At 44.4% G+C, this 71173-nt stretch overlaps 2 protein-coding genes, 1 long non-coding RNA gene and 1 pseudogene across 10 annotated transcripts; 1 reads left to right on the top strand and 3 right to left on the bottom strand.

Moving 5' to 3' along the window:
• Positions 1-2745: 2745 nt before the first annotated feature.
• Positions 2746-54337, bottom strand: LOC101970104 (insulin growth factor-like family member 4). Of its 4 annotated transcripts, none has more exons than XM_078031827.1 (8): positions 54158-54337; positions 53731-53784; positions 53386-53644; positions 53173-53244; positions 50561-50723; positions 43762-48612; positions 41874-41975; positions 2746-4705 (listed from the first exon to the last, which is right to left on the bottom strand). In XM_078031827.1, the coding sequence occupies exons 1-4, from the start codon at positions 54174-54176 to the stop codon at positions 53193-53195; spliced, it is 384 nt and encodes a 127-aa protein (XP_077887953.1). In that variant the 5' UTR covers positions 54177-54337; the 3' UTR covers positions 2746-4705; positions 41874-41975; positions 43762-48612; positions 50561-50723; positions 53173-53192. The 4 variants fall into 4 exon arrangements, with proteins under 4 accessions (XP_077887953.1, XP_077887955.1, XP_077887954.1 ...); XM_078031828.1 differs by lacking the exon at positions 2746-4705 and adding an exon at positions 35991-38308; XM_078031829.1 differs by lacking the exon at positions 53173-53244.
• Positions 27813-32170, bottom strand: LOC110599480 (insulin growth factor-like family member 3). Of its 5 annotated transcripts, none has more exons than XR_013431208.1 (6): positions 31559-32170; positions 31168-31389; positions 30812-31085; positions 30555-30623; positions 29782-29843; positions 27813-28014 (listed from the first exon to the last, which is right to left on the bottom strand). XR_013431208.1 is itself a non-coding variant. In XM_040279683.2 (5 exons), the coding sequence occupies exons 1-5, from the start codon at positions 31575-31577 to the stop codon at positions 29765-29767; spliced, it is 501 nt and encodes a 166-aa protein (XP_040135617.2). In that variant the 5' UTR covers positions 31578-32169; the 3' UTR covers positions 28960-29764. The 5 variants fall into 5 exon arrangements, 2 of the variants coding, with proteins under 2 accessions (XP_040135617.2, XP_077889388.1); XR_013431207.1 differs by having other exon boundaries at positions 30812-31070; positions 31559-32165; XR_013431206.1 differs by having other exon boundaries at positions 30812-31070; positions 31168-31227; positions 31559-32152.
• LOC120887976 (uncharacterized) lies at positions 39904-42043 on the top strand. Its single transcript, XR_013430704.1, has 4 exons — positions 39904-39987; positions 41292-41342; positions 41483-41757; positions 41903-42043. It is a non-coding gene; the product is annotated as an uncharacterized LOC120887976 (long non-coding RNA).
• Positions 54338-60975: 6638 nt separating the features above from the next.
• LOC106145237 (eukaryotic translation initiation factor 1 pseudogene) lies at positions 60976-61387 on the bottom strand (annotated as a pseudogene).
• Positions 61388-71173: the final 9786 nt, after the last annotated feature.

A 71173-nucleotide genomic window follows, 5' to 3' on the forward strand; every position in this document is an offset into this window, starting at 1 on the left:
TGCGTCTTCAATATGCTAAATATGCCTTGGCTAATGGAGTACCCCTCGGGTGAAGGACACCAATTTCCACAGAGTGGCATTCTTCAGAGGCACTGAGAGGAAGAAATGCTCCTGCTGTAGTTGGGTTCCTCACAGAACACACGATTCCTCATAGAACTTTCTTGTGCTCTGATTAATATAACTTGGATCTTTTCACTTAAAGTCAGATATTGCTATGGTGCCTGCAGCCAGTTGGAATCCAGAAGGCAAAGGTTAATCAGCCAGTTAAACCCGCAGCGTGTTCTCTGGTTAAAAAGTGGTGCTAGCCAGGAACTGTTCCTGTGGACAGTTCTCTTTAGTCCAACCCGGTGTGGGGAAAAAAATAGGTTAAATTGACAGAGGTACGGGGTCAGGAGACAGGTGGCTATTCTCTGCAGAGAGGAGACCCACATTTGTGGCAGAATCAGAAGGCTGGGTGCTGGGGCTTTAGCGATGCTGGTAACGGTTAGCAACTGTGAGAGGCTGTGTGTGGAGAGGGGTGCATGGAGTTCTGCATACACGGCATAAGTTACGGCATAAGTTATGGGCATCTGAGTGGCAGGCCACTCCCCTGTGCTAGGCGTGTGAGTGACAAACCTTTTACCCTGTAGGCACAGCCCTGGGCATGAGGCCATGTGTTGCAGTCCCTGTGCTCGCTCCATGGCCTGCTCCTTGATTGTCGCCGCAGGGACAGTTGGCCAGCAATTGCATTGGTGGCTGCCTGTAATCTGCTTAGCTCCTGCCTGAGTGTATGTACATGGTAACTGCACAATAAAATCAGACCTGCTTCCGTGTTGGTCTCCAGAGGTCTTGATTGGCGACTCCACAGCCATACTCTCCTCTACCCTGTTCCCGCGGACCTCCTCGCTGGAGGAGAGAGAGTCCACGCAGCGGCGGGGAAGCAAACCACACAGGAGAGGGAAACCCCATTAACAGCCTGGCCTGGGCTGCTCAGCGGGTTGGAACTGCAAAGGCGAGTCTCTGGCTCCCCCTTGTGGTGAAGGGCGGCAGCATCATTCTCGCTGTGAATTTTAGACACCCGCTTCATTGTTCATGCTGGAAGCAATGCCTCAGGAACCCTGATGTTTGCAAATGATCCTCCAGTGAAAGATCCATTCCCAGCTCATCCCTGTGCCATTGTAATCACGAACTTGGGAGCTGAACTTTCCATCTGTGCTGGAAAGTGAGTTATCAGCCTAAGGCACCCATTGTATAAAAGTGATCAGGAAAGGATTTGCTCCTCAATGGCCTGAGGCTAAGATTAGAAATGAGTAGAGTATTTACACAAGACACAATGGGGTGGGGGTGGGGGTGGGGACGGGGGAGGAAAAGACAAGGAAAAAAGCCATAACCATGAGTTTCCGACAATTTTCTGTCGCTATAACTGATACAGGGTGATGTATGAAGATTTGAGGTTTATTGAAGAGTCTGGCCTTAGCATCTGTGCACCTTCTGGTGAGGACCTCATTGGGAAAGTGGAAGGGCACTCTGGCGGGAGTGAAAGAGGAAAGACCCAGGAGGCACCCTTGCTAAATAATAGCCAGCTACTATTAACTAATCCAGACCTGCAAGGGCGAATATGCTCGCAAAATACTGAAATCCCCCCCCCCCCCACCCCCGCGCCTCTCTTTATGCAGTACTGGGCCCCAGCCGTTTTTATTTTTTGAGACAGAATCTCACTTAAGTTCTCTAGGCTGGCCTCAAATTGCAATCCTCCTGCCTCAGCCTCTCAAATCCCCGGGATTACAGCGTGGGCCACTGCACTGGTTTACACGTACATTAATCCACTCTTTACCATCGCCTCCTGGACTCGCCTCCTGGACTCGCCTCCTGGAGCCCTCACAACAGCAATCTAATTTCAACATGAATCTCCACTGGCCTTACTCACCTGGAAAAAGAAGAAAACTGACACCAAGTGTTTGTTGAGGATGATAAAGACTTGGTAAAATATGAGCCAACAACCCAAAGTTACAGAATCCCAGGGAAGAGATGGAGACAGAGAGACAGGACGAAGGAAGAGGTGGCGGGAGGAGGCAGGAAATGTGGGAAATGCATAGTAAAATGGAAGAGGGAAGCGGTGCTGCGGGTTGGTGCAGACAGGGCAGGCTCGCAGCGAGCGCAGGGCGGTATTGGGGTAGCCGTGCGCTCTGGGAGCCCTCACGACATTTCTGGTGAGTCACTTCAGCCTGAGCCCTCTGGGATTCAGAAGGATGGAAAAGGGAAATTCCAAGGCCTACACTCTGACCCTCGGTCATGACGAGCACGTGGCCCGATGGTCTCCGCGCTCATGCCAGAGCTGCGTGCTCCTCGCAGGGGAACCGAGCTCACCGTCGTGGTCAGACCCTCCCGCATGGGGAGGTGCAGTCTCCAGCATTACGTCTCTGTTGGCCTCCGCGGTGCAGGGTTCAGAAAGCCCCAGAGGATATATATACACCCCTGATCAACCACTGGTGACACCCGCGCTGTCCAAGAGGAAGAATGAGTTGACAATGGGAAAGAGATGGGAACCAGAGAAGTGGCCCCGTAGCATCAGGTCCTCGAGGGATGCAGGTCCAGGGCTGCTCTGTCCCCTAGGACAGCAGCTCAGGGTGTGGCTTGTTACCTTCACCACTGCAGCAGCAAAGGGTCCACTGTTCTCACGTGAGTTAAAAGAAACAAACTGAAGCAGAGGTTCAAGAAGATCAGGAAGACCCTCATTCTGTTTTTTTTTTTTTTTTTTGAGAGAGAGAGAGAGAGAGAGAGAGAGAGAGAGAGAGAGAGAGAGAGAGAGAGAAAATTTTTAATATTTATTTCTTAGTTCTCGGTGGACACAACATCTTTCTTTGTATGTGGTGCTGAGGATCGAACCCGGGCTGCACGCATGCCAGGTGAGCGCGCTACCGCTTGAGCCACATCCCCAGCCCAGGAAGACCCTCATTCTGGTTTTTTTTTTTTTTTAATTGGGAAGGGAAACTCCCTTATGAAAGACTTCTCCCTATGAAATAACTTTCTCAAGCAGAAGCTGAGGGAAAACCGAATAAACCAAACCTGCTAAACCAACCCTTATCTTCCTAGTCACTTCTCTACGCAACCCATGGCCTTAGCCCAAGTCCCCTGACCTGATCCCAATCTACTATTTCTGATTTATCCAATGCAGCATAAGTGTGTGTGTGGCTCTGGGTATTGAACCTGGGGTCTTATGCATGCTAAGCAAATGCTCTACCACTGAGCTACTTCCCCGGTCCCAGAAATGATTGATTGACTAACAGCTGCATGGGGTCTTCATTTCCTTTTTTGAAAATTTTATTTTAATGTGGTACTGATGATTTAACCCAGGCTGCTCTACCACTGAGCTGCACCCCCCTGCCCCCTGCTTTTATTTTATTTTGATTCAGGGTCTTGCTAAGTTGCCCAGGCTGGTCTCCAACTTGTGATCCTTCTGTTTCAGTCTCCTGAATTGCTGGGATTCCAGCCTGCACCACCATGTCCATCGGGTCTTCAATCTTGGGAAGGCTCCCGTGCCCCATCAGAGCTTGGATTAGATGAATTTGTGTGCTTTTCTCCTGTTAGTCTGTCTTATGGCAATTTAATTCTCATGAAGTCATGTTCAGCAGGGACCTAAAAGGAAGGAGGTGGCGCTTTGCCTGCCCTTCACTGCTGGTTTTTATTTCTGCAGTAACTACATGAATTTATACTTGGAAATTACCTCCAGAGTCCCAGATGCTCCGTAGGGCAGATGGGCCTCAATCAACTCAGTGTGATTTAGGATTAAGAAGGTTGAATTGGAGGGGAACGGGGGTTTTTAATGAATAAGTGTAGTAAAGGATGTACTCAAAAATACCCACCCTGAACCCCTGCCTTTAATCTGGGTGAGTGGAGACTATTTCTATTTATCGCATATAGTAGTACCTCCTTCGTGGGTTGTTGAAGAAGCCAGTTATAATGCATCAAAATAGGATTATGACTTAGATCTGAAAATGGCAAAGATTAATTAACGACCCAGGAGAAGGAATGGGCATCTGCCAGGGTTCTCCGTCTTCAGATGAGTTTTGTGTGTGGTCAGTACAGGGCACAGCAGGTGGCCAGGTGAACACTGCCCTGACTGCCCAGGACAGGGGCTTGCTGAGCTGTCCCCTCTAATCACGATGCCGGCCCGTTCCCCAGACTGCTGGGCAGGGATCTGAGCCCCAAGAAACGGTGCTGAGGGAGGGGGGCTCAGACCCTCTTTCCTTGGCCAAAGGCTCAGCCTGGCAGCAACTTCTGGGAGGGACAGAGGCCATTTGTCACTGGATGACTTCAATGAGACCCAGCATTTTGGCTGTGGTCCACAGATAGCCTGAAGAAAATCTCTGTTCCCCTTCAAATTAAGGCAAAAGGTTTCTGGCTGGGCCTTTCCCACGAAGGACAGAACGCAGATGTTTCATGGAAACATCAAGATTTGCCTTCAGCAGCCGTAAGTAGAATTCAGACATGAATTTGGCCGTTACAAGCAGCGCAGAACAACATGCCACCACGTGAGACTTCTGCTCACCATGGCAGACTTCCTCAGAGCGATGTTCAGTTCATGGGGCTCCCTGATCTGCAGCTTCGGATCTGGAAGCCAACAGCACAGACTTGGCCCAGGAATCCACCGGTCGGAACCCTCACCAGGCCTTCTGTCTTGCGCCCTGTGGCCACCGTTCTCACCAGACTGTCAGACTGCGAGTCACTGGAAAAACCAAAGAGCAAGGACAGGATGTTCCTGGTTTACTGTTTTATCTCTATTGCCAAGCTAGGGCTAGCCTGAGATTCTTGGGCTGACCTGGTCCTGCTTGTTATGTCCCTAGATATTAGTAACTCCATTTTGGTTCCGGGAGTCAGAACTGAATCTTCTAAACTGCCAAGAAAAAGAAACTTAAGATACTCTGTTCCCATACACCCCCACCCCCAAAGGTCCCTAAATACAAAAATCTGTTGTTTCCCAGCCACCAGAGCCCAAGGTCATTTCTAGCTTGCTCTTGTTCCTCATTAAAAAAGAGATATAAAACCTTTATCCAAGGGCCTCTGCCTGCTGCGCCTGGCAGACACTCTCCGTGAACAAACATTTGCTCCTGGATATTTGCTCCCCTAATGTTCCCCTAACATCTGGTGCTGAAACCTAGGAGGGGTCCTTGGTCATTGCCTGCCGGCCCTTCACTGAAGGTCTGCTTCTGTGTGGGAGATCAGTGAGGTTATGGGGCGCCCCTTCCTCCTCTGTTTCCCTGGGCTCCCGAGAACTCTCAGCCCTGGACTCTGCCCAGTCTAAAATTCCCTGAGACACCCCGCCCTTGGCTAGCTCCTCAGACACCTCCGGCCTCTCCATTTGACCCCAGATCTCAAACCTCGTGGCTCATTTTCTGTGTGAACACAGCCTGGCCCCAATATAAATTAGATATTGACTCCTCCTGGCTGGGGAAGGGGACTTTCAATCCCACCACCATACAGGACGTACACAATGAGTGGACATAGATTCCCTTTTCTTTTCTTTGCTCTCGCCCTCTCTGTGTCCATCCTGCTCCCCTGCACGGGTCCTTCTGGCTGGCTCTCCCTTAACCCTGTTACCTCCCAATTCCAGTGATTTTCCCTCTTTTTTAACCCAAAGATCACCCTTCACTTCCCGCCCCCCGCCCCATGCTTCTCCATGGCCTGGCCCAGCCACACCGTCCTCTCCTCCCTCGGACACACCTTCACTAAATAGGGAGCCAACTTCCCTGTCTGGCCGTCCTTCATCCCTCTTCCCCTTCTCTTGACCTCAACATCACATCGCCCACTTCCGCCTCTCTGCCTCCTTCTTTCTCCCCTGCTCCTACCATTAAGGGGGCAGCTGGAGCCAAAGGCATTGCATGTTCACGTTTTCTTCTTGCTTCCCAACCTCTTCCAGACAGAACCCTCCAGGTTCCTATTCTACTGATCCTGATTCCTACACTAAAGAATCCAATCCCTAAATCTAAGGTGCGGAACCCTCAGCTACCACCTGCCTCAGAAGAGGACCATCCAGAGCCCACTACAGGTGATCGATGTTCCCCAACCCTTAACAGATGCCTTCAGTGTCTAGCCACCCTCCAACAAGAGCTGGGCCTCTTTCCTCCTTGGATTTCCATCCAGCCTGTCTTTCCCAGTGGCTCCCCTCCCTCTTTCTGCAAGGCACTCTTTGTGATTTCTCCCCTGAGCAAGTTACACAGTTCACTCTCTTTTCTTTCTTTCCTTCATTCTCTTGACCATTAGGTCCCCACGTTTTTAGCTTTGCTAATCACAATTCCTAAGACCCTCCTCCTGGCTAGAAGGCTAGCCATCGCTGCCCCTCGAAATTGGATAATCACCCCCAACTGTTGCTAGCCATTAATTATCGGGGCCTCTGTGTGCTACTCACCTCTGGTTTTTCTATTGCAGGGAGACAGCTCCCCCATCCTGCCTGATTCCAAGGTGTCCTACATTCCCCGTCGCTCTCCTAAAGACACCACTCTTCTCCACTCTCTCTGGAGCCTCTGAGGCCTCTAAACCTAACCTGACTACCTGCACCACACTCTCAACCTGACTTATAAACTCCTTAACCAATCATACCGAAAGGAGAAGGAAACCACCTGCCGGCTACGCTTCTCACCACTAGAAATGGCTAGTGGCTGTCCCCCTGCCTGCACCTACGGCCTAATGCAAGGCTTCTTTACACTCATACCCCACTTTCACCCCTGCCTTCACACTCCCATAACACCTACCAACAATTGGCCACAAATATCCGGCTAACACCTTGTTCTGTCACACAAAGATTCCTACAGTCACTGGGCCCCTCCTCTTGCACCTAGACTGCCCTGAGACCTCACCCTTTTGCTTTCCAACACGTCCAAAGCCCCAAGCAGGCTCCTTAGACCCCTCCGTTCTCTGGGCCTCCTTGCTTCTCTGCCTCCCTATACCTCCTGAGCACTGGGGTGCCCCCAACTAGGAGGGACCCCTCTCCTCCACGATGGCCTTAATATCCATACAAAAGGACTCCAATACCCCCTCCCCCTTTGGCTTATAAATACCACTGACTCTAAGGCCCAATTGTTTTTTGACCCAGACACCTTCCTCATCTCCACTAATAATGTTTCCTAATTTTCTACATCTAAACCCAGCCCAATTACCAACTGGGGAAAGTAGGGTTAAAAAGCCCTGGGCATCCTGGCCAAGGCCCAGCTGAAGCTAGAATGCAAAGGGCAGGCTCCACAGGGGGCCTGAGACTAGAGTGAGTGGACTATTCCCCTGGCTGCCACCCAGAAAAATGACTTCAAAGTTCTCTCTCTCTTTCCTTCTCCCTTTCCCTATCGCTCTCATTCTCTCATATTGCTTTTCTAAAATCATTAATGGCCATATAAGTTTTCTCCAGGACTCTTTAAAATATTTTTTTATAGTAGGGGTGGACACAATACCTTTATTTTATTGCTGAGGATCAAACCCAGTGCCTCACATGTGCTAGGAAAGCACTCTGCCAACTGAGCCCTAGGATTCTTGTTTTTAAATTCTATGTTTTTGAGCTAATGATTTTGGTCTTGCATGCCTAAATTATAATTTCTGGTCAGACCTGTTTTATCCAACTATAGAAAGTTTTTTTTTAATACTCTGCTTTGCTTTGAGGCCAATTTCCAAAAGATGACTCTTAATCTAATAAGTTTTAAAAGTCATAAGGCCTTTGCTTGTTTGTTCTGTGTACTCTTGTCTACTAGTGTGTATGTATCAGAACCAGCAGACTAAAACTTAAAAATATGGATCCAAATACCTTTGATTCACGTGATTCAAAACTTTAATTTAAATTGAATAAACAAATGAAGATAATATGTCTTCAAAATCACTAACTCATACTTTCTTTCCAGATGACCAGACAATGGAAAATGTCGTTTTCTCGTAAAGGTTTTAGTATAATGTCCATTGCTGCTTCTAGGATTTTTCTTCAACAGAAAAGGATGACTTAAAATATTAACTAAACTTGCTTTTCATGGGTAACCTAAATTAAAAATGGGTAAATCAGATTGAACATAAATGTGATAAACATAAATGTGATTTTAGTAAATTGTTGCTCAATGGAAAGTTTCAGATGGCTTCATTTCTGGTTTTCACTAAAAGTAAGATAATTAAAAGCTCTAACCCAGGTTTTAAGCCCCTCAAGGCGAAGGCTCGTGGACCTCGACTCTGGGAATCCTGCTAGCAATGAGGGGAAGAAGCCTCGGAGCCAGTGCAGCAGCTCCCACTCCTCCGCCTGACCTGCCTCCTTCACTATCCAAACTAAGGGAGACATTTGTAGGTACAAGCTTTTCTGTTTTAAAGGTTCTCATCTCAGATGAGATGACCCTTTCCTGTTTATCTGTTTTTCATATCTGTTACTCTCCCTTTAGGATGTGGGCCACATTACAGTGATCTTATCAGTAGCCTCTTCAAACTCTTGGCTGAATGAATGGGCCACCTATAGAGTCATGGCTCAGGTTGGTGGCCATGTAGGTCTCAGCGGGTGGGTGACCAGTAGGTCTCAGTGGGTGGGTGACCAGTAGGTCTCAGCGGGTCCTTTTATACTCAGAAATGATCTGGTGATATCATCAAATCGTCTGGTGATGTCGCCTTCTTCACTGCCTTTGGGCCATACTTGTCCCTGGGGCAAGAGCAGGTGTCAGACAAGCTGTCTGTCTCTCTCATCCCCGGCACTAAAGACGCGTTACGCGCAACAGGAAGGCATGGATGGCCCTGGAGACACTCCAGCTCTCACAGACTTGGACAGCTATACCAGCTTCCCCTACTGTGTCTCCGACTTTCCCCAGGGTTCTTTACAGACTGGTGACCTCTGAAAGCCTCCCCAAAGGGACCATGTCCTCTGACCCCACAGCCAAGCCCAGGACAGAAGGCAGGAAAACCTCACTCAGCAGCAAAGTGATGTTTTCCAGGAGGGCCAGACTCTTAGTCAGTGGAATCATTTTCTAAAGTTAAGAATTCCAGCTCCAGGTTTGTTCAGTAAGGAGGGGAATGTCTTGGAAGGTCGCTGGAGCAGCTTATGAAACTGACTTGGGTGAAGGAGCCCTGGCGACCCGCAGCCCCTCACTCCACCAGGGCTCTCCCACGTCTTCCCTGAGGCCCAGGCCACCTTACAGGCTATGTCTCAGGCACTGGAGAGGTGCTGCGGAGCAGGACTTCAAAAGTCATGATTTTCTTGAAGAACATCCTTTAATGGCATTGAAGGCATCCTGTTTCTACTTCCTCCCCTTCCCAATCTTCCCTTCCCTTACACACCCACTAAATCTCACCGATCAGAGACCTCTTTGTAGTTTTGTTCTGGCATCAAACACCACCTTTAAATTCTTCAGGGAGTTAAGATCCCATTTAGTCTCCAGCAGACAGGTATCCCGCTCCAAGGCCACTCCTTTTGGCCCACCAGAACCCTGAGGGTCCCCCTATCACTGATGTTGGGGTAAAGATGTTTTCCGAGTCCCCAGTGGGAAAAGTCCAGTCCAGTGACTGGCACATTGGTGGCTTAAGAGTACAGAGGTCACTCTGCCCTCAGTTGTCACCTGTGTCAAACCTCTCTAAATATGGGAACTACCCAGTCAATTCCCAGAGACACTCCCTTGGGCTGTGTCTACCCATTTTAAGACCCTCTACTCCCAAACTGACCTCAAAATTAAATGCCTCATTAGGCTCAGAACTCAAATTTGGCCCCAATACAAATGAGGTAATCTGCACCAATGGCCCAAGAATGGAAGAGGATCTGCTCAGTCTGCCCGTCTGCCCCCTGCCCCTCCAAACCCAGGTCTTGCAATGATCCCACCCCATCTCCCCTTCCCATGCACTCAAGAAATTGTCTTAAGATTTTAAAAATTACTTAATGCAGAATGTCAAATTATATGAGGTTCTGTGGGGAGCCACTCTGGATGCCTGGAAAGTGACAATTATGACTTTTAGTCCTGAAGCTCTAGCCAATCACTACATTTCATGGTGACTTGGCCCTTGTCCCAGCTCAGATAGCAAATGGGTCTTCAGGTGCAGACGTGCCTGCTGGGGTTGAGTTAGGCTCACCTGCTCCCTTGTAGTTCTACCCCTCCTGCCCTTTTATGGGTAGAACTTTCTAAGAACAGTGTCCCCCTCCAGATAAAAGCTCACTTCTGAATGTGCTCCCCCTCTCTCATCAGCCTCTCATGAATTCCTCTTTCTCTCCCTTTTGGGGATCCTGAGGCTGAGAGCTGGGGGAAGCTGTCTTGAAGCTTGTGTAAAAGTAAATTGTGTGTGTTTTATTTTGCATCACCACAAATTCAGGGACCTTAGTTCAGCTGCCTGTGCTGGACGAGGGCAGCAGGTGGCGCCCTAACAGGGACGCTCAGCGTGAATTTGTAGGTTTAACTTGAGTTGAGCTCACTTTAGAAATTGAGAGAAACGTGTTTTGGGGTTGTGAAAGAAGCAGACAGATGGAGAGTTAGGGACTTTAAAGAATTAACATGGGAATCCTATGTCTTCAGAAAAAGAGATTTATCTGATGATCCTGGAGACTTTAATTAACCATAGAGGAAAGCAGGTCAAAAGAGCCCAGCTAGATCAATTTCTGAAAACAGCTAGTGACATATGCCCGTGGTTTTGTGAGGAAGGTTTGCCAGATTTGCATACTTGGGAAAGGCTAGGTAGGAAGATGTTTAAGGCTGCCTCTCTACTATCTAGAGGCACAACAGAAAACATTCAAAAAGTCTGGACTGCCTTAGAAATGTGTCATTTTGATGACCAAGACCCATGGTCTTCAGAAGATTTGTTAAAGGGGCTTCAAAAGGCAATTAGAAGCCTGAAGCAAGAAAAGCAACGTGTGGTGATTCCCAGGTGGTTTTCTTCATCTGCAGCCTAAGGGCAGAGTCGACTCATGCCCAGTCTGTAGCTCATAAACTGCAGACAGGGAACCTTGGGGCCAGACCTAACACCAAAAGTTTATCACAGCCGATCTGGAAAGAGACAGTGATTTACCAGCACGCCAGCAAAACTTACTGGTAGAGGCGTGTGCTAGAGTGGAAACCAGCTTGGAGGGGTTTCAGTGAGGGAGATCCAGGATGGAAGGGAGGAGATCGCACGGGAAGATCCTGCCAGAGTCTGAGGATTCCCCGTCAGAGGGTGAAAGTGAGCTGGAGGAGGGCTTTGGTAGCTTATGCCTGGCTGGCCCTGTGTCCACCATTCAAATCTGGCCTCTCTCCTCTGGAAGAACGAGGTTCAATAATTATTCTGAATTGGCTGTGGTCACGCTTTCGCCACGCCAGTGCAGCCTCGGGACTGTGCTGGAGGCAGGGGAGGACATTACAGGCTTCCAGCTTTTCCCAGTTCTTGAGCAGGCGAACGAGCAAAACCAAAGTGTCTGCATGTGCGCTGTGGTTCCTTTTAAAACTCTGAAGGAGCTCAAAAACACCTGCTGTACTTAGGGCCCAAATTCATCATTTGTTCAAAACCTGCTGAGTCTCTACGCAGCGAGCCTCTACCTCTGCTTGATTGGGTTACGTTAGCTAAAGCCTGTCTTTTGGGGGGCAATTTCTTATTGTGGAGGTCCAATTGGACCAATTTTTGCAGTGAACAAGCTGAGAGAAACTGAAGGCAGGGGTTTAAAGCTCTTCTGAAGATGTTAACTGGAACTGGAACTCTCGCTGACTTAGAACAGCAACTAAATTATTATTTTCTGGTTTTTGATCAGATTCTGTGTGCCAAAAGGGCTTGGAAGGGGTTGGTAAAGATGGCACCCAGAGTGCTTCTCTTCCAGGAGCTCAGGTCCATGATGCACTGAATGGTGTGAACTTTGAATGGTGCACCTCCAATCCCTGAAGTGGCATGAACTCTCGGCCAAAAAAGAAGTAACAGCCCACTGCCCCCTGCTCCCCCCACCCTGCATTGAGCCTATAAATATCAATACTCTGTTTGTGTGTTCTTTCTCTCTCTCTCTCCCCGCTTCTTTCTGCGACCAGCTGATGCGGTCCCGCTACTAAAATCTGGGACAGGTAAATGGTTGTTTTGGCTTCTTGAATTTACGGAGCTTTTCTGCCACTCCTTACATTGGTGCTGAAACCCAAGATGGGGGTCTCTGTCGCTCAAGGCAAAACCTCAATCCCAAACTCTGAGCCCAATCATTCCTGTCGCAGTCCACTCCTCTATCGCCTGCCTGACATCCACCACTGGCCTGCGGGTTGGTGAGCTCCCCCATCCCATGAGCGCCTGAACCCTATCTCACCAGAATGAGGGAACTGGCTGTTGAATGTCCTGCAATCCCTCCGGGTGTTTTAGGGGGGAAACACACCCCACCCAGACCCATCAGGGTTGCGGTGGACCCTGGGCACTCTGCTAGGACACCCCTGGGAATCTACTGCCTGGGACGTAGGATTAATTCTCCCTTTCTAACTCCTTCATCTCCCCTAGCTCTCGGCTCACGTGACAGGTTAGTGTACTGCTACAGTTTGTCTCACCTGACTTCTGACAAGTCTGACCCCGTTCCACCCAGAACCCCTTTCTGCCCAGAGTTATTGTCTCCTTCTGACTCTTTTGTTCCACTCAAAAAACTCTCCTGACGTCAGGTTGCCTGTGGCCTCAGCCCTATTTGGGTTTCACAGATCTCATTCCCCTGGTGATACCCGGGCAGTGCCCTCTGTCTATTTCCTTGTGGCGGTCAGCCATTTTGGGGACACCCACTTGACCCTCCGTCAGCTCCGGAGCTTCCAGGAAGCTCTTTTCAGCCTGGGCCCTCTCTCTCTCTCTCTCTCTCTCTCTCTCTCTCTCTCTCTCTCCCATCTTGCCCTTCCAGCATGGGAAATTCCTTGTCCCTTCCGGCTGATTCTCCCTTGTGGTGCCTCTTAGATAATTTGACAACCCCGAGCCTGGCCCCTGATATTAAACCAAAGAGGCTCATAAAGTTCTGTACCCAGGACTGGCCTACATCCCCCTGGACAACCAAAATGTTTGGCCCACGTGTGGGTCTCTGGATCCCAGTTTACTCCGGGATCTTTCCAATGACTGTGAGCAATCAAAGAAGTGGAATGAGATTCCCTGTGTGGAGGCTTTTCCCAGCTAGGCTCTCACCCAAATCTCTGCACCCAATGCAAGCCCCAGCTTCTACTCCTTGCTCTCAAGCCTCCTTGCTCCTCCTCTTCTCTGCTCTCTGTCTGCACACCTTCTCCTCCTTCTCCCTCTTCTCTGCTCTCCACCTCCACTTTTGACCTGGCTGATGAACCACCTTCCTACCACTCTCCCCTGCCCTCAGCCCCACTTCCCCTTTCACCTCCTCCCACTTCCCCATCTTCTACACCTGCAACTTCTTCTTCGGACACTCCTCCTCCTCCTCCTCCTCCTCACACTCCCCCACAACCTCCTCCTGCTTCCATTCCTTCCTCCCCGGTCCCTCACCTCAGTTTAGTCCACCCGTCACCCGTTCACGCACTAATGCAGCACCTAACCCACAAGTCACACATCTCATCACCCGACTCAAACTTCACATTGTTGTGGCCCCCCTTCGGGAGGTTGCTGGGCTGAATGGGATTTCATGGGTTTATGTTCCTTTTTCTATGCTTGACCTTTCTCAAGTAGAGAAAAAATCGGGATCTTACACTACAAACCCTGTCTCTTATATTAAAGAGTTTCAATACTTACCCAAGCCTGCAGCCTCACCTTTCATGATCTCTATAGGATTCTGTCCAATACTCTCCTCCCTGAGGAGAGGAGAAGGGTCTGGGACCAGGCTAGGGCCTATGCAGACCAGGTTCATCAGACTGATGCCCACCATCCCTTAGGGGCCCAGGTGTTTCCAGACCAAGACCCCCTTGGGATTTAATGACCCCCAAGACCTGGTCGCAGGGACCACCTTATTACCTGTCTGATGGCTGGCCTAAAGGCGGTGGCACAAAAGGCTGTTAACTTTGGTAAACTCCAGGAAGTCATCCAGGAGAAGAATGAAAACCCCTCGGCCTTCCTAGACCGACTAGCAAAGGCCTCCTTCAGGTCACTAATTTGGACCCTGACTCCCCAGATGGGAGGCAACTTCTTATGACCTATTTTTTCTCACAAAGCTACTCCAACATCTGGGCAAAGCTAAAAAATTAGAGAGGGGACCCTTGACTCCTGGGCCCCTCAGACCGAGGTGTTGGCCATGGCCTTCAAGGTCCACCACAACAGAGATGAACGAGCAAAACGCCCAAAATGCCAGATGTCGGCCCAGGTGTTACAGGGCTCCTTCCAACCTATGGAAAAGGGGAGACAACAACCCCCACAACGAGGACCCCTGGGCCCTGCTTTAAGTGTGGTGATGAAGGACACTGGGCTAAGGCTTGCCCTAACCCCAGAGCACCGCCCAGACGTATTCCAGATGCTGATGTCCTGGCCACTGGGGATCAGACTGCCCCAATTCCCGGAGGGGAGCTGAGGTCAGTCCCCCCACCAGTGACTTGCTGGGCCTAGCGGCCGAGGGTTGATGGGGCCCTGGGTCTTCTGTCCCGACCTATTCAATCACCAAGCAGGAACCCAGGGTGGTTATCCAAGTGGCCGGGTGTCCCATAAACTTTTTGGTAGATACTGGGGCCACATTCTCTGTTCTGAGAGAGTTTTGGGGAACTACCCATCCCTCTATATCTCCTATTGTCAGGGTAGGGGGTGAAACCATCATCCCACGCAGAACCCCTCCCCTCACTTGCTCCTTATCTGAGTTCTCTTTTTCACTCCATTTTTTGGTTATGCCTCAGTGCCTGGTCCTCTTGCTGGGAAGGGATATATTATCCATCTTGAAGGCCTCCATAACCTAACCTTATTGTCCTCCCCTACTCATATCTTCATCATGGCTTTACTCCCTGATGAAGAAGAGACTTTACCTCTTTGTGTTTGGTGTGGAGACTCCAATGACCACCAGAACACACACTTTCCCCTCCCCTGTAAAATACTAGATCCACTGAAACTCCGTCCCCTGCAAATTGCTCTCCTGTGGAAGTGCATCTTAAAGACCCTAACCACTTCCCAAACCAGGCCCAATACCTGCTGCCAATGGCCAGTCTTAAGGGCCTAGAGCCAATCATTCAGAGCTTACTAAGAAAGGGGTTCCTCCGTTCCACACACTCTCCATTCAGTACCCCAATTTTAGTAGTAAAAATGCCTAATGGAACATACTGTTTGGAGCAGGACTTGAGGCTAATAAATTCTTCAAACAGGCCCATACATCCCCTAGTTCCAAACCCTTATACTATCCTTTCCTCCATTCCTGTAAACTCCACCTGTTTTTCAGTTATTGGTCTTAAAGATGCTTTCTTTTTGATTCCACTACCCGTCTCTTCCCAAGATATATTTGCCTTCAACTGGACTGATCCAGAAACTAGACATTCCTGACAGTTAACCTGGACTGTCCTGCCTCAGGGATTTTGAGATAGCCCACCTATTTTTGGACAAGTCCTCGCTGGAGATCTTGAGGATTTTTTCCTCTATGCCCCAACTCAACCCTCCTACAATATGTTGATGACCTCCCTCCTCTGTAGTCCCTCATTAGAAACCTCAAAGTCGGACACAGCCACCCTCTTGAGTTTTCTTGCTCACCGAGGATATAGGGTTTCTCTACAAAAGGTGCAGCTCTCTCTCTCTCTGAGGCTGTTTACTTAGGGTTCCACATTTCCACAGGGAAGAAAGCTATCACAACTGATAGAAAAGGCCTTATTGAAAGCCTTCCAGTACCAAAAACTAAAGAGGAGATTCTCTCGTTCCTGGGCCTGGCAGGCTATTTTAGGGCATGGGTACCAAATTACTCATTACTTGCCAGACCTCTATATGATCTAGCAAAGGGGAACAAGCATGAGCCCTTGTTACTTTCAGCTGCACCACATTTCAGAACCCTCCAGAAGGTCCTCTTACAAGCGCCAGCTCTACACCTTCCAGGTGTTAATGGGCCTTTTACTCTCTATGTTCATGAAAACAAAGGGCAAGGCTTGGGGGTGCTGGGACAAAGGTATGGGCCCACCCTCGCTCTGGTGGCATTCCTCTCAAAACAGTTAGATCCAGCTGTCCATCCAGGGGATGGGCTCCTTGTCTCCATGCCCTAGCGGCCTCCTATGTTCACAAAAGCTTGCCTTTGGAGCTCAAATCACTGTCACCTCCCCTCATCACCTCAAGGACTTGGACCTCTAGACCAATCTGATTACACCTGGTTCACTGATGGCAGCTCCATTATGCATGAGGGGATCAGAAAAGCTGGATATGCCATAGTGTCCTTATCATGAGTAATAGAAGCCAGTCCCCTGCCTGCAAATACCACCAACCAACAGGCTGAGCTGGTAGCTGCATCGCAAGCCTGTGAATTGGCAGCGGGGAACAATCTTACCCTTTATACTGATTCCAAGTATGTTTTCCACATTCTCTTATCTCATGCAGCAATTTGGAAGGAGAGAGGTCTCCTGAACTCAAAGGGCACCTCTATAACCAACTCCACATACATCACCCAGCTACTACAAGCCTCCCAGCTTCCTAAAAAACTTGGAGTTGTCCATTGCAAAGATCACACCAAAATGACTCCTCGTCCGTCACACAGGGGAATTCAAAAGCAGATCAGGCAGCCAGGTCAGCTGCCCTTTCAGACCCCACCGGATCTCTTGTTGCCACGTGCTCTCCAACATTACCCAATAATGGAGACCCACCTAAATATGCCCTCTTTACTTACCTCCACTCCATTTTCCACACCAATCCACAGATTCTCAAAGCCTTTCTCCACTCTTTCTTTGCTCTGACTCCCCAAGATAAAGAAGTGATACAGCAAATCACAGCCCAAGACATCTTTAAAACCCAGAGCCTTCCCTTCTCATCAGGCTAGAGGCCATATTCCTGGGGCAGATTGGGGAATCAACTTCACCAACATGCCCAGAGTAAAAAACTTCAAATGCATACTGGTTTTAATAGACACATTCTCGGGTTGGGTAGAGGCGTTCCCCACCTCAAATAAGTGGGCTACCACAGTGGCCAACATCTTCCTAACCGAAGTAATTCCTCAGTTTGGGATGCCCAATGGGCCTGAGTTTGTCTCTCAAGTAACCCAGAATGTGACAAAGACATTGTCCATCCCATGGCACTTTCATTGTCCCTATCACCCTCAAGCCTCAGGTATGGCTGAGTGAGCCAACCGCACAATGAAAGACATCGTAACAAAGCTGTCTTTAGAGACTCGTTTAGATTGGGTTAAGCTCCTCCCTCTTGCCCTACTACGCCTGAGGTCTTTACCAAAAAAGCCATCCCTTGCCTCCCCCTTTGAGATAATGTATGGTCGTCCTCTTTTCTCCTGGGAATCTCACCAGAGCCTTGGCCCCTCCCCGACCAATATGCTCTTCCCCTCCTCTTCCTTATGCACTCTGAGCTATGGAAGCAACAAGATTTGTTGCTTCCAGATCCAGAGAACTCAGCTGCCTCCTTTTCCCTCAAACCAGGTGGATGGTTCTACTTTTCTTCCCCAGGGGAAAGATCCCCCCAACCCCAAAATAGGAAGAGTCATTAGGGTGGTCCTGCGTACATCCAATACTGCAAAACCCCAACAGGGAGTGAAGAAACTAACCCCCTGGATTCATATTTCTAGGTTAAAACCAGTGGCATGCCCTCCAGAGGACAATCCCACTATAGCTCCCAACCTTGGAGGATCCCACAATTGCCCAGATTTACCTGTGAAATATCCCCAGATAACCCTCTCAAGCTCCATTTTTCACAGTCACACACTACCCTCCCTTCCATTCTGAAGGAGAAGAACACACACGAGAATAGGCCTCCCGATAGGATCTAGGAACCCACAACAACACAGTACATCCCCACCCTTTTTAGACCTATGTCTACTGGCTTTATACCTGCCAACTCTCTTTCAAAGCATAGTGCAGGGAAGGTTAAACCCTGTACCATCCTGTCCCATGAACTGCAGCCAAACTCCTCCTAGGATGAGTCTTAAATTCTTCAATGAAACCCCTCCAAAAGACTGCTACCACAGTGATCCCCAGGCCTGTGAGCACAATAACAATAGATACTGGATGGCCATTGGGAAAAACCTGGGCCCGGCTCCCCCCACACCATGCCCAAGTGGCTGGATATTCAACAGGAATTATTGCTGGAAGAGGATGATTGATATATCCAATTGGCTGCCTGATGTGGTTAAGGCAAAAACAGTCAAAGATCCTCTTCTCTCTCTTAAACTTGTCAATATCTCTCTCAATCTGTTAAAGGCTACTAATAATACAAACTATGGACAGGGATGTCGGCTGTGTTTGCAGGCTAGAACTGGATCCCCAAAACTAATAGCATATCCGATAAATAGTTCTCAGGCTACACTCAATGAGACCCCTTCAACTCAAGACACCACAGCCAAACTCTCAGGTGTCCCTCTCTACCAAGCTGCTCCATTATGTTTTCAGTCTTTGGGAAATGTACCAGTAGGAAACTCATCTGAGAAGCAATGTCAACAAAAACACTCTCTACCAAAAGGTAGTAAGGCCCACTGCCCAAGAGTCTCCAAAGCATCACGTTTATGTGGGACAACTGTATACCACTGTCTGACCCCTGACTGGGCAGGCACATGTACTCTTGTTCTATTGTTTCCCTATGTAGATATAGTTCCAGGAGATACAGAAATACCAATCCCTCTCATGACACACATAAGACCCAAATGGACGATCCAATTCATACCTCTCCTTGCTACTTTAGGAATTACAGCAGACTTGGCAATAGGTACAGCAGGTTTGACTGTCTCTCTCACATACCAAAACCAATTGTCCAAATTGTTCATAGATGACCTCCAGCAGGTGGCTGAGTCCATACTTACCCTCCAAAATCAATTAGATTTCCTAGCGGCAATGGTCCTATAAAACCGCCAAGGCTTAGATCTACTCACAGCGGAGAAAGGAGGCTTCTGCTTGTTCTTACAGGAAGAATGTTGTTTTTATGTTAATCAGTCAGGGATAGTGAAAGATAGATTAAACAGCTACAGGAACAACTAGAAAAAAGAACGCTGCAATTGGCACAACAATCCTACTGGGACCTCTTCACAAACCCCCTCATCCGCTGGATTCTCCCAATGCTGGGATCTCTAGTTGAGGTCTTTTTATTCTGTGCCTTCCTTGCATTTTAAAATTCCTTCAAGGACAAATTAACAAAATCTCTAACCAAACTTTCAATCAGTTCCTCCTCAGGGATTACCAGCTACTTTCCAACGATCCAGACAACACTCACATCCACTCAACCTGAGAAACCTCCACCAGGTGCTGAAAGATGAAGATACCCAATGACAACTCCACCAAAGGGCCATCTCTACCCCACCATTCCAAAGAAATAAGCCCTTTGTGTCTAGCTTTATATGTTCTAATCTGCCTTCTCCTGGGCCTAGGCCTTTTTTCTGCCAGCCCTACAGACTGGACGACATGCCAGAAATTAATGCTGTCTCTTGTTTCTTTTCATAGCTGCAGGTTTGTGGCTTACGCTGTACCACTGATCCTCCTCCTAGCGAAGATAACATCTGTTACCCTCTGATGCATGCAATTCTTACAAAAGCCCTACAGGAAGATAGTTGGCTTATCCTCCCACCCAGCCACCTCAATGAGTGGCTCATTATAGCCAACAATTTGTGGTTACAGAGCAGTTCATGGATTTCTCCCCGGAGGCAATCCATGCCTTCAGCACATGGATATGAGGCCTCCTGGCTCTCCTTCTCCAACCAACTGATCTCCCTCCCTCTAAATGATGCCCTTACTCAGCAGGAAGTAGCCAGATGCAGCATAATGCCCCCACACCAAAACAAAAAATGGAGGAATGTTGGTAAAGATGGAGCCCAGAGCGCTTCTCTTCCCGGAGTTCAGGTCCTTGACGCACTGAATGGCGCGAACTATGAATGGCGCATGAACCATCACCTCCAATCCCTGTGAATGGTGTGAACTTTGAATGGCGAACCTCCAATCCCTGAAGTGGCGAGAACTCTTGGCCAATAAAGAAGTAACATCCCACTTCCCCCTGCTTCCCTTCACCCCAAGTTGATCCCATAAATATCAACACCCTGTTCGTTCTCTCTCTCTCTCTCTCTCTCTCTCTCTCTCTCTCTCAACTTCTGCGATCGGCTGCTGCAGTCCCACTAATAAAATCTCAGACAGGTAAATGGTTGTTTAGGCTTGTTGAATATGAAGGTGAAAAACTCTGGAGTTTAGCCAAATTCAACAGGGACCAGAGGAAAAGTTCTCAGACTTTGTGGCACGGTCTTTACCAGGCAGCAAAATGGACCATAGGGGATTCAAATGCCTCTGAGTTTTTAATCAAACAATTAGCTTTTGAAAATGCAACAGTTTGTCATGAGATCCTCCCACCCCATGGGAAAAGGGGAACTGTTTCTAAATTTATTTGCCTTTTCTCCGACGTGGGTCCCACACAGTTGCAGGGTTTAACACTCGCTGCCACTTTAAAACAAGTGTTACAACCTCAGTCTAGGAGATGCCATTCTCAGAGGCAGCATTTTAACTGTGGTAAACCTGGGCATATGACTTGGGACTGCGGGTTGCTGCATAATCGGGTAGAAACTTCACCAAGTTTGCATTGATGCGGCTATTGGAGAAGTGACCACATGGTGTGGGCATTGTCTGGTAGGCATGGTGGAAATGGTCTGCCACCATTTGTGACTTCACTTCCATCTTCTTCTGCACTGGGAAGGCCCCATTAAACAGAAGGGGTGTTGCAGTTTACACCGGAAGAGGAGTCGCAGGCTCAGACATCAGGCTTGGCCATCCTCACCTGTTATTATTATGGGTCAGGAATGCTTCGAGTCAGCACACATACAGAACCACTAACTGAGCATGGTATGTGGGTGACCCCTGCCAGGACCCACTGAGCCTGTCCCAGATAAGCAGAGCCATCCACATGGTCTATAGACTCCAGCAATCATAAAGGGGATTGTTTCAGGCCACAGGATGCAGGAATAGTTGATTCTGCAGCAGCAGGAGACTGACACCTGGTGTGTTCAATGATTTGTACATCTTCTAGTCTCTGCAGAGCTCACTGACTTAATATCCACCCTCTACTCTGTCATCCCTGAACATGTTCTTAAGACCCAAAGTGGGGAACTTCTCCATTGTTTCTATTCTCTGGCCACAAGATGCCACCTGCGTGGGAAATGAATGGGGCTCTGTCCATGGTGCTGAATTCAGACCCTCATGCAGGAACCCTGGACATGTAGACAGGCGAGGAGTGTTGTCTCTCACCAATCAGGAACGCTCATTCTGGGCCCCACTTTTGGTAGTCATTGTTCAAAAGACCAAGTTGCTTGTTAATCTATCCTTCAAAGTCATTGAACAAGGAAATGTCCACAAATTCCTTTTCACACAGGCCAGGAATTTGTCCTAAGAACACTGGGATGTTTTTTTGCTGGATTAAACGTAACCTTCTTCTTCTTCTTTTTTTTTTTTTTTTTTTTTTTAGAGAGAGAGAGGAGAGAGAGAATTTTTAAATATTTATTTTTTAGTTCTCGGTGGATACAACATCTTTGTTGGTATGTGGTGCTGAGGATCGAACCTGGGCCGCACGCATGCCAGGCGAGGCGCTACCGCTTGAGCCACATCCCCAGCCCTCCATTCATTCTTAATCTGGGAAATTTCTCTTCATTCACTTCTTCACTGATTCTCCATAAGGTCTTGTGAATTCTTAGTTTTTTATAACTAAATATGATAAATTTAAGTTTATTAATTTGAATATAAGTGACAGGACATAGAACTTGTCCTCACATCTTCTGTGCAGCAGGAACAACAGGTGAGTGCTCAAGGGGACACTAGAAGAGACAGAGCTGGTGTGGTCTAGCAATCCTGCAGGGAACACCCCTATAATCAAGGTACATAAGTCACAAACTTATCAGTGTATTTATATACCCTGTTTTCTCTCTTCCACAGGTAAGAAAGGGCTCCTATAAGAGCAAGAACCTTGTTTGCCCTTTTTGCCACATATCTCTGTTTTTAATATATATTTGACACACACTGGGCACCTAAATATTTTTCTGTTGTATTTATCCTCAAATTCTGCATCCTCATGCAATAGAAAAGAAATTGTAGTGAATATGTACAGACTTTTCTGGTCAAAATTCTCTAAATACTACAGCATAACAACTATTTATATAACATTTAAATTGCCTTGGATATTACAAGAAATTTGGACTTAAAATATATGGGTAGCTGGGCATGGTGGCCCACGCCTGTAATTCCAGTGGCCCAGGAGCCTGAGGCAGGAGGATTACAGCAATAGCACTAAGCAACTCAGTAAGACCCTGTCTCTAAACAAAATATAAAACAATGCTAGGGATGTGGCTTGGTGGTTGAGTGCCCCTGAATTCAATCTTTGGTACCTATCTCCCCAAATATGGGAAGATTATGTAGATCATATATAGATGCTATATACTCTTTTATTTGAAGAACTTGAGCACCGACAGACTTTGGTGTCTACCACAGCGTACCAGAACCAATCCTTCTGGGATAGAGAGGGATAACTACTAACAGAAGAGATAGTATGGAAGTCTAATTTGCTAATTAAATATTGTCCCATTGCCCCTGTTGTGGAACACCTATAAAAACTTATATATGTCATATATAATGCAATCATGTAATGACAGTAATATAATTATACTATAATAATTATTATATAATAATATTAATGTAATATATAACTCTGGATTATTTCTAACCTATTTTAATGCACCTATGTTAACTGAAATAATCCAAAGATTGAAAACTTGGGACTGAATGTTTTAAATCCTCTTGTCTGTCTCTGTGGTGGCTGTGGGCACCAAAACCTATGATCAATTGAAGTCTTAACTCCTGTTTGAATCCTCCAGAAAATTAGACCAGAAACTGAATAGTTTCTCTGCAGAAAGGACAACAGATCAGAAAGAGGAAGAGCAATGGGATTTTGATTTGTTTTTGCTTCTGAATTTGGATAAATTTTGGGAGAGGGGAGCTCCTGACCTGGACCATAGTTAGCTCAGAGCAACCCGCCCCGCCCACGTGGCCCGCAAATCCACTCGCCCAGGTATTTGTAGGTACCATGCCCATGAATTGCTCCCACGCCAGTTGGGGACCAATATGGGAGGAACCTGCTGTTGCTGCGCCTCCTGGTACTCTGCTTTGGGCACCGCTCTTGGGTCCCATCCCGCCAGCTTTGCCAATGATATGTGAGAAAAGGATATAAATGTGGCCGCCACGTGGCGCCCGAAGACTGGCCCCGAGGTCACTAGCTCAGATTTAGGTCTCCAAGGCCAGGGTACATTGCTGGCAGCCTGGACACAGGAGGTCGCCCTCCTACTGTTTCTCAGCCCCAGACAGTGGGGCTGAGAAAACAGCTGCCCGCCCCCCAAAAGGGACTTGGGATATTTTTCGGGGAAGGCTCCCATGATCACTGAGCCCTGCAGGAGTCAGCTGCCAATGCTCTTACCCAAAGCTCGGTCCATGCCCCAAAGCCAATCCAATAATGACACAGTTTTGAGAAAAAGGAAAAAGAAAGTTGATTACTTTGCGAGCAACTGAGAACCACAGGGGATTCCTGTCCAAGAGGCTGTGGTTGTGTACATGGGGCGGGGGGGACAGGGAGCTTTTAAAAAGGTGACTAAAAAGCTACTATCCACGGGGGAATTTGCAATTCGCTTGTTAATTTGGGAGGCAGTCATCTCTGAAATCCTCTGGTGCCATCCTTGAAGTCTGAATTACTTCCTTTCTAAGATGAGTGTGTGCTCAAGGACAGAGAATTCTGCCAAAGATGGGGAAGAGAGGTAATGCTGTTTCCCTGAGGCTGCGGGGTGGAGATTAGGGGGATGCAGGGAGAGAGGAAGAGAAAAAAAAGTCCATTTAAAAAATAAATTGCAGTGGCAGAGCAGCAAGGGCTATATTCAAAGCTAAAGTGGACCATGGTTACAATAGGTGACAGACTTGCCTCCAACCTCCCTGGCTGGCACTGAGGTTCTCATGCTCCAGAAAGGTAATTAAAAAAAAAAATGTGTGGAGTCTCATGAACATCACTGAGCACCAGAAGGAACAGAAGCCCGCCTGGTGACACCCTTCCTGGACTTTTTCTTCAGGCACAGCTTGGTCCTGCCTTCAGAGGCCTGATGAAAATTTCCCAAGGGGACTACAGGCAGCCTTAGCATCTTGGATCTTGAGAGACGGGCTGTGGGCTGCAAGTCGGAGACCATTATTCTAGGCTGGAGGGAAAACAGAAGATCATGGCAGAAGCACATGGTGGAGAGAAGCTGCTCCAGTTAAGGCAGGCGGGAAGCAGAGAGAGCAAGTGAGAAAGAAGCCAGAGAAGGAGATGTAAACCCCCAAGGAACACCCCAGAGACTGGCTCCCTCCAGCCACACCCCACCTGCAGACAGTTACCACCCAGTATCCTACTTCTTTCAAATTATTAATCCATCAAATAAATCACAGCTCTCATAATCTAATCATTTTGCCTGCATTGTCCCACACACGAGCTTTTAGGGGACACTTCCTAGAAAGCAAGGAAATGAACCCAGGAGAGACTGGGAGAGATGGAGAGAGGTGGGTAGCAGAGGAGTGGGGAGATGATGGGAGTGTAACAGTGGCCTACTTTCTGCTGCTCTGCCGCTGCAACTTAGTTTTAAAATGGACCTGTTTTTTTCTCTTCCTCTCTCCATGCTCCTCCCTAATCTCTCCCCCTCCTAATCTCAGGGAAACAAGATTACCTTTCTTCCCCATTTTAAACAGACTTATCTGTCCTTGAGTACTCACCCACCATAGGAACAAAGTAATTCAGACTTTGGGGATGATACCAGGAGATCTCAGAAATGACCATCTCCTAAATTAACAAGTGCATTAAACTCCGACAGAGAACACGAAGAATGTAGATTTTGAATCATCTCTTTAAAAAGTCCCCTGCTCGCACTACTGAGAAGAATCACAGCCTCCGAGACAGGAGCTCCCTATGTTTCTCTTTACTAGCAAATAAATAAACCTTCTTTTTCCTTTTTCTCAAAATTGTGTTCTCATTACTGGATTGGCATTGGGGACAAGGACTAGCTTTTGGTAACAGGAGGAGGGGTGAGGTGGGGAGATTAGAGACAGCAGAAGTGACAGCAAGGGACAAAGAAGTCAGAGAAATAGGAAAGTTGAGGGAGAAGAGGAGTAGGAGTCAAAAGGGGAGGTGGGGGCAGGGTAGGAAGACACAGGGCCATACCGACCCAATGCCCTCCTACTGGTGAATGGGTGAACAACTGTGGTACAGCCATGCAATGGAGTTCTGCTTTTAGCTCAGCATGTTTGTAAGATTCTTCCATGTTGCTTTTTATTTCAGTGGGCTGCTATTTATTAATGTTATATCTTGTTACATCCTTTTACTTTATTATGTCAACCTTGTTGGGTGTGTGGGGGGACCTTGCCTTTTTGATTTTATCTCCCCCATCTGGCTTCTCCCCGCTGAAGTTAAGTTTTCATCTCAGAGAAGACTATCACGTAATCCCTTACCCCTCCCCTCCTTCTCCAAATGGCACCAAGTTGAAGGGCGCCAAATTCAAAAGTTTTCTCCACCAATGCCCCCCCCCCCGACACAGTGTCTGCTCACTGTTCCTGAGTCCCCTGCCAATCAGCACCCACCAAGCAACCCTTCTTAAGCTGAAGCTTCCAAGCTCAGGCTCTCTCTGCCCTCTCCCTCTCCTTTCTTCCCCTTCCCGCAGCCCCCCATAAAATCTCTTGGTTGAATTTCTGTCTTGGGTAAGTCACTTGCCATTCAGACTTAATCTACCATTATATTTGAAGTGAATTTCTTACACATAACATGCTTATTTATTTATTTATTTATTTTTGATACAGGAGATTGAACCCAAGTTGCTTTCTGCAGCCCTCATCCAGTGTGGGCTACTGAACTAAAGTCACTCGGGTGAATTTGGGGTGACATGAAAAGACCATGCAGACATGGAATGCCTTTTCCTGGGGGCTTCAGGAAGGCTTCCCCATCTCTGGGTCTCAAGCTCTGACAAAAAGTAGCAAGAGAAAGACATGAGAACCTGGTGAGAGTGAAGGGGCACGTTCTGAGGCTCGCCTTTTATCGGGGGTACTGTTCCATGGGACATTCTACCCGAAAAAGGGTAAGGGGTAGGATTGGAAACCCTACAGGGTGACCTCCATTCCTGGAGCCACACCTCATTATTCAAGCAGAGGTAAAGCCCAATGTATTGCAGAGTGCAATAACTTCAGGACCTCTTACTCAGGACCTAAAGGTGTGTGCATAGCTCCTCTCCAGAGCAGCCCCCGACAGTGCTTAACCACTGAGCCACATCCTCAGCCCTTTTTGCTATTTTTATTTAGAGAAAGGCTCTCCATGAATTGTTTAGGGTCTTGCTAAATTGCTGAGGCTGGCTTTGAACTTGTGATCCTCCTGCATCAGCCTCCAGAGCCACTGAGATTACAGGTCTGTGCCACCATGACTGGCTTGTCTGTAATTAGAGCATTTACATTTAATGCAATTGTTTATATGTTGACTTAAGCCTGTCTATTATTATTATTATTATTATTAGTTTGTTTTCTGTTTGATCTTTGCACATCTCTACTTTCCCCTGTCTTCCTTTAGATTACTTCAACATTATTTTAGAAATGCATTTTTGTTTATAATGTTTTTTGGTACTGAGGATGGAATCTAGGGCCTGGTACATGCTAGGCAGCACTTCCTCCTACCTTAGATTTACTTCTACACTATTGACTTTGTAAAGGATGCTCAAAGATTTGAAGTTGAATCTTTTTATTCAAAATGCACAAAAGCAATTAGTCTCCAATCGCAATAACATTTATGGTGAGTATATGAAAATTGGCCAAATTCTAAAACCCCAAGAGACATTACTAGAGGTATAGGTACTGGACTAGGACTTTTAGGACAGGCTGAATTTTCTATGAATGATGAAAGTCATAGTTTAGAAGAGTCGGTGTTTTCAGGAAAAGCAGCCTTCAAATCCCTGAATAGTAATTTAGACATCATTGTTATCAAAACCCACATGCGAGATGTTATCTACAGAAAACATAGTGGGAGAATAATACTGCCCAGCTGTGTGAAATCACAAATTAGTGACTTTTAAGTCAACTAAGAGCAAGTGAAGATGGAAGTTCGTTGAGGTTTTTTCCCCATAACACATCCTGGCCCAAATGAATGGCTGCGGCTTCCTTACTAACCAGCACTTTAATTCATTTTAGTCTTTCCTCCTTCTAGATATGTAATTAAGATACTTTATGAGTCAGCTTGTGCTGCCAGAACAAAACGTCACAGACTGGGTGGCTTAAGCAATAGACAAATATTTTCTTACAATCCTGGAGGAGGAGAGGCCTAGAATCAAGGTGTCCATCAATTCAGTTTCTGGTGAGGGCTCTTTTCCTGGTTTGCAGACAGCCACCTTCTCCTGTGTGCTCTCATGGACCTTTTTTTTTTTTTTAATTAAAAAAATTTTAGGGCTGGGGATGTGGCTCAAGCGGTAGCGCGCTCGCCTGGCATGCGTGCGGCCCGGGTTCGATCCTCAGCACCACATACCAACAAAGATGTTGTGTCCGCCGAGAACTAAAAAATAAATATTAAAAATTCTCTCTCTCTCTCTCTCTCCTCTCTCACTCTCTCTTTAAAACAAAATTTTTAATTGGCACATAATAATTGTACATATTTACAGGGAACAGTGTACTGTTTTAATATGTGTATAAGTATGCGATGATTGAATTAGATACTTCAAATCAATACAATCAGATACTTCAAATCAATATATATGCACAAAATGTAATGGAAACCAACGTTCAGGCTTCCTATCACTCAGGTACAAATATATATATGCAAGACAGGTGTTGGTAGGGGAAATAAAGTTTATTCAAAGTCACTCTGGAAGGAGATAGAGGGGCTGGCTCCTCAAAACAGGAGGGAAAAGAGGCAGTGAGGATGCAGCTGGGTGGTCTCCGTCAGCAGGGCTTCAGTCTTCTTAGTACATTGCAGTGGACCCTGACTTCCTTGGATCAGCTCCTATACTCGCTTTTCAGACAGGTCACTCTCCTGAAAGTTAATTGACATGTTTTGTGTTAGTTGATGACACGATGCATACTATCTGCCATAGAACCTCTAGGTGGAGCTTCTGTATAGACTTTCGATGGCAGACAGAAGGAAGGAGGATCACATTACAATACTATCCAAATGATCAAATAGACAATCAAATGCCGGGTGATTAGCATTTCTGTGTCCTCAGATGATCATTTCTACATGCTGGGAACATTCAGACTTTCCTCCTCTACTTACTCTGGAATATGTAGGTGATTGGTGTAGATTTTTATATAACATTAGAACTAACCACTCCCTCTCCCCACTGTTCTGGAGCCCTCATCCACCTCTCACTGTGCCCCCCTCCCCTCTCCTTCCTGGCTCCTAGGGTCCTCTATTCCACTCTCTACTACTATGTGGCCAACTCTTTTAGCTTCCAGAGTAAGAACAAGTGGTATCTGTCTGTGCCAGACTTAACTTCAATTAACATAGTGACTCCAGTTTCATCCATGTTTCCATAAATGACAGGATTTCATTCTTTCTTATATGCATGGCATTTTGTGTGCATGTAGGAAGGGAGGGAGGGATATATATATATATATCGAGAGAGAGAGAGAGAGAGAGAGAGAGAGAGAGAGAGAGAGAGAGAGAGAAGATGTTTCTTCTCGTCAGGACACTAATCATTTGGGATGGTAATTCCACCCTTATGATCTCATTTAACCTTAAAACCCACTTTGTCCCATTGTCCTTTACGTGTAACACCTATGAAAATGAAAATGTGGTATATAATATATAACATGATACAATAAAAATAATATAATTATAATATGATATTAATTAAGAGTAATATAGTAATATGTATAAACACTACATTATAATTTACAACGTTTTTTAATGAACTTGTGTCAATTTTGTGAAATATTTGCAGAATTGAAAATTTGGGTCTTCATGGGTTGACTAATTCTTTACAGGCCCCACATCTAGTTATAATCATAATCGTTCAAGGCTTCAATAAATGACCTTTGAGAGAGGGCACAAACATTCAGTCCATTACTAGTTCATGTTTATAAAGAGCTTGAGTAGAAAATAGAGTTCCACTCTGTGTGGTTTCAGTGGCTTGCTCTGCTCACCAACTGCCACAGAAGGGTCACATCTAAGGTGAGGGTGGTAATATTCCTGATGTGGATTTCTGTGAACTTTACAGTAAACTGATAGTCACCAGAAATCCCTTCTCCCAGCATTGGGTGAAGAAGGTTTAGGGATCTTTTGGATAATATCTCTATGAATGCACAAGCAGGTCTGATACACCCTGGAAAAATCTCATTTGAGTAAATTAGTGACATGAGCAAGCTATTCCGGAGACACAGACAAAACACATTTATTTGTGTCTTTCCACAATGTCAGGATTTATTGAATGACAATAAATTCTCAGGCTACACCACTTTCAGTGGTTAATGTTCAATGAGTACTTGTGGGTCACCTGATAGTCATAAGCCAGGCAATCACAAGGTTTTTTTTTTTTTTCCAATTGTAGCTACTAATAACTATAACCCTCAGGACACACATCACATTGCAGAGAGCCTAAGAAAGGGTTAGGGTGGCCTCTGGGGCTCCGGAAGTTGAACTGAGAAAACAGGAAGCTAGAGAGTGGAGACAAATGCAGAGTCACTGCAGATGGTCAGACAAGATTCCTGAACCAGTAGAGGAACTGGTTCAGGGAGCAGAGCTAATCCCAGGCCAGGTCCATGCAGACTGACATTTTAGAGTGTCAGTCTGGAGTCTCACCTTGGAGTGGACCATGTATGGTCATCACATCCTGGGCAGGAGAAACATGGCTATGCTGGAGCCTGAGGAAAGATGCAGAGATTTGTTGCTGTGAGAAAGACGCTCACCTATCCCAGCCCAAAGAATGAACCAAGAGACACAAGGAACAGCAGAAAGTAATGACGGGTCTTGCAAGACCAGGTAGCTGGTGGCCAGGGACACACAGATTGAGCACAACCAACATTTCATCCTTCAGAGAGCAGGATCCCTCCTGGTTCCTCGTGGGCTGAGTACTCTGGGTACACAGTCTTCCCCAACATCCCCTAGGCTTTACTCTCTCCTATTGGCTTATTTAAAGAAATGTTCCTTCAGTTGTTCCTACTTCCCTTTGTCTCTTGTGGCAGGAAAGACCCCTTTTGGATTGAGTTCCTTTTGGCACATACACAGTTTAGCTCTGTTGGTTAGGTTGGGTGGGTGGGTGGGGCTTCCTTCTTGTCTCCTGTGTGTCAGGAGTCTGTACATTCAAATATCCCCATTCCCATGACCTTATGTCTATCCCGGGCAGCTCTATCTGAAAGTGAATGAAACTCTGAGCTCTACTTACTCAGTATTGTGGTAAGAGGAAACTGATGGCCTCAAGCTACTATGAAACCTCACCAATTAACATACCACATCTAAATAGTCATTAGTCAACAAGTAGCCCTTTACAAGTTTGCTGGGGAAATTAACTCAGATTAGTTCCCTCTAAGTTCTTCTCCGATTTCTTTAGCTATTGCACATATCCTGAAGCCTACCTCGGTCTCTCCTGGTGAGTGGCCTTAGAGAAAGTTGCATTTCTTCTATATCTTTGGGAAAACATCTCTCTGTTGCAAAAAGGGAGAAAACAAGAAATTATGAATCACAGACAAGAAGACAAATGAAAAGATTTGAATAAGAGCTAGAGATTAGACCACAGGGCAAGGGATGCTCAAAAGGGGAGGTGTAGACATCCAGACTGCCCTCCTCCTTCCATCCCCCCTGCCCCCAGCCACAGTTGGGGCAGGGTCCTTACTTGCCACAGTTCCTGGAGATGGGAGATGAGTGGCACTGGGAGTGCACACCCAGAACTTTCAGTTTCAAAATAAAGTTTTTCCGGGGGCCAAAGGACTCAGGACAGCAGAGCTCAAAGCAAGGCCAGTAGATGCAGTTGAAGCCACAGAGCTGGGTCCGGTTCAGGGGCAGGATGGTGTCATCATTGCAGCACTGCTCCAAGGGGTTGTAGATCCTACCCCCACACCTGGGAATTGGCTGGCACAGCCATGGGCCAGTATCTGGAAGAGTCAGAGCTGGGTGGGATCCAAGGACTAGTCTAGTACCCACCTCCATTCCCAGGGCCATCTCCTCCCTCCTCACCACACCTGTCCTCACCTGTGATTCCTTCAGAGTCCGATGAGTCCAGAAGTTCATATATGAAGAGAACAACTGATACTAGAAGAGAAATGAAAGTGCTGGGAGTTCTGCTGACTTGCCATGAACAGGGCCACAAGACCATGTCACGGAGCTGGTGATGGCTCAGAGTGGATTTTGAGAGGAACTGTGGGTCTTGGTCCTAGGGTCTGGGTTGACAGGTGAGGAAATGTAGGGAGGGCCCTGGGAAGAGGGCAGAGAGATTGCAGTAAAGTCAGAGATAATGAGGTGGGGGGGATATCAGGTGGGAAGCTGAGAACTGAATAGGCAAGAAAGGATTAAGTCTGAGATTCAGAGGCACATTCGGGATGCAATAATACTCAGGCTTGACTTGGGGCATGAGTCTTCTTACCAAAGAGTCTGAGCACCATAGTTCCAATTAGGCTGTGGAGCAGCAGATGGCAAAGCAGCAGCAGAACTGGTTGTGGGATTGTAAGCTGTGGCTTATATAGGAATTTTGTACCACCCCCACCCCTAACTTGCCACCTCCTATTACAACAGAGGTAGCCTTGAAACCGGAAGGGGTATTGCTCAAAATCATATGTATGACTGTATTATGTCATACATCAATGAATTGAGCTGCTCTATCTGTTAGATATTGACTGCCCTTTTCTGAGATCCCCTTGAAATTCCAGGGCACATGCTACTCCAGAAGCTTTCAAAGTTGTGAATCTGGAAAGAGCCCTTTTTTGAACCTCATCAAGGTTCCAACCCCAGTTTGGAAGAACCCTCAGGTCCTCCTTCATCTGTGTGCAAATGACCCATGGGCTACTGGTTGTTCCCAGGCTTCTCACACTCCTCACCCTGGAAGTTGCAAAGGGTCTTTTTACCCCTGCTCAGTCCACCTCCCAGTCTGCTCTGTTCATCATTCTTCAGAGTTATTTGGGGAAAAATATAAAGTTGTATCAAGATCTAGAAGACCTTGGAAGTCTGAAGGCTGTGGAAATTCCTCCAGAGAGTAAAAACAGAAAGATCAGTGAGTCACAGGATAGACATCTGGGATTCATAAAGCAGATGGAAAGGCAGTGCCTTTATTTTTTGTAGGCTTCCTTGTCCAAAGAAATGCCCCATCTATGTTTCTTAGTATTATTTGATTGTCACCATCAATTATTATTTGTGTGATGAGATAATATATGGAGCACTATTAAGGTGTGCTTTTTCATTTTCTGTTGTTTTCCTCCCCAGCTCACTGTGAAAACCTTAGGATGGTTAAGGAGGGATAAAGTAGAAGCATGGTATTGTCCAAGTGCATCCTTAGTGGGAGAGACTTCCTTTTGTTCTCTCTTAAACTGGATGTGCAAGGGTTCTTATTGGTATATGCATAGCAATTATGACCCTCCTCTCATTTGGCAGGTGTATGTGTGCGTGTGTGTGTGTTTGCGTATTGTGCGTGTTTGTGTGTGTGTGTGTGTGTGTGTGTATGTGCATGCGCCCATGAACCCTAACAGGAATCCCACCTGTGAGAACAGCCCCACCCTGCTTACACAGACCAAGAAGAACTATATTCCTGTGTCCTAAATCAATTAGTTGACTTCAGAACTCCAAAGTCAGCAACCCACAAGTTTATAATACATGGAAAAGAAAACCCCACATGAAGGGAATAAACTGTGGAGGAAAATTATGCACAATTTCTAGAAGAATTAATCTTGGTATAAATAAAATGTCTGTGTAGAAAATTCTATTAAACCAAATGTTAAGCAAGAGTAAGTCGGATAAATTATATCAGTAAAACAAAACAAAATATACAAATCCAACAAGTCTTTTTTATATTCCAGATTCCAAAAATAGTTTATTATATACATAGTAAAAGCAAGACTAGCCACAGATGCCAGCTCCCTGTGTCCCTGGTGCAGAGGAACACCAAAATGAAATGGGCACAATGACTCCAACAATAATAGAACATTTTTTTGCCATATAAAATGCCACACTATAGTTGAATAGTTTCATGTCCTGCAGCATTAACCTAAGCGGGGTGTGAGAGAAAGCTTCAATCTTAATCACAACCCATAGGACTGGGTGACAAGGACTTCCTTATGACAGCCTTTCTGAAATAGATACAAATATCAGTGACTTTATAGAAGCTCCTTGTGAGCCTCCCAGGCGTTTCTGTGCTGGAAGAATTAAGGTGCTCCACTCAGAAATCAGCTGAGGTTAATCCTAGCCTATGTTTCCTGGTGGATGTACACCATCACCAGGGAATAAGGGGAGACATTTCCCTGAATCTAAGGAAAACTCCTGGAACTTACCATAATTGACATTAGGAAGGTTGTAAGATAAAAATTTAATACACAAATATTGAACATTTTCCTATCTCAACTTGGACATCTGGAAGCTGAAATTTTAAAAAGAGTCCCATTTACAATCCCTATGAAATACTTTCGCATATGTTCTGTAAAACACCCAGAGGGAGTATGTAGCTGATGCTCAAAATCAAAGATAACTAAATAAGTGGAGATTTAAATAAACTCTGTGTCATAATTTGGGAGACACAATGGGAATAAAGTTAAGCTGTCAGTTCTCCTTAAATGAATGCACAGAGTTAACACAACCCCAATCAAGATCCCAGCAGGAATATCTATCTATCTATCATCTATCTATCTATCCAACTATCTATCTATCTATCCAACTATCTATCTATCTATCTATCTATCTATCTATCTATCTATCTATCTATCATCTATCAATCATTGGTTCTGTTTAGATATACAAGACAATAGAATTCATTTTGACATGATTATACAAACATGGGACATATCTTTTTTTTTTAAAGAGAGAGAGAGAGAGAAAGAGAGAGAGAGAAGTTTTTAACATTTATTTTTCAGTTTTTGGTGGACACAACATCTTTGTTGGTATGTGGTGCTGAGGATCGATCCTGGGCCGCACGCATGCCAGGCGAGCGCGCTACCGCTTGAGCCACATCCCCAGCCCCATGGGACATATCTTATTCTAATTCTGACTCTGGTGTCTCTCAAGGTCTAGATCTTCCCCTTCCCTCTCACCAGTTTCTGCCCCTTTCCCTTTGTTGATTCTTTTGCCATTTACTCATAGTTTTTGGTTTGTTTGTTTGTTTTCCTGGGGTTTAAACTCAGGGCCTTGTGCATGTGAGGCAAACACTCTACCAACTGAGCTATATCCTCAGCCCCCCAAGGTTATTTTTTAAGTTAATTTCTTCTGGATGTACATGATGGTGAGATTTGCTGTGGTGTATTCATATATATATATATATATATATATATATATATATATATATATATATATACACACACATAGGAAAGTTAGAGGAATGAATGGAAGGGAGGGGGATGGGAAAAGGAATTTAAAAAATACATACAAACTAATTTTAAAATGTGCATGGAAAGGTAAGTGACCAAGGTCACTCTGCTTTGATTCTCACCCAAACATTGAACATAGGGGACGTATCCAGCTTCTCCTTTCCAATTGTTCCATTATCATATTCTTTAGAGTCCTCTTATCTCACTGCAAGCCTTTCTAGGCACTGATTAGTATTGATTTTAACAATATCACTAGACTAGAAATTGGTATCTTGTGAAAAAGATCTGCTACAACTAAGAGACCTAAAACATATGGTGTAGACTAGAAATGTAATGAAGGCCGAGAGGGCCTTAATTTGACTATTTATGAAGCTGGGAGAACAGGGAGAAATTATTATTGAAATCTAAAATTACCAATGTTTCTTATATACTAGAGGAAACTTTGGTAATAATGAGACTTGTGGTAACTGGGAAAATAGCAGAAATACCTAATGGACTCATGCTTTTGGCTAACGTTATTTTTATGCATAATATTCTGTATAATAGGTTTTTTTAGTTACATATAATAAGATTAGATGTGAAATCACACACACACACGCACACACACACACACACACACACAGAGAGAGAGAGTGAGAGAGAGAAACATTTTTATGAAAATTTGTAGAATGTATAGAAATATCAAGACTTCCTGGATTCAAAATTAGCTCAGTTACAAAATACCTGCCTCTCCAAATGGCAAGATAAATAAATGAATAAATAAAAACAAAATCAATGAAAACTGCCAGGAGCCATCCGTGAGCTATGGGTAAACTGGGTGCTGTTGGAGCCATTAGGCAGGAAAGCCTGGTGTCAGGAACTCCCAGGGGGAATCCTTTGGTTCGAGGATGAGTGGTTCATGTGACATCCTGCTTAGCTCACTGCTCATGTTCTAGAATAGTCCTGGAGAGGGGTGTGGCTTGTCAAATTGCCAATCAACCTGTTCACTGCAAGACCCCTGCCACGCTGAGAGGCAAGCACTGAGCCAAGTGCTGAAGCCTTATCCCTGCCTTTGATGTAATAAAGAACTGGGGCCTTTTTTCAGTCGTTCAGTTCCAGCTCCTATCAGGACTGGAAGACCCATCAGATTCTCCTCTTTTTATATCTAATTTCTGGCTCCATCTTTATTTCTTCCTGATTATTTCAGACTTTTTACTTTCCCAGGCAGCTCACACCTACTGGGAAGAAAACTGCTCTGTCAGGTGCTGGGCACCTCAGTAGAAAGCCTTTGGGGTAAAGCTCCAACTCAAGGTGAGATTGTTTCATTCTTTCAAAGGCCTTGGGAACACCCAAGATGATGCCTAATACATCTTTAACTGTCGGAGTCCAGCTGTGGCAGGGGGTCTCAGGAGACAAATGGATGGTGAGGAGTCGGGAAAGGCGGTGGAGAAACAACACAGACACAAGAGTGAAGGTGTTGAATCTGATTCTTTACTTGTGAAGTGAATCATACATACTTTTCATTTTGGCAGGCTCACAGTTTTTGTGGTTACAAAACAGGAAACATTATTCAATGAAACAAAATATTATGTAGTTACAATTAGATAAGAAGAATGTATCTTGGCTTATGCATAAACAAGCAGTTTTACTTTCGGCTTGCGTTTTGCTTTGAGCTGTTTCTGCTTAGTTAACTTTTAATAATAGTTAGAAATGTCCCAGACTATTGGCCTATACCTTGACTATTCTTTCTTGACTTACTGATTGGCACCGTGGTTATGGCAAGTGGTTAACTTGAAAAGAGAGGCTACTAATTTTAATCAAACAAGAGTAAGAGCACAAACAATTGTGCACAGGAACAAGAACAAGTTGCCCAGTACCAAACGCTAATCTGTCTTTTTAATATTAATTTTTCTTCTCTAGATTTTAATTTAATTTCTCAAAAATTAAATTTTCCTACAGGGGGTTTCTCATTGAACATTAACAATTTACGTTCCACAGCTGAATCATTGCATTTAGAGCAAACAGATTTATTCTTTAGAAGTAGTTGCATTAATTGGGAAAGTCATGTTTTTTCCCTCATACTTAATGGTTGTGGTAGTAGGAGCAAATGTGACTCCATTTTGTTTTATGTCTTCATCCTGTAGAACAACCATGCCAAGTAGAAGAGTCATGACTGGGGCAAGATGTTCTCTTCCTTTTGCTATAGAAACCTTTAAGAACACGGAACTACCTAATGGAGTACTGTTTCTGTAACTAGGGTCACGGGGCTGTTTCTGTAACTGGGGTGACTGGGCTCACTGTGACTGGTTAGGCTTCCCTCCACTTGATTGCACTGTCCTGCTTCTGTAACCTGGCTGGCTTGCCTTGGCTAGAGCCCCCAAACATCCCTTTTGAGGTTTTCAGGCTTATAAGGAGTGCCCTCGCAATTGTTTGGGGCTGATCAGGGGAACAGCTTTATGTTCTGGTCAGCGGCCACCGGTGTGCTTCAACAAAGGCTTGATTCGATTATACGTGAGTGGTCTGGAAGTCAGTTTATGAAACCCAGGGACGAAGCTTTAACTATAACATGGTCATATGAGAAGTCGCAACTATACTTATTAAAGGAATACAAAAACAAACTAGCCCATTCCCAGAAACATATTGCGCTCCTCCAGAGGATGGACGCCTTGCGCCATCCACCTCAGTAGGGCCTTGCCATTGCCTGAGTCAGGGGAGGGGCGCAGCATTTAACAAAATGTCCTCTGGTGTGTGTGTGTGTGTGTGTGTGTGTGTGTGTGTGTGTGTGGTGCTGGGAATGAACCTAGGCTTAGAACATGCTAGGCAAGTGCTCTGCCACTGAGTTCCACTCCAGCCTCTCCCAGAGTTTCTGAATGGCTTATCTCTTGGAAACCTTCTTCCACACAACAGGGCTTCCACGTATCTTAAGATAAGTCTCTCTTTCTCAAGGTAGAGTGAAGGCCCTGTGTCAAAGGAATAGGTAGTACAGTTTTGCCCAATGGAGTGAGCCCTCTCCTACCAGCAAATTCTCAGAAACACATGCTAGGAAAGCCCTCTACAACAGTGCTACATACACAGCCCCAAACAAGTACCCCTAAATGCAAATTTCTGGTAATTTTAAGATCAATGGAATTAATGGAAAATTCCAGAACTCTAAAAAACTAGTGAGTTCGTGAAATTACAAATAAAGATAAAATAGCATATTTATTTGCATGGGGTAGGGGGATTCAAGATGGCAGCTTAGAGGAAGGCTGCCTTTCCAGCTGCTCGTGGCTCAGGGTTCCAGCAGTGGGAGAACTGCTCTCAGTGAGGTGGGTGGAAGAGGAAATTCACTGAAATTCAGTATCACGGAATCAGAGTCTTAGAGACTCGGGAATTTGGGAACATTGAACAAAGAAAAGAAAGAATACAGCAGAGCAAGGCTGGCTGTGGCAGTGTTGCTGATTTCACCACAGCAGTGTTGGACAAACCAGATTGACAGGCCTGGGTGGGGCTGGTGGATGCTAATCTCTGCTGGGAGTCTGGATCCCAGGAGCCTCCAGAGAATTCTACTGGTGAGGCCGGCCGCTGCCATGGTATGGCCTTCCCAGGCTTCGTGCCTGCCTCTTCAGAGGGTCACAGGAACTGCCAGACTCAAAGGAAAGTGAGCTGCAGTCCCTTCCATATCTGCCTGGAGTCCCCCTGGGTACAATCTTCTCTATGCCTGTTTTACTCACGTTCTGACAGGTACGCCTTAGGCCACAGGTGGCACTCGATAGGACAGTATGGCAGCATTTTCTCTGATCTCTGAGGCTCCTGTAGCAGCAGGCTGTAACCCGGCCTCTTCAAGATAGCTCCCTGCCTCTGCTCTCAGCCTGCCAGTTGAGAAACAGAGCACTTTTGAAAAAATTTTATTTATTTATTTATTTATTTATTTAGGTACTAGGGATTGAACCCAGGGATTCTTTATCCCTAAGCCACATCCCTAGCCCTTTTAACTTTATTATACTGGGATTACAGGTAAGAGCCACTGCACACTGTGGATCTCCCAGCCTTACAGTGGGTGAATAAGATTGTCATCTCCTGGCAGACCCTGGAACCTCAAGACAGCAGGTACTGCCAGTGAAAATCTAAACTCTAGTTTGGCTTCCTAACCTCAAAATGTTTCTAAATCGGAGATTGCCGTGAAGCAAATCACTTTTCTTGCTACACTTATGTAAACAATCAAGCCCAAACTAAATTCATTCTGAAAAAGATTTTTTAAAATTATATTTAGTAAAAAGTAGTATTACTATAGTGGAAAAACAATTACATTTTTTAAAGAAAAACCATAATCTGCTATTATTGGATTATAGCACTACTCTTAATTCAACCCAATTATGATCTATCAAATGATAATTTTGCTGCCGATTATTGATTTACTTAAATAGTGTGCTATTAGCAGTACTACATGCTATATCTAGGTAACTACTTCTGGGGAAATTGAGGCCCAACTGCAAAAAATATCAGAAAACAGGTTGGATGAGTACACAGATCTCACTCAGGTCCTTCTGGACATTTTATCCATTCAGTTGGTTAGCTTCAAGCTTAGGTCATGGCTCAAGACAATTATGCAAACTGGCTTTGTTATTGTCTTGTTGGTTTCTCTTGCTTTTTGCCTTTTAAATAGTTTACCTGTTGCCAGATGCTGTGGCTCTGGCAATGCCAGCAGCTCAGGAGGCTGAGGCAGGAGGCTTGTAAGTACAAAACCCAGCCTCAGCAACTTAACGTGGTCCTAAGCAATTTGGTGAGACTCTGTCTCAAAATAAAAAAAATAAAATAAAAAGGGCTGAGCATGTTGCTCAGTGGTTAAGCAATCCCTGGATTCAATTCCTGGTAACAAAACAAAACAAAATAAAGAAAAAAAAATAGGCACCTATTACCTGGCAAAATTCAACAGAAGTACAACTCTTAATAAAATGTTGGGTATAGCACTGTGAGATGATAGCCATCACCTACAGAACAGTTAGAATTGAACTTGATAATGGACTCTGGGGAAACTTAGTATGAGAACCACTCCTACCTTGTCACTCAAATGTAGCTAAAAGTATTTGATCCTGATTCCTGGAGTGTTCCATCAGTCCCCACCAGCCTGCCTGCCTCATGTGTGCCGAATGTCCACTAGCCTAGCTCATCTTCCCACCCTCCCCCTTGCCTCGCACTGAGTTGCGCATGCCCACCTGCTTCACTGGCCCCTCTAGACACAGTGGAGATGTTCCTGGAACATGTTTAAAAATCAAACCTACTGCAACAAGTGTGCTGGTTTCACCTATGTATGCTCATATCTCCACAGAGGAGTGTTACAGAGGCAAGGGAGGGAGGGGACAAGTCCTGGGAGATTCTCTATACTCTGTCATGATTTGTCCTGTGTTATTTTTTGCTCACAAAGAAAACAGTCTCCGCCTCTCATCTATAAAAGCCCTGCCTTTCTCCTCGGAGTTCTCTTCAACTCTGAGCCATCGGTTCTACCATGAAGCTGGATTGAACAGTATGAAGACCAGATACTGCTTGCTAGGTAAGGGGACCCCAGCCCAGCCCAAGTCTGGCTGCTCAGATCCTCCCCCTCCTGGGGACCTAACTCTAACTCTCCCTTTCAGAGACCCTCCCCCCCACCAGCCAGCGCAGCCCAGACACCTGCAGCCCTGCATTTATCCTTCCTCTCCGCTCCTGTCTCCCTCTCTCCTAGTCTTCTCCCCTCTCTTCCTTTCCTGTTATTGCTCTATCCTCTCCCTGACTTCTTTCCTATACTCTGTTGCCTCCTTGTCTCTCACCTCCTCTCAGGTGCCTCCCAACATTTCCTTTTCTTCTCATTTCTGCCCTCTCTACCTCTGCTCACCTCCTTCAGGTGCCTTTTAGTCTCTCCCGACCTCCCCCTGCCTGTTCTCCCTCTGTTCCTGTCTCCGCTCATTTTTCCCTATTCTCACCCTCCGCCCCCGCCCCTGCCCTCATTGAAGCCAGGGACTTGCACTTGCCAGGCGAGTGCTCTACCCCCAAACCACACATCTCCAGCCCTTTTAAATTTATTTGGAGACAGAGTCTTGCTAGGTTGCCCAGGCTAGACTCAAACTTGTTGTCTCCCTGCCTCCATCTCCGTAGTAGCTGGGTTGTAGGCGTGCGCCAGCATGCCCTTCTCTTCCTGCTTTTTCCTCCCCTCTCCTCATCAGTCTCTTTTCTCTTGCTCTCTGAGCCTCTCCTCTTCTGTCTTCACATCCCCACCATCCCACCCCTGCCCTCCTCCTTTCTGGCCACTCCCCTGGATCCCCCAGATGCTCTGTTCCTCCACCATGCCTGTCAACAACCTCCCAATTTGTTCTCTGGTCACTGCTGTTTTACCCCACATACATCACATCAGGATGAGACCTGTTAGAACTTGTTGGTGAGAAGTCTGAGCTCTGATTTGACTGGAACCCTGTTCAGGGCAGATGGGAAGCAAATGCCGGCTACAGAGCGAGGAGGACTCCAGCCCAGGTTTCCGCCCATTTTGTAAAGTCATCCTTCTGTCCTGCCCCGCTCTGCATAGTTGCCCTTGCCCAGGCACCTGCTCCTTCCTATCCATGGGGAGAGCATTTCTTCATCTCCCTCTGTCCCTTGAACAGTAGACAAATACACAAGCTATAGCTCAGCTCAGCCCACAGGCCATCCTGATTTCTGCCCCTTCTCAGGGACATATTCTGCAAGGTCACTTCTTCTATTATATACCCCCAATGACTCCAACCTTTCCTGAATCTAAGTTGAAGCCAACTTCAGACCTCACCTGCCTTCCCAGAGGGTGTCCCTCCCAGCCCCATCCTCCACTAAGTTCTTCCCCCACCATTGCAGCATGTGTGGGCATCATCTTGCTCCTGGGTACAGGCACAGATGGAAGCACAGGTAAGGATACCTGGGAGTGAGGGGGCAGGAGGCCTCTCCAGGGATGTGAGCTTGCCTGGGACCACAACTTGGTGATAACCATCTTGTTTCCTGGGGATGAGTACAAACTCTGGCCCTTTAATGCATCCCCATTTGGTCAGGACTGTGGCTGTGCCAGCCGGTGCCCAGGTGTGGGGACCATATCTATAATCCCTTGGAGCAGTGCTGTGACGATGACGCCGTCCTGCCCCTGAATCGGACGAGGCGCTGCGGCCCCAACTGCACATACTGGCCTTGCTTTGAGCTCTGCTGTCCTCAGTCCTTTGGTCCCCACAAGAAGTTTGTTGTGAGGTTGAAGATTCATGGTGAGAAGTCTTGGTGTCCTACATCCCCCACCTCCAGAATCTGCAGGTTGTAAAGACCTGCCTTCATCAAGGTAAGAATACAAGAGGGGCTGGGGCAGGGAGGGGATCTGGGCACTTGGCCCTCTGGGGTGGGGGCCATGCCCCACATCTCCCCATCCCATTCCATGTCTGTATCTCTCCCACTTACTCAGTCTCTGCCTCTTTCATGTCCTGCAGCTGATCTGGTCAACCACTCCATCCTTTGGATGTTTCCTCCTGGGAGCTTGGGAACACGTGAACAGGACACATTCTAGGATATAAGAGGAATGGGGGGCATGGTTCTGTGAACAGCATTAAAACAACATGTCTTACAAGTGATCTGGCTAAATATGTTCTCTCAAGATTTACTCAAGGCAACTTGCTGCAAAATGATCAAATAGAAAAATTTCCCTAGGAAATTAATTATCAGTCAGTTTGGTAACAGATGTAGTGTTGCCAAAACTACACTAGTTCCTGATGCCAAATCAATAATGAGGACATGGTTTTGAGAAAAAGGAAGAAGAAGGTTTATTACTTTGCAGCAAAGGCTGTTGTTCTGGCCATCAGTAGGACAAAAGGCTTTTAAAGAGGTGACCCAAATGCTACTTTCCACATATTCTCTGTTGGAGTTGTAATTCACTTGATAATTTGAGAGACATTCATTTCTGAGATCTTCTGGTACCTTCCCCAAAGTCTGAATTACTTCATTGCTAGGGTGGGTGTGTACTCAAGAACAGATAATTCTGCCTAGCATGGATAAGAAAAGTAATACTGTTTCCCCCGAGATTAGGGAGCAGGAGAGATTAGGGATGAGCAGGGAAAGAGGAAGAGGAAGAAATACCTCCATTTAAAAAATCAGTTTCTGTTGCAGAGCAGCAAGGGCCATATTCAAAGCATAAAGTGGACCACTGTTTCAGTAGGGCCACAGGGTCCCACGTGATAGAGAATTTGGTCATCCTTCAAACCGAGTTCTAGAGTTTACTTCTCTTCTGTTATGTTTTGTATGTGAGGTGTCCTCCAAATCTCACACGTGAGACAATGCAAAAAAGTTCAGACAAGAAATGATTGGGTTGTGAGAGCCTTAACCTATTCAGTGAATCAATCCCTGATTAACTGAGTGGTAACTGGAGGATGTGGGGCATTGGGGGGCTTGGCTTTGGGGTATATAATTTTGTATCTGGAGGGTGAACTCTCTCTCTGCTTCCTAATCATCATGTGAGCTGCTTCCCTCTGCCACACTCCTCCACCATGATGTTCTGCCTCACTTTGAGCCCTCAGAAATGGCGCTGGCCTTCTAAGGACTAAGACCTCTGAAACCATGAGCCCTCAAATAAACTTGACCTCTCCTTTAATTGTTCTGTCAGATATTTTAGTCACAGCAGCGAAAAAGACACAAAAACAAATGGAAAGGCCTCCCATGTTTATGAATGGGAAGAATCAATATTACTAAAATGTTCATACTATAGATTTGATTAAATCCCCATCAAAACACCAATGACATTCTTCACAGAAGTAGAAAAAAATCCAAAAATTCATATGGAACCAGCCAGGCATGAGGGTGCAAAGCCTGTAATCCCAGTGGCTTGGGAGGCTGAGGCAGGAGAATCATGAGTTCAAAGCCAGCCTCAGCAACTTAGCAAGACCCTGTCTCAAAATATAAAGGTGTTGGGGGTTGGGACTGTAGCTCAGTGGCAGAGAGCTTGCCTAGCATATGTGAGGCACTGGGTTCAATTCTGAGCACTGTATTAAAAAAAACACTAAACAAATAAAGGCACGCTGTCCACCTGTAAGTATAAAAAATTTAAAAAATATATGTATAAATAAAAGATATAAAGGGGCAGGGATGTAACTCAGTGGTTATACCACACTTGGTTTAATCCCTGGTACTAATTTTTTTTTATAAAACCAAAAAAAGACCCTGATATCGAAAACAATCTTAAGCAAAAGAGAACAAAGTTGGAGGCATTTCAATACCTGTTTCCAAGCCTCCACAGAAGCAAAGGAACTAAAAGCCAGCATGTACCAGCATATCAGGGCATATAGCATTTATTACCCACCAGATAGATTCCTTCTGAACAAGAGCATTTTCTTGGGTCAGGTTGTGGCTCAGTGGTAGAGCACTTGCTTAGCAGGCATGAGGCACTGGGTTCACTGGGTTCGATTCCCAGCAACACATAAAAATAAAAACAAATACAGATGTTATGTCTATCAACAACTAAAAAAAAATTTAAAAATAGTTTCTTTCCATAGCCCTCACTGAGGCATGCTATTGTAAACTTGGTATTGCCATGACTTCTAACAAGTAAGAAATTCAATAAGAAATTCTTCCCTCTATCTTTATCCCTTTGTTCACAACATGGTAACAAGGGTTTACTTTGGGCTTAAGTTAAATTAAATCGAGATAAGTCCTTTCCAAAACTATACCAATACCTCTTGCAAAAAGAAGCTATATGCCCCATAATTACATCTCCCATAAAAAGAGCCATTTAAAAAAAATCTTTATTTTATTTTTATGTGGTGCTGAGGATCAAACCCAGAGCCTCACGTTGCTGGGCAAGTGCTCTATCACTTGAGCCACAACCCCAGCCCTGAGTCATTTTTTTTTTTAAAACCAGAAGTTCTTAAAGTCACTTAATTCCCTCATCTACAAAGCTATTGGTATTTCCCAACAAATGACTCAGGATCTCTGTGCTGTTGTGTCACAATACTGCTTTTATATTTGTGTGTTCCTCATCTAGACACAGTGCTAATCAATGCACAAGCCAGTGATTTAAATATTTTGTTCTCAATTTCTATTCATATAAGCAGTCAATTTTACTTGCTTTCCCCTATCAAGGACTCCTGAGGCATATTCTGACAGGCCTCTGTCTGGCCCCTGCTTCATTAAGAATATGTCACCAAACTTTTATAATTCTACTTTTCCTCTTACTGGTTTGCAGTGGCCAGTAGGCTGCTAAAAAACAAATGGCAATCTACACCATCACTCCATTCTTTATCATAGAGGTAATGCCAGAGAAATCATATTCCTCGTTGAGCGTCAATGAACATTTGCTAACTCTAAATCTCTGTGTCAGTTTTGCAATTTTAAGAGATGTAAATTTTGGAGATGATATTAACCATGTTTTGGTAGTTCCGCAGGTCCAGAAATATCCCACTGAGCCTGGGGAGTTTCAGTATACATACAACACATTCCCATGAAGGCTTTCACCAGAGCCCCTGGCATCCTTATGATTATGGAATGCTGACTCTACACTTACCTCCAAGTTCAGGGGGCTAAGGCATTAACCACATTCCTTCCCCAGCCACAGTGATTGGACAGGGGATAAAAAATACTCTGATTTTTCCCACCTTCCAATCTCTTGTGCACATCCTGCCTAAGAATAGAGCAGAGGATGGTGGAGCACCAGTTCCTCCCATCCACCACTATTTAGCAGCCAATTTCTCACCAGATATCATGGAAGCCATCCATCAGTGTCATGGTATATTAAGTCCAGAAAGGAAAAAACAATCATCAAAAATGAAGTTGAGTCAGGCACAGGGGCACACACCTGTAATCCCAGAGGCTCTGGAGGCTGAGACAGGAAATCGGCAACTTCAAAGCCAGCCTCAGCCAAAATGAGGTGCTAAGTAACTCAGTGAGACCCTGTCTGTTGGGTGTGTGGGAGACTTTGCCTTTTGGTTTTATTTCCCCCATCAGGTTTCTCCCTGCTGAAGTTAAGTTTTCATCTAAGAACATCATTGTAATCCCTTACCCCTCCCCTTCCTCTCTGAAGGGTGCCAAGCCAAAGGGCACCAAAGTCAAAAGTTTTCACGACCAATCCCCCCAGACACAATGTCTGCTTGCCAGTTCCTGAGTCACCTGCCAGTCAGCACCCACCACGTTGCCTACGCAACCTTTCTTAAGATGAAGCTTGCAAGCTCACTCTCTCTGCTCTCTTCTTCTCCTTTCTTCCCCTTTGGGCAGCCCCTACCCCCAATAAAATCTCTTGGTTGAATTTCTGTCTCTGGTGGGGTCACTCGCCTTTCACTGTCTCTAAATAAAATATAAAATGGGGCTGGGGATGTGGCTCAGTGGTCAAGACCCCTGAGTTTAGGCCTTGGCACCAAAAAAAAAAAAAGTTATAAGTTTCCAGATATATAAAAGCTGAAATATTTGTTGCTAGTAGACCTGCCATATAAGGAACATTAAAGGGACACCCAGGCTGGTTCCAAAACTTGATTATGGTGACTGAATAAAGAAAATGTGGTTCCCAGTTATCTCACTCCTTGGTATAGAACCTAAAATTAGCATACTACAGAGACACAGCCACATCAGTGTTTATAGTAGCTTATTTATAGCAACTGAGCTCTGGAACCAACCCGGGTACCCTTCAAAAGATGAATGGATAAAGAAAATGTGATATATATGTATATGTATGTCTATGTATATATATATGCATATATACATACATATATATACACATACACACACAAGATGAAATATTACTCAGAAGAATGGTATTATGGCATTTTCAGGTAAATGGAGGGAACTGGAGCCTATTATGCTACGTGAAATAAGCCAAGCTCCCCACCCCCCCAAAAAAACAAAAACCTTTAACAAAGGCCAAATGTTTTCTCTGTTATGTGTATGCCAACACACAACAAAGAAAGGGGAGAGAATAGAAGTTCATTGGATTAGACAAAGGGGAATAAAGGGAAGGGAGAAGGGATGGGAATAGGAAAGACAGCAGAATGAACTGGACATCACTTTCCGATGTGCATATTTGATTTCATGACCAGTGTAACTTCACGTTATGTACAACCATATTAACGGGAATTTATACTCCATGTATGTGTGATATGTCAAAATACATTCTACCATCAAGTATATCTAAAAAGAACAAATAAAAAAGAAAGCGTGGCATATTTACACAACAAAGTTTTACTCAGTCATACAGAAGAATGAAATGGTGCTATTTGTTGGTAACTGGATAGAACCGAGGTCATCACGCTGAGTGAAACCTGACTTTACTTGCATATTCAACTTAGTTCCAGGCTGTTCATACTCCTGATCATGCAAGTGAATAGATGCCTACAAGATCAGGAAGTCTTCTATTTATCTGATTTCTGACAGACCAACTCCAGCTGAAAGATTGTGAAATCATTCTTTTTTCTTAGTGATAGGCTTATAGCTGTGTGTGGCCTAGTTAGCCAACGTCTTCCCCAAGGGACTTCCAGTGGGATTAACACAGCATGAGCAATGTCTTAAAAGGCCACGGACAGACAACCAGAAAGGATTCCCCAAGCTAGGGTCAAGAGATGGAAACCTTTAAAACAGACAAACCAGATGGGGGGAAATTCCCTTAGGTTCCCTCTCTTCAATTAACTGTGATTCCTATACCAATGGAGTCACAGATACCCTCATGAAGAGGAACCAGATGTTCCTATGATAAGAAGTCTTAAGTCCCCAGGAAGAGAGACCCGATGTGTGGATTCAGGGGTCTCAAGCGCACTGAGGGAGTTCATCAGATGGCCCAGGGGTTCTGACTTTACTGTATTCACTTTCTTTTTCCTCAAAGTAAATCAAATAGTGGAACAAACCACACCTGCTCAGGAAGCAAAAGGAGCCTCCGCAGCTGCTGGGACGGTCCCTTCATCACTCCTTTACTCACCAAAACAGTTCCTCCAGTTAACCCCGACTTCCCTATCTCTGATGCTTTGTGTAATCCGCTCCCCACAAGCTCACCAGCCACCCTAAATCCCTCAGCAAGTAAGAGGGGTATCACCTGAAGTACTAAATCTGCCCAAGAAGGCTAGAAAGTGGAGGCAGTCTTGGGTTCCATCGGGGTTGCCAAATTTGATACCAAAAGCTCAGTCCTTGCCCCCAGTACTGATCCAGTAACAAGGCAAGGTTTTGGGGGAGAAAGGAAAAAGAAGTTTTAGTGCTTTGTTAGCAAAAGATAATATACAGTGACTCCTGTCTCGGAGGCTGTTATTCTAACTGCCAGGGGTTAACAGGTGGCTTTTATTTACTTATTTTAATTTTTTAGTACCAGGGATTGAATCCAGGAGCACTTAACCACTGAGCCACAAACACAACTCTTTCTAAAATTTCTAAAATGCTCAAAGTCAATTGCAGGTAAGAACAAGGAAAGGGAAGCACGAGGATGGTGAAGCTGGCTTTGGGAAAAAAGATTGGCTATTGAATGTCTGTTCCTCCCTGGACACACACCACCAATGTCTCCTCCAGATACCTCCATTGGCTGAGGGCTATAGCTGTGCCAGTCTGCACTCAGGACCACATCTACAGCCCCTTGGAACAGTGCTGCAATAATGACACCATTCTGCCCCTAAACTAGACCCAACTCTGGGGTCCCAAGTTTACCTCCTGGCTCTGCTTTGAGCTCTGCTGTCCTGAGTCCTTTGGTCCCCAGAAGTTTGTTGTGAGGCTGAAAGACCTGGGTGTGATGTGTGAGTGCCACTTATCTCCTGTCTCCAGGAACTGCAGGTAAAGGACAGCCAACTTGCTGCTGGCTAAAGGAAGGAGGGAGAGAGGAGGGTGCAGACACCCTAGACCTTCTCTCCTGTTTTATTTCTGTCCATTTCTGTAGTATTCTTACTCTTTTCCTCCTCTACATCTCATAATCATTAAATTTTTCTTTCTCTGCAGTTGAAGGAAAACTTTCTAGACAAGATCTCTTTGAAAATGTGTAGTTTGCCATACACTAAGCACTAAGCTCAAATTATACCACCAGCTTCACCTCGATGTGCCAAGATGGCCCTGTGCCACTCACCTGAGGGTGCTCAGACTCCCCAACTGCCTTCACCTCCTCAAGACCCAGGTTTGTGTTCTATTAAAGCAGAGATGACATCACCCGTCTCACTGGGCTCTGAGAGGCCTCAGGGGGAAGAAGCTCAGGATATGACGACTGAGTGAATGGAACAGGAAGAAAATTCTTAGGACTTTTTTAAGCATCAAAAAGTTTGCATGTCCCCTTAGATATGCATTTCAGAGCAGAGACAAATAAAAAGTAAGTCATCAAAAACTGGAGACAAGTATATAAAAATAAATAACGCATATAAACCCAAGACTTTTGCAGGCCTTTTTTTCTTTTTTCTTGTTGAAGTACCGGGGATTGGGCCAGGGTCACTCTGGCACTGAGCTACATCTTGTTCTTTTTATTTTTTTTTATTTTGAGACAAGATCTCACTAAGATTCCTAGGCTGGTCTCAAATTTGTTATCCTCCTAACTCGGCCTCTTGAGTAGCTAGGATTATAGGCCATGCACCACCATCCTTGGCTTAGTTGATTAATGTATTTATTGGTACCAGAAGTTGAACCCAGGGGTTTTTATATATAAAATGAATATTTATTATATACAATTATTATATTTCTAATATATTATAAATACATCACATATATTTACTATATTAAATTTACTTTATTAAATTATAAATATAACATATTGTAATATTTAATATAGTAAATGTATACATATACTATACTACATATTTATATGAAGTGGCTGTTCAGTTCCCTGGCCGATTAGTTCATGGGGTTATTTGTTTTTTTGGTGTTAAGTTTTGGGAGTTCTTTATATATCCTAGAGATTAGTGCTCTGTCTGATGTGCATGTGGTAAAAATTTTCTCCCATTCTGTAGGCTCTCTGTTCACCTCATTGATTGTTTCTTTTGCTGAGAAGAAGCTTTTCAGTTTGAATACATCCTATTTATTAATTCTTGATTTTATTTATTGTGCTATAGGAGTCTTGGTTGGGGTTAAGAATACACACAGGAAAGAAATATAACAAATCAGCGTAAGAGCATCAGGAACATTTTTATTGGGAGTCTTTGCAACTTTCTACATGCTGCTTTCTAGCCCCCAAAGGAGCAGATGTGTTGAAAAGGTGACACCACATGATGGGTGGCGTGGACTATCCCCACATAGGACAGGAGGCATTTGTCAGTGAGTGTGTGCTTCCAGCACACACAAGTGTCATGCACAGAAAAAGACTCCACATAAGGAGTTATTATTAACTTTTAAACCATACCCAAACAATGACACCTATGCAATCCCAAGAACATGTAGGGTCAACACTCGTACATATAGGCACAGGCAAGAATTAATACATGGGATGGCATCAAATTGAAAAGCTTCTTCACAGCAAAGGAAATGATTAAGAATGTAAGGAGGTGACATATAGAATGAGAGAAAATCTTTGCTAGCTACTCTTCTGACAGAGGATTAATATATAGTAACATCTGGAACATATAAAGAACTCAAAAAATTAACACTAAAAATAATAACCCAATTATCTTTTTAACATTTATTTGTGTTTTTTTAGTTATATATGACAGTAGAATGCATTTTGGCATATCATACATATGTGGAGTCTAACTTCCCATTCTTGTGGTTGTATATGATGTGAAGTTACACTGGTCATGTTTTCTTTTATGAACATAGGAAAGTTATGTTCGATTCATTCTATTCACATCTCCCCTCTCTTTTCCGCCACTCCTTCTGTCCAGTCTAGTGAACCTCCACTTATCCCTCCTCCCTCCACGTATTGTGAGTCAGCATCTGCATATATGAGAGAACATTTGGTCTTTGTTTTGTTTTGTTTTTTTGATTGGCTTATTTCACTTAGCATGATAGTCTCCAGTTCCATCCATTTACTTGCAAATGCCACAATTTCCTTCTTCTTCATGGCTAAGAAATATTTTATTGTGTGTATGTACCACATTTTCTTTATCCATTCCTCTGTTGAAGGGCTCCTAGCTTGGTTTCATAGCTTAGCTATTGTGAATTAAGCTGCTATAAACATTGATGTGGCCATATCCATTATAGTAGGCAGATTTAAAGTTTTGTGTATATACCAAGAAGTGGGATAACTGGGTCAAGTGGTGGTTCCATTCCAAGTTTTCTCCCAAGGTGTTTCCATTTCCAAGATTATGAAGGATCTCCATACTGCTTTCCCGAGTGGTTGCACCAATCTGTAGTCCCACCAACAATGTATGAGTGTGCCTTTTTCTTCATACTCTGGCCAACATTTAATAACACAATTATTAAGTAGGCAAATGAGTTCAACAGACCTTCTGAAAAGAAGAAATACAAAGAACAAACAAATATATATGTTCAACATCATTAATAATTAAGGAAATGCAGGGAGATCCACAGCCAGGATTCTAGAAATGTAGGGCAGATGTGGGTTAAATGACTTATCCTTTTCATCCTAGATACCTAGTCAAAGACACACCCTCTCTGTAGGCTCATCATTTCCCAAGGGCAACTCTTATTCTCCCTCATCCTTGAACATGTTTAGTTGTTAGTTTTGCATCCTGAGGCCCTGCTGGGTGTCCAGGCCTTTATTCCTGGGCTTTGAAGAAGTCAATAATAATCAAGCCACTGTCTTTTTAAAATCAAACATCAGATAACTTCAGAAATATAAAAATACATAAATAAGGATCCCTTCCATCTTAGTACACATGATTTTGGTGAGACTTGAATCTCTAAGCATTATCCTAGAGGTCATCTGGGTATTTCCATTCATCTACTTTCTCAATTGTATCTCAAAAGCTACTTTTTCATTTGTAGCCCACACCAAAGCATAAACAATGATACAAAAAATCCAAGACTCAGGGCCTAATAAATTGGGCTTCTTTACTCCAAGAGAGAATGTAAGACACAGAGGATGCTGTGGGGAGATGGAGAGAGAGAGAAAGAGTGACTTGATCTTGAGAGAATGGAACGAAAGATCTGGAGTCCTCAGTGCTGGAAGGTGCAGGAAGAAGGTCTCTGCCTTCAAGGACAAAATGTGGAATGAAGAAAGTTAGAGCTGTTGCTGATTTATTACTGCACCAATGCATGCCGTCTTTGTTCCAGGTAATGGGTAGATATGGACCCCCTAGAACAGAGAGTGAAGTTGATGTGGTCATATTTTGAGTGATTAGTGATGATGAGGATAGAACCTGGCCTGTCCCTAAAAGAGAACTAAAGAGAACCATTGCAGAAGTCCCCCATGAGCCAAGGCATCAGAAGATACAAACTTGGGAAAGACCATCAAATTAGTTCTGCCTGTCTCTCACCTAGAGACTGTGCAGGTGCCTAATATGATTCCTAAGCATGATCCAAAACATGGTAGATTTTCTGGCAATCTTAAATGCAAGTGTTCCAGTGATCCTATCATGTCCACTTAAAATCATGGCACAGAAAGTCAAACTGGGACAGTGGAGTGTATAAGCTACTTTCCCTGCCACCTTTCATTCTCCCCAACCCCCATTCCACATCTCTCTTTCCTAATATATATCCAAGTCAATTGTTAAGCCACTGCCTATTGGTAAAATGAGGCATTGTAGCCCAGTTCTACAAAATATTGCAATTTTGTGGATAAAAGAAGTAATTGGGGATTGAAATGTGGAGCATCAAGAAGCTAGTGTTAGGGGTGAACCATAGACATATCTTTTGGATTAGGCAATGCCTGAGGGAAGAGTGAGGCTTGGAACAGAGATGATTCCCAGAGTAAGAGAAAAATTATTAAGTGCTCTAAGGGTTTCTGAGGAAAAGGAAAGTATTTGGGGACACTAACTTCTGTTCTGCATAATGCTACTAGTGTGTATATATAAAAAGTCCCAGTGTGTACACATCAATGTATACATAATTGAACTGACCACCACTGTAATCCTGCCTTTCCCAAACATTTGTCCATACTCAAACTGTTAAAGTCAAATTTAAAATTTCACACTGGAGATCAAGACAAAAAGTTTTAACTAGATGGCTATAAAAAATATCCTATACATTTTGATGCAATGGGTTCTGTCATTCCTCCAGGGAGTAGAGGAGATGATTTCTCTACCCGCTCTTTGGTTTCTGTGATTGATAGAGAGTGTACATAAACTGTATGACTTTCAAGGTGAGGTCACAAAGTGGACTTCCTATCTGTTGGCTAATTTAGATATTTTTCTTGGAATGCTCCTTCAGAAACCGAGTCACTATGTTATGAGAAGCCCTAGCCATGTAGAGACCTGCCTGACATACACATGCTGTGAAAATGACTGACAGAGAAATAGCTTGAGATGGCATTATAAACTATTCTTAGTAGTTTATAATAGTTTGTTTTATAGTTAAACAAGACAGTTTAATGCTTCAAAATTTCCATGAGCAATTTAGAATATTGTTAAGAATAAATAAAGTGACCATAAATGGAATAAACACTTATAGATCCATTAATTCCTCATAGCTTTAAAAATATTGTTCAGTAAGTTAAATCTTCAGTCATGTTTAAGTAATATTCATTGCTCAGGAAAATTTGGAGGCATTAAGTAACACTTCCTAGCAATCATCTCTAGTTACTTATCTGTTAGCCATTTTACAGCTTTGAGTCGACAAATAACAGTTTGAATTACAAACATGTTGGGAAAAGGTCTCAACTTAGTTTCCTCCAAAGTGTTCATCTCAGGCTTCCTTAGTATTCGCATAGTCTGAAGCCTACCTCAGGATTTCTTTCCTGTTTTAGTAATATTTTGAATTTCTTCTTTGTCTTCTCTGGGAAAACATACTTCTGCTGCAAAGAAGGAAAAAACCAAGAAATTTCAAATCACAGACAAGAAGGTGAATTAAATGATTTGATTGTTAGCGATTAGGCTAGAGGGTAAGAGTTGCTCAAAAGGAGAGGACCCAACGCAGCCAGGGGCAGGGTCCTTACCTGCCACAGTCCCTGGAGATGGGGGATGAGTGGCACTGGGACTTCACTCCCAGAACTTTCAACCTCACAACAAACTTCTTCTGGGGACTAAAAGACTCGGGGCAGCAGAGCTCAAAGCAAGGCCAGTAGATGCAGTTGGGACCACACAGGCGGGTCCGGTTCAGGGGCAGGATGGTGTCATCGTCACAACACTTCTGCAAGGGGTTGTAGATGTGGTCCCCACATCTGGGCGCTGGCTGGCACAGCCATGGAGCAGTATCTGGAAGATGCAGAACAGGGTGGGTGCCCAGGGCCATTGTAGAATATCCCTCTCAATTGGCATCTCCTCATTGTATCTGCTCTCACCTGTGATTCCTTCTGCATTTGATGAGCCCAGGAGTTCAACAATGAAGACAGCAGCTGAGAAGAAGGGGAATGAGAATGAGAATGAGAATGTGGGAAAGGAGCAGTCTGAGCATGATCATGGAGTGCAGGGTGATGTCATTGAGCTTTGGTTGCTGTTAGCCTCTCAGAGAGGATTTTGAGATGGACTGTGGGGGCAGGTGCCGGGGTCAGGGCTGGCAGGTGAAGAAATGCAGGGAGGGCTCTGGGAAGAGTGAAGCTTCTGAAATTTGCAGGTGCGCAGAGAGGATGTAGTGCATCAGAGAAGACAGGGGGTGATCACCAAGTTGGAAGCTGAGAACAAATAGGGAAGAAAGGATCAAGTTTGCGGTTCAGAGGTAATCAGGGATGCAATGACATTAGGGCTTACGTGGGGCTGGCGTCTCCTTACCAAAAATCCTGGGCACCATGGCTCTGATTAGGTTGCAGAGCTGTGGATGGCAGAGCAGCAGCAGGACTGGATAAATGACCCTGAGCTGTGGTTTATATAGGAATTCTGTTCCACCCCTCCAGGCGGGCTTGGCAGCTTCTGTTACAACAGATGCTGCAATGATTCTGGAAAGGGTGTGGTTAAGAGAAGGCTAAGTGCCCAGAAAAGAAATCTGACAAAATCAATTAGCAAAATGCTCCCACATCAAAGTAAAATCTATGTTGGGGGTTTCAAAGTTTTGATTCTGATAAATGCCTGAGGGAATAGTAAGAAGAAATTCTCCTGTTTTCCCTTATGGGGTGCAAATCAGCCTCCTGTTTTCAGGCTTCCTGAACTTCTCACCTTGGAAGTCCTAAGCACTCTCTATGCTCTCAACTTAGCCCATCTCCTGACCTGAACTGTTTACAAATCTTGAGAGTTATTTTGTGGAAAATCATGGAACTTCAGAGTGATCCAAAAGAGCAGGGCTTCAGAAACTGTGTTAATGACAATAAAAAGGAACCGTCCTAGGTTGGACCTCTGGTATTCCAAGACCATTAATGATTAGTGTGATGAGATAACAGTGTGGTATTGATGTGACCACCCTGGTTTTCACTGGCTGCCTCCCTGGGTCACAGTGACAAGACTGAGATGGTGAAGCAGGGATAAAGCAGAAGCATTAGAGTGCTGTAGGAGGGCATCATTAGTGGAGAGACTCCTCCTCCTCTTTCTCCTTTAAATTGGTTGTGCAGTACTTCAGCATGAGTGGTCTGAGTACTGCTCTCCTCTCCTCATTCTGCAGAATGCAGGGAGTCAGTGTGTTAGGCTCTCACTACCCCTTTTCCTAGCTCCTGTGAAGATCCCTCATCCTCCAGAACAGCTGCTGGAAAAACAGACCAGTAAGAATTATATACCTTTGTTCCAACTTAATTATGTTGATATCTCATTCACTATTCTGAACCAGCAACCTAGAAATCTATGGCCACACGCAGGAGAAATCCTTGGGTGAACAGAACTAACTGTGGAGGAAAGTCATAAGGGTCATCACTAGAAGAATTAATCTCTGTATTATTAAACTGTTTACATAGAAAATCATACTATGATACCTATGGTCAAGCAAGACGCAGAGTTGAAAAATTCTGCCAGTAAATAAAACCAGCAAGCACTAAGCATGGAGGCACATGTCTGTAATCCCAGCCACTCAGGAGGCTGAGGCAGGAGGATCACAAGTTCAAAGTCAGCCTCAGCAACTTTGTGAGGCCCTAAGCAACTCAGCAAGACCTTGTCTCAAAGTAATAGTAAAAAAAAATATTAAAAAGGGCTGTAGATGTGGCTCAATGATTAAGCACCCCTGGGTTCAATCCCTGGTATAAACAAATAAACAAATCCAGCAAGCCCCTTATTACATTTAGTTTGTTATTGACATAGTGAAAGGAAGGTGAAATACAGGTGTCAGAGCCTCATGTTCCTTCCACAGACTGCAACTGAAACCAAAGTGTCCCTATGACTACAGTGAGAATAAAAGGACACTTTGTTGCTGAATACAGAAAGCTGTGCTTGAGCTACACAGTTCCACAGCCTGCAGCTGTGGAACCTAAGGTATGAGGTAGAAACCTCAGAACTCATCATCACCCACTGGTGGGTGGAAGCACAAACTCCCCGTGACAGCCTCATTACAAGAGATAAAAATGACAATGACCTTGTGGAAGCTACTATAAGCCTCCGGGCTCTGCTATTCCTGGAGGATCAGACTCAGCTGCAGATAATCCTTTCCTGTGTGGCCAGTGGAAACATGAAGACCACCAGGGGACAAGGGGAGCCATTTCCCTAACCCTACAGAAGCTCCTGGAGTGGATCACTGATAATAGGATGAATGTAAGATGCAAACTCAGCACCCAAAACTCAAGTATTTCTCTACATTAGATTAAACAACAGGAGACTGAACTTCAAAAACAGTTCCACTTACAAACCCCCAGGAAATACTTAGCTCTGAGTCTAATAAAACATGCAGAGGATGTGTGTGTAGAGCTACCTGTGACTGATGCCAGAAGTCGAAGATGAACTGACTAAATGGAGACTTAGGCTTTGTGCCGTGTTTTCAAGACACAATAAAAACATTTGAATAGAGGTTGGTCTGTAGATCTCTCCAGTCAAGATCCCAGCAGGAACTTTGGTAAATACAGACAAGCTGATTCTAAAATGTGTATGGAAAGTTGAAACAAACTAGGATAGAAAAAAAAATTGAAAAAATACCTGAGGACTCACATTCCCCAATTTAAGAATTACTATAAAACCATCCTCATAAAGACAGTATGCTATTGCCAAATGGATGGACGAGTCAATCAAAATAATGTCAGAATATAATGTAAATCAGAAACAGACCCACTCAGTTTTGGCTATTTTAATTTTAATTTTGGTGCTGGGCTTTCAACTCAGGAGTGCTGAACACCATCCCATTCAATAACAAGATTTAGTGATTACAAACATACGTGTTCCTAACATCATTATACCTACACATATAAATAAACCTTACTCAATATAGAGGACCCAGTGTGTTAACAGACTCTGGAAAAGAAGTCAAAAGCTCTGTTTGCCAACAACATGATCCCATGTCTAGAAAACCCAAAACCCTTCAACCAGAAGACTTCAAGAGCTGACAAACAAATTCAGCAAAGGTACACAATACAAGTTCAACAGACAAAATCATGAGTTTCATCTACTCCAAAATGAATCTCCTGAGGGAAAAAAATCAGGAAAACTACCCCATTCACACTAACCTTAAAAAAACAAGTTGGGAATAAATCTAACCAATGAGGAGAAAGACCTCCACAACAAAACCATATAACAGTAAAGAAAGAAATTGAAAAAGACCTTACAAGATCGAAGTTCTCCCATGTTCATGAATAGGCAGAATTAGTATTGTTAAAATGCTTTATTTTTATTTATTTTTACTTGCAGATAGACACAATATCTTTATTTATTTTTATGAGGTGCTGAGGATCAAACCCAGCGGCTCACACATGCAAGGCAAGTGCTCAACCACTGAGTCTCAGTCCTAGCCCTTAGAATGCTTTTTATTACCCAAGGCATTATACTTATTCAATTCAGCTTCCATGAAGAAACCAATAACATTCCTCGCAGAACTAGGGTAACAATCCTAAAACTCATTTGGAAGAATAAAAGACTGAGAATAGTCAAAGCATTACTGAGCAAGAAGAGCTAAGCCAGGGGCATCACATTACCCGATCTCAAATTCTACTACAGAGATAAAGTAACAAAAACAGCATGGTGTTGGCATCAAACCAGACACCAAGACCAGTGGAATAGAATGGAAGATGCAACGGCAGACCCACATCAATACAGACATCTGACACTCAACAAAGTGCCAGAAACATGATGGAGAAAAGAGAGCCTTTTAACAAAAGGTCTAGGAAAACTGGATATCCATATGTAGACGAAGGAACCCAGATTCCTATCTTTCACCCCACACAAAAGTCAACTCAAGGAGAATCCAAGACCTAGGAACTGGGCTAGAAGCACTGCAGTTGCTAAAAGAAGACATGGGCTCACACTCCAATGTACTGGCAGAGGCACCAACTTCCTTACAAAGACTCCTAAAGCTCAATAAATAAAACCAAGAATCAATAAGTGGGATGGCATCAAATTAAAAAGCTTCTTTACAGCAAAGGAAACAACTAACAGTGTGAATAGAGCTCCTACAGAATGGGAGAGAATATTTTCCAGCTGTTACTCTGACAGGGAACTAATATCCAGAATGTATAAAAAACTGAAATAATAACACCAAAAGAAAAAGCCACAATAAATAGGAAAATAAAATTAAACAGACATAGCACAAAAGAAGAAATGCAAATGGCCAACAAGTACATTTAAAAAATCTCAACATCTGTAGAAATCAGGGAAATGTAAATCAAAAATACATGGAGGTTTCATCTCACTGCAGTCAGAATTGCAATCCAGAATGCAAGTAATAACACATATGGGCAAGAATGTGGGGGAAAATGCACACATATGTTCTTAGTGGAGCTGGAAATTAGCACATCCATTTGGAAAGCTGTATGGGGATCCTCAAAAGACTAGGAGTGGAACCACCATCTGCTCCAGCTATACCACTTCTTGGCAATTATCCATATGAACGCAAATCGGCGATTCTATAGTGAAACAGTCACTGCAATGTGTACAGCAGTGTTTAGGATACAGAACCAGCCCAGGTGCCTGTCAGCAGATGAATGCATAAAGAAAATGTGCTCCATGTCCACAGTGGAGTTTCACTCAGCCATAAGGAGTGGATTTATGGCATTGGCTGATACATGGAGGAAACTGCAGAACTTTATGCTGAGTGAAAGGAGTCAGTTTTAGAAAGAGTCAGATATTTTCTCTCATTTGCAGAAACTAGAGTAAAGTAAGGGGGAAAAATGAGATAACACCATGAAAGCAGAAGACAGTTTAATGGAGCAGAGGAAGAGATTGAGAGAGAAGGGGATGGAAAGGGGATGGAAAAAGGGAGGAACCTCACAATGAAATCGCCCAAGTTGTGCTGTGTAAATATACCACAGTGCATTGATCTTTGTGTAACCTACAACGCTCCAATCAATAAACTGACAAGTGGACAGAAGGAGGAAGAGTAGAGTATAGGAAGGGAATGGGGCAGGGAGAAGGGAGGGGCCTGAGTAAGCACTGGGCCTGCAGTGGAGCAACCTGCCGCAGTCTGGCTGAGCACAATTCAGGAGCCACTTGTCAAAAGAAATGAACTTTATTTTTAGAACCACACACACCACACCTCACAGCTCCTCAGGAAAAACCCTCAGAGCCCAACTGCCACCACTGGCTTCCCATAAGCCTCTCCACCTCCCCCACTCCTCCTGCTCTTGAAGCTGATTGGCTGGGTCGCATGGGCGCAGCCAAAAAAAGTCCCCCAATGAGCAGCTCCCGTGATCTGAAAGGGCGGGAAAACAGCCCAATGAGCATCACTGCAGAAGAGCCAATCAGTTGGCAGCTGGGCCGCTGTGAGCCAATCATCAGCTGGCGGCTGGAAGTTTGCTGGCAGCTGGAAGTTTGCTGGGGCCCTTTTCGGCTGTGACTCTCAACAGCAACCTGTGCTCCAGGCCCTGAGTATGCAACACCCACCCCACTACTATGTCTGCTGTGACACCTCAACAAAAACATGAAAGACTGACACAAAGAGCAATTCCAAATGGGGAATGTGTGAACTACCCTTGTTACTGGTGATGTCAGTCCCTTCCCTCCCACTGAGCAGCTTCACATAACCAATCCACTGAAGGAAGCTGAAGTGAAATTCTCTCTGATTTGCCATGTTTGGACGTTCTTCAGTGTACGACTTGCTTATATAAAAATACTTGTTGCAAACACATAGAGTTGATAAGTCAGAACTGCCACCTGCCTAAAAACTGTAACACCCAAAGCTGTTAGGCAGGTCCAGGTGGTTTCTGTGTCATCTCTTCCCCTGATGGAAAGTCTCTGGGCTTGTTCTCACAGGTGGAGCTCTTCTCTCCCCTTTCACCTAAGAGGTGTGCCAGCCGGTGGTGCAGGTAAAAATAACAGTGTGCTGAGGCCCATTTAGATCACACAGTAAGTACTCAGCACCTTTTGAAAATAGTGTAGTGAGAACAAATGGTTTCAGTGCAGGAGGAAAAGGAAATCTTCCTGCTCTCCTAGTGTTGGTGACACCATGCAGCTGTACTGATTCTGCTTTGAATGTTGACATCTGGGACAGTTCCTGTCTCCAGTGCTTTAGACCATGTGGCAACCCCTGATGGGCTTGTACATAGTTTCCTAAGACCATCTTTTGAGTTATTTGGGGGGAATATTTTGGGATTGTTAAATCAGCTAGAAGTGAATTACTATGTAGGCCTATTATTCTAATTATTCTCCAAGTCCTTATGTTCTTAAACATTTCTAATATGTTACCAGGAAAGAATCCAATTTGGTAACAATTCATAAGGTATATGCCTGGAGTTTCCAATTTTCCCAGTGTTTATAAATACATTTACTTTATATGATACTTATAAATTATAGCATGGGGATGTGTTGGTATTTCATTGTACTGAATAGGAAACTGAAGCTCAGAGAGGTTTAGTCACTTGATGAAAATCCCACAGCTTGGAAGTGATAGAGGTGATTCCCAAAACTATTCTTTAAAAGACTTAAATTTTTATTGTACTGATTAATAGGACTTACCTTGATTTTTCTTTATGTGGATATGTAATAAACTGACCCTTATTCTGCTACCTCCTCTAAGTCCCTCCCACCTACACCCTTTCCAGTCCTTAGTATTCCCTCTTCTATTTTCAGATTGACTTTTTCTTGGATTTAATTTTCTTTTTAGTTTCCACATATGAGGGAAAACATGTGATGGTTGTCTTTCTTGGTATGACTTCTTTCTCTTAACATGATGTCATATAGTTCCTTCCATTTTCCTGCAAATGACATGATTTTATTCTTCTTTGTGGCTGAATTATTTTAATCTATGGATATGCACTTCGATCTAGACAGACAGACAGGTATAATTTTCCTTATCCAGTCATGTGTTGGTGGCCACCTAGATTGGTTTCCTCTCTTAGCTATCATGAATAGTGCTGCACTACATGGACACACAGGGTTTTTTTTCTCTTTTCAGTTTATTGCCTGAAGGAGTGACACTAGTTCAAGTTAAAAGCTGTCCCCAAATGGTTACATTACAACTATGAGGTTTTTGAGGGACAGAAGGGAAACTCTACTCATTGCAAGGAAATCTTCACTTAAGCTTCAGTGAGCCCAAGCACTTAAGACCCATGAACCTCTGGCTGATGGTCCTGAGCCCGTCCAGTCTCTACCAGTCTCTGGCACATGTCCTTGTGCTGGTCGCCCTGGAGCTGACTTACTCCTCCGTGTTCTGGATGCTCCAGTACAGTACCATGGCAGGCAAATGTCTTCTTAAATGCCTTCACTGCTTTCTTTTGATCATAATCATCTTCCTGCTGTTTCTCTATTGAATTCTTTTTTTTTTTTTTTTACTTTATTGTTGGTCGTTCAAAACATTACACAGTTCTTAATACATCATCTATTGAATTCTTATATGGATATAATCCTCAGGGCCAGCAGGAAGCAGGTCATCACCCTTACTTGCATCAGCAAAGGGGTGGAAAGAGTGGAGGTTCTGCACAGTGGACATACCATACGATTCCTTTTCCTTGGTGGCAGAGAAGGCAGGGGCAGGTGGGGACAGAGCTTCCAAAGCGAGGGGGCCTCACGGGGAGTCTGCTGAGTCCTGGGTGGCTCAGTGCCTGGGCAATAGGTATGTGTTTTGTAGCTGACTTTATTTTCTTTGGAGATAGAGCTTGGAGTGGGATAGCTGGATCCCACGGGAAGCCCTGCAAGATAGAGCTTTTTGAGGAATCTTCATTCTGTTTTTCATGGTGGCTGTAGTTTACATCCCCACAACAGTGTATAAGGGCTCCTTTTTTCTCCACATCCTCGCTAGCACTTGTGATTTATTCATTTATTGTTAATGCCAGTTGAACTGGGTTGTGATGGAATCTCAATGCAGTTTTGATTTACATTTTCTTAATGGCTAATGATATTGAGCATTTTTCATTTTTTATTGGCCATTTTTAGTTCTTATTTTGAGATTACTCTATTTAGATAATGTTTTCATTTTAGACTTGATTATTGTTTTTGGTGTTGTTGTTGTTGACATTTTGAGTTTCATCTCTCTCTCTCATTTTTTGGTGGTGGGGCTTGAACTCAGGGCTTCACACCTGCTACCACTGGGCTACATCCTCAGCCCTTTCAATTTTGTTCTGAGAGTCTTCCTAAATTGTGCAGGCTGGCCTTGAACTTGCAATTCTCCTGCCCCAGCCTCCCAAGCAGCTGGCTCTACAGGTCTGTGTCACATGCCCAACAATCGAGCTCTGTGTATTTTCTGGTATTAACCCCCTCTCAGAGGACAGACATTTCTCCCACTCTGTGAGTTGTCTCTTCACTCTGCTGATCATTTCCTTTGCTGAGATGAAACTGTTTAGTTTGATGTCATCCCATTTAGTAAACTCAAGATTGTTTCCTGTGCATTTGGAGCCTATAAAGAAAATCAAGGCCTGTACCAATGTCTTGAAGGGTCTCCCCTGTTTCTTTTTAGTATTTTCAGCATTTCATTCCTGCATTAAGGTCATTAATCCATTTGGAGCTGATTTTTGGATAGGGTGAGAAATTGGGGTCAGTCTTCTGCATGTCAATATCCAGTTTTCCAACACTATTTGTTCAAGAGGCTGTTCTTTTCTCTAATGTATTTTTGGTACCTTTGTCAAGCATCCGTTGGCTGCCTGTGCATGCTGGGTTCTGTAAAGTCGTCTAGAGGTCTAGGAGTGTTTTATGCCAGTGCCGTGTTTTAGTTACTATGGCTTGGTCACCTGTCTTCAGTTTTGGTCTTGTGATGCCTTCAAGTTTGGTCTTTTGGCTCAGGATTGTTCTGGCTATTCTGGGTCTTTTGTGCTTCTGTGTGAATTTTAGGATTCCCTTTTCAGTTTTGTGAGGAATGCCATTAGTATTTTGAGGGAGTTTGCATTGAATCTATAGATGACTTTGGGATTTATGGACGTTTGAATAATATTAATTCTTATGATTCTTCCAATGGGAGGTCTTCACTCCTTTTCCTGTAGACTTCAATGTCTTTCTTCAGGGCTTTGTTATGTTCACTGTAGAGGTATTTCTCTTCCTTAGTTAAGTTTATTCTAGGTGTTTTTGTGGCTATTGTGAATAGAATGGATTTCCTGATTTCTTTCTCAGCAAATTCATTATAGGTGTTAAAGGGCTACTGATTTTGGTATGTTGATTTGTGTCCTGAAGCTTTACTGAGTTAATCTATCCGTGCTAACAGTATTCCACAGAGTCCTCTGAATAGAATAGTATCATTCGCTAATAGAGGTAATTTGATTTCCTTGTTCCTACTGGTTTTCCTTTTATTTGTTTTTCTTGCCTAGCTGCTCTGGTTAAACACACAGCTCTATGTGGAGTAAGAGCAGAGAGAGTGGATACTCTTGCTTTGTTGCTGATCTTAAGGAAATTATTTCAGTTTCTCCTCATTCAGTGTGATGTTGGGTGTGGGTTTGTAACTTGCAACCTTCATTATGTCCTACTATGCCTGATTTATTCATAGCTTTATAATGAAAGGATGTTGAAATTTATTTTGCTTTTCCTGTGTCAATTGATTTGGATATTTCATTCTATTTTTTGTGACATATTAAGTTCATTAATTTGAATATTTTGAAGCATCCTTTCCCCCCTGAAATGAACCCACTTGATTATAGGGTGTAATCTGTTGAATTCAATTTACTTTTATTTTGTTGAGAAAATTTCATCCATGTTCACCAGGACTTTTTGACCTATAGTTCTCTTTTTTGTTGTTGGTCCTGCTTGTTTTGGTAACAGGGTAATCCTGGCCTCATGGAATGAGTTTGGAAGGTTTCCCTCCCTTTCACTTTTATGAAATAGATGAGAAACATTGAGTTACTTTAAAGGCTTTTTAAAATCCACTTGTGAGGCTGTCCAGTCCTGTGCTTTTCTTTCTTTTTCAGAGAATAAAAGATATATTTTATTGTAATTGTATCCCTAGGACTAAACAGAATTTACTATAATGGTACATGTATTTTTTTTAAAAAAATCAATTTGTTTTAAGTAGTTATTCATGACAGTAGAATGCACTTATGCACTTTGATATGTCATATATAGATAGGATATAATTTCTCATTATTCTGAGTGTACATGTTGCAGAATCACATTGGTCATGTGTCACGACCCCCTTGCCCGCAAGGAAGACGAGACTCAGGAATCTTCTTTCAGCAGTTTATTCAGGCCCTTGATATTCTTCTAATGATTCTTCTACTACCCGGAATAATAATTGGATGCCCCTCCCAGCCTTAATAAAGCACCTCGAACCCCAATGCAAAGCTGCCACGTGTACCCTTCTCACAGGGTGCTAGAAAATGACACGCCAACTTTCTCTGATAAGGAGCTGGGAACACGCCAACTCTCTTTGATATGGAGTTGTCCTTCACAGACCACAACGGAGCCAGCGCCATCATGTAATGGCGACCACAGTCCGCAGGAACGGCTCACCACAGCTCCCCCTTTTTGTTTCACTAAGACAATACAGGCGAGAGTAGAGGTCCTATCCCACTGTGCAAAAGTGGCTGCATAGTATGGGCCAGCCCCAGGGGGCGCCTTCCCCAGACCTGACACCATATCAGCCGACGCCTTTTTTCGTGGGGCGGGGCGGAGACACGTCAAACCCGCATGCAATAGGACATGCTCCCCTTGAGGTCCCTCTTCTCAATGGATCACTCAAGTGCAGTGCCTTGCCTCGCATCCTGTATCGTGACGATGGTGAGTAAGAGGGAATAGCTGAGGTTGAACTGTGGCCATGCAGAGGTACAACTACAAACAAGTTGGCAGCACCCTGAAAGAAAGGCACGGACTTTAAAGTGATAGATAAAGACCAGTGTGGAAACCCTTCTGCGTGCAATGGCAACAAGACCTGCAGAGTGCAAGGGCTTTCCAGCACTAAGAGAAAGACAAAAGAAGGACATGTCGTACCCAGTGCAATGTTATAATAACTTGGGGTGCAACGACCATGTCAAAGGCACTAGTGTAGAAACCCATCTGCGTGCAATGGTAGCAAGACCGGCAGAGTGCAAGGGCTTTCTGACACTAAGAGAATAACGAGGAAAGACATGTCAATCCCAGTGCAATGTTATAATAACTTGGGGTGCAATGACCATGTCAAAAGTTTAGTGCTTAAGATGCGCAAGCCAGACCTGTGGCGAGTTGCCAGTTTCTAAAGCAGCAAGAGCTTGTATGATCATAGCCTTATCTTGAGCACTACGAGCCTTAAGGCGACAGAGAAACCACAAACAGAGGAACATACCAAAACAACACAGTGCACCAAAAATGCCTACTCCCACCCACTCTTTAAAAAAGGAAAAAGCAGAAGATATCCAATTGGTGAATTGACCCAGAGTCACGGGATCGACACGGGTACTATTCAAGACAGCTATCTGGGTTAGTTGAGACTGGATCATGTCTTCCGCTTCCATGGACCAATTTCCGGCCAAAGATCCATCAATGATGTGGGAAGCGTTCCTGGAATCATTAAATCTGACAGAGGTTATACATAAATGTGCACGTTGGTCAATGCAGCCTAAAAGTACTAGGTCAGCCAATTCTTCTACCTGAGCTTGAAGAAAATCTATTCTTTGGTTGGTAGCTAAAATCCCTGACAAAATATGTTGATTAATCGCATTTTGCGATTCAAGTATAGTGGACGTTTGTTGAACAACTTGATTAATAGTGGCAGCAGTTTGTACTTGACTGGCCATGGCTACTCCGGCCATAACTGCTGCAGCAGCAGATGCCGCCACGGCTGTCACTATAGCTGCTGTGATTCCAAAATCTCTGCGGACTCTAAGTAGCTCTACAATAGGAAATTTATCTGGATCCGCAGTGACTGGGATTGGGACAAAAGTTGGAATTTTCATAATTACTGCTACAGTCCAAGAACCATTCCAACACTCAGATAAGAAACAGGTAATAATAGAACAATCCAGCATCCCCGATGAGGTGTGATTAGCTAAAAGGAACAGGAACGGGGATTGTATACAGACCATTGCAGGAGGCAATGTGGCATAATGTAACAGAGAGTTGAACGAAACAGATGTAAGCCTATTACCTCATTCACTCTCCTTAGTAGTGCCAGAAACATTAGCCGGCCAACTTTTGGCTCCTAGTAATTGAGCCAATGCGGAAATATCGGCTGAAGCCCCCTTCTCATTGGAAATTAGCCATTGAAACCAGGACCAACCTGTTCCTGTAGAGGAGTTGGCATTGTTGTTAAAGTTATAAACATATCTCTTCAGAGGGGGGGAAAAGGAGAAACCTTTAGCAACTTGATGTTTCTCCCAAGAATGATCCTGACAAGGTGTAAATGTCGGGGGAAAACCAAAATTAGGGGTACAGTAGGGAGAGGCCTTGAAATGAGTGGCATAGCAAGTACTATTAGAAGAAGGAGGCATTGGGATTAATACCTCGGAGATAATAGCTAAAGTAGTTATGTTTAAAACAGAGCTAGTTGCGGGGGTCCCTGAGCCTGATTGCTTCCCTGAAACTACTTGGCTCAATACAGCACTGAGAATACTCCCTGAGACTCGACTGGACCGCAATGGGTCCTCCCAGTTAGTCAAATTTTTGGTCTTAAGGCTAATACAATTAGTGTTCCCAAGACTGAAACAAAAAACTCCTGTGAGATTAACTTGAGACTGATTAAAAATATTTTTCATGTCCCCTCTAGGAGAGGTACAAGGAGCAGACATCTCCATGAGGTAGAAAAAAGAGTGGGGAGGACACTAGAATTACTATGAACTGGCATTGGCATTGGCCATGCCCGTGCCACTGCCCACCACTGCATTGGTGCCATCTGTACCGTTGGCACCAGCATCAGAGCCAGAGCACTCATCAGAATGAAGCTCCTCATCATGGGACTGTTGTGGCACCTCCTGCTGCTGGTTAGTAGATCTCGAGACTCTTCTTGTCAGGCGTTCAGGGATCCACAGCGGCTCCGTGCGATCCTGGGGAAAAACACATACAGATCCTCGTGCCCATGTCAGCACGGGGTCAGGGCCGTTCCATTGGCCCGTAAGAACATCCTTCCACTTAACATAGCCAGTCACAGAGGGCTGAGGGGACACATGTCTATCGGCCGCAGAGCGGCCATGAATATCCAAATTCAAAAAATTAATGGTAAAAAGAGCTAAGGACAGGCGTTCTTTAGGAGTGTGGTCAACTCCTATTCCCCCTTTTTGTTTTTTTAAGGTTTCTTTTAAGGTGCGGTGGGCACGTTCAACAATGCCTTGCTCTTGAGGATTGTAAGGCAACCCATGAGCAAGTTGTACTCCCATAGTAGAACAAAAGATGTAAACTGTCTGCCCGTATAAGCAGGTCCATTATCAGTCTTAAGGGATGCAGGTGCACCCCATGCTGCCCATGCCTCTAAGCAATGAGTAATAACATTACGTGCCTTTTCTCCCGATAAAGCAGAAGCATGAATAATTCCAGAGTATGTGTCAATAGAAACATGTACATATTTGAGGTTACCAAAGTCAGGCACGTGAGTTACGTCCATTTGCCAGACGACCAATGGCTTCAATCCTCGTGGGTTTACACCATAAGTAGGAGGATGAAGAAATGTGACACAATGGGGACATTGTAATACTATCTGACGAGCATCTGCTCTGGAGATGGAAAAACGTCTACGCAGCGTCATAGCATTGACATGAAAGTTGTGGTGAAACAATTTAGCTTCTTCTAAGGAGGAGGCCAAGCATACCAACTGGCTTCTAGTTGCCGAGTCAGCACAGGCATTACCCTGTGATAACGGGCCAGGAAGAGAGGTGTGAGCCCGAATGTGCATTGGATAGAAAGGGGCAGTACGGCTACGGATAAGCTGTTGAAGCTGATTAAAGTAAGCAGACACAGTATGGGTGTCACTAATAGCTCCTACAGCCTCCAGAATTTTGAGCGCCTGCACCACATAGATGGAGTCCGAAATGAGATTGAAAGGAAAAGAACACTGTTTAAAAACTTCAATGACAATTTGTAGTTCTACCCATTGTGGATTTCCAGGAGCAAATTGATGCTGGACAGGGGGAGAGTCATTAATCACATAAGCTCCCATTCCAGACTTAGAGCCATCAGTAAAAATATTAACAGCCCCTGGAATTGGAGTGGGTGAAGTTACTTTAGGGAAAATGATAGGATGCTCTTTAACAAAATGGAGTAATGGATGAGAAGGGTAATGATTATCAATATCCCCTTGAAACGAGCAACATAGAATGGCCCAGTTGTCTAGAGTAGCACACAAAACATTAAGTTGAACTTTAGAATAGGGTATGATAAGAGAAGAAGGTGCTTGTCCAAAAAATTGAATGCTCTGTTGAATCCCTCTAAGTGCTAACGCTGCAACAGCATCAGGATAGTATTCTAAAGATTTTCCTGGGGATACATGTGGGTGGATCCATAGTAAAGGCCCATCTTGCCACAGTACTCCAGTAGGCTGCCGCATAGTGGCAAGCACACATAACTGGAAAGGTTTATCACTCTGGAGCCTGCATAGAGTAGCATGTTGTATAGCTTCTTCTACTTTTATAAGGGCCGCTCTGGCCTCTTTAGTGAGGGTACGAGGGGAAGTAAGATCTGGATCACCCTTAAGAATAGCATACAAAGGCTGGAGCACGATATTAGGAATATGTAAATAACCTCTTATCCAATTAATATCTCCCAACAGTTTTTGAAAATCATTTAAAGATTGGAGATCTTGAGCTCTTATAGTAACTTTTTGTGGTTTTAATATGTCATATCCAATCGTCGCTCCCAAATACTGAATAGAATCCCCTGTTTGAACCTTCTCAGGTGCAATATGTAATCCATACTGAGCTAACAACTTCACCAGGTCTTTATAGGCCTCATAAACTGACTGTTGTAATTTGGCTGCCAATAATACATCATCCATATAATGAATAATCTTAATGGAAGGATATTGTTGTCTGAGAGGTGCGAGTGCCTTCCCTACATACATCTGGCAAATAGTAGGACTGTTAGACATTCCCTGTGGTAAAACGACCCACTCAAACCTTTGATCTGGTTCCTCGTGATTACACGAGGGAAGGGTGAAGGCAAAACGCTGTGAGTCCTTAGGATGCAAAGGAATAGAAAAGAAACAGTCTTTAATGTCAATAGCAATGATATGCCAGCCCTGAGGAACAGAGGAAAGCAGCAGCAGCCTGAAACACCCCCGCCATACGGAGGCGGATCGGGAGGCCGCCCGTTCTTGAGCCCTTGCTTATCTCTGTTCCCTGTACCTAAACTCCCTAGCTGCCGAGACAGCGTCTCCAGCTCCTCCTCTTCATTATCTTCTACCTCTGACCCACTTTCGCATGGGGGCGTGCGCAGCACACTGAGATCTGGATACAGTCTCCTCCCGTTCTCCACGCCCCGCACACTCCCCTCTTCCTGAGACACTTCACTCTCTGTTGTTTCTGATTTTTCCTCATGCAATTGTTCTAAAACCTCTTGCCCTTTAACAAGCGCTTCTTGGCATCGGCCATCCGTAAGACAACTACGGACCATCTTCCAGAGGGGTATCACCCCGCCCTCTAGCATGCCCTGCTCACGAGCAAAGTCAAGGTCTTTGCCTAATTTATCCCAGCTGGGTGTAGTGAGGCTGCCTGAAAATGCAAACCACGGTGCAGCGACATCTACTCTCTGTAAAAATTTCTCTAAGGTACTTCGTTTCACCTCCAGTCCCTTGGAACTTAAAAGGCCATCGAGGGCTAGAAGGAGTGGACTTGAAGTCACAGCACCCATAACGCAACACAAGAAAACACAGAAATCGAAAGTGAAAGTACACAAAACAAAACGAACATACACAGAAAGAAAACAAAAATTCAGAGTGCAATTGCTATGAGATGTAACGCCCTCTCTTTTTACAGAGGAGCAGGTACCTTTTAATGCTCCCTCTTTATGTATAGAGGAGCCTCCGCTTTTTAACAGCGGGTCCCACCTTACCTGGGACTTACCGGCGCGCCTCCCTGACTGCTGAAAGTTCTGGTTCCTGGGTGTTTCTTTGTTTCTTTTCTCCCGGGTTTCGGCACCACTTGTCACGACCCCCTTGCCCGCAAGGAAGACGAGACTCAGGAATCTTCTTTCAGCAGTTTATTCAGGCCCTTGATATTCTTCTAATGATTCTTCTACTACCCGGAATAATAATTGGATGCCCCTCCCAGCCTTAATAAAGCACCTCGAACCCCAATGCAAAGCTGCCACGTGTACCCTTCTCACAGGGTGCTAGAAAATGACACGCCAACTTTCTCTGATAAGGAGCTGGGAACACGCCAACTCTCTTTGATATGGAGTTGTCCTTCACAGACCACAACAGAGCCAGCGCCATCATGTAATGGCGACCACAGTCCGCAGGAACGGCTCACCACAGTCATGCAGTCACATACATACATAAAGTAATAATGTCTGTTTCATTCTACTATTTTTCCTATCCCCATATCCTCTTCCCTTCCCTCCCTTCACTTCCCTGGACCTAATCTAAGGTAACCTATTCTTCCCTAGTTCCCCCTGCCTTATTGTGAATTAGTATCCACATATTAGAGAGACATTTGGCCTTTGGTTTTGTGGGATTGGCTTATGTCGCTTAGCATGATATTCTCCAACTCCAATCATTTACTGGCAAATGCCATAATTTTACTCTTCTTTAAAACGGAGAAATATTCCATTGAGCATATATACCACACTTTCTTTATCCATTCATCTATTGAGGGACACTTAGGTTGGTTCCATAGTTTAGCTATTGTGTATTGAGCTGCTATAAACATTGATGTGGCTGCATTACCGTAATATGCTGATTTTAAGTCCTTTGGGTCTAAACCAAGGAGTGGATAGCTGGGTCAAATGGTGGTTTCATTCCCAGTTTTTGAGAAATCTCCATACTGCTTTCCATAATGGTTGCACCAATTTGCAGTCCCACCAGCAATGTATGAGTGTACCTTTTCCCCACATCCTCACCAATACTTATTGTTATCTGTATTCTTGATGATTGTGATTCTGAAAGGAGTGAGATAAAATCTTAGAGTAGTTTTATTTGCATTCCTCTAATTGCTAGAGATGTTGAACATTTTTTCATATATTTGTTGATCAATTGTATTTCTTCTGTGAAGTGTCTGTTCAGTTTCTTAACCCATTTATTGATTGGGTTATTTGTATTTTAAGGGATAAGTTTTTTGAATTCTTTATATATGCTAGAGATTGATGCTTTATTGGAAGTGCATGAGGTAAAGATTTTCTTGCAATCTGTAGGATCTCTCCTCACATTATTGATTGTTTCCTTTGCTGAGAAGAAGCTTTTTAATTTGAATCCATCCCATGTAT

This window comes from Ictidomys tridecemlineatus, chromosome 15 (genome assembly GCF_052094955.1).
Source record: "Ictidomys tridecemlineatus isolate mIctTri1 chromosome 15, mIctTri1.hap1, whole genome shotgun sequence".
NCBI lineage: Eukaryota > Metazoa > Chordata > Mammalia > Rodentia > Sciuridae > Ictidomys > Ictidomys tridecemlineatus.

Excerpts from the sequence above, each read along its gene's own strand:
- LOC110599480 (XM_040279683.2), bottom strand. Across the intron at positions 31,086-31,167 it reads GGACTCTGAAGGAATCACAG|CTCTGACTCTTCCAGATACT; the intron begins GTGAGGACAGGT and ends GATCCCACCCAG. Across the intron at positions 29,844-30,554 it reads ACTCACCAGGAGAGACCGAG|GCTCCAGCATAGCCATGTTT; the intron begins GTAGGCTTCAGG and ends ATCTTTCCTCAG.
- LOC101970104 (XM_078031827.1), bottom strand. Across the intron at positions 53,645-53,730 it reads AAATGCAGAAGGAATCACAG|ATACTGCTCCATGGCTGTGC; the intron begins GTGAGAGCAGAT and ends TGCATCTTCCAG. Across the intron at positions 53,245-53,385 it reads ATCTCCAGGGACTGTGGCAG|CAGAAGTATGTTTTCCCAGA; the intron begins GTAAGGACCCTG and ends CCTTCTTTGCAG.